Below are 62,634 nucleotides of genomic sequence, written 5' to 3'. Positions count from 1 at the left end.
GCTCAAAGCTAACCGCTGTCTTGGCCTTTAAGAATGCAATTGCATCTCCATGCTCTCCAAAAATTACCTAATGGTATTTACATGTGCCCAAGGCCTTTAAAGTCAAAAGGCCAAATTACTCCTCCACATACGATGTGTACTTTATATTTCGAGGAATAAAACTTGGCTTTCCTGTTTTATACATAGAATTCGGCGGTCATTAAATAGATACTGCGCAATACTTTGATGAAACAAGGATGAAAATTACTTTCCGTCCCTGTATTTTTTTTTCATTCTCTAAATCCAATCTCTGCGCTTTTATTTGATCAGATCTTTTCATTTTCACAATTTTTTTAATCAAATTTCTCCACGACCAAATCCAGTGGACATGGCTAAGATTTCTTTAATATAGACGTTGACGTGAGCATGACTTCGGCTAAATGGTATCGGCATTCGGCAACATATTCTAATCTTGTTTACGTGGTGGTGTCTACGTAGGGGGCCAGATTAACTAAATTTTAGCCACATCATGTATATAAAATGATGAAAAATTCATTTTGTACTTGTGAAAAAAGAAATCTTCGTGTCTTAATGAATGTATTAATTTATTCGGTGCAATGATAACGGGATCTACTTTCTAGGTAATATGTTTCGAAGCATTCCTACAGCATTGCATTATGACCTCGTCAAAAGAGTACGGTAATGAGAGGGATTTGCTAAGAAAATATATAAAAGTAAAAGTTAGACATTAAAAAAAAAAAAAAAAAGATATAAGATCTTCAATTAGAAAACATATAAAAACGTTTCCTAATGTTGTCACAGCCCGTCACTTAAGACAGACGGGAAAAAAAGGAGCAAAAGAAGTGATTTAGCTCTAGCTCGAACAGGAGCCTAAATTGGTTTATTCTACAAATTTAAAATTATAGACCAAAGCCAAAGCGGCCTCTGCCCAACCTGCTTTATTTCTTCTAATTAAGGAGAAATTGATGCATAACAACTCCCTACGAATGATTTTCGTATCGCCCGTTCAAAAGCATTGTCCTCGACATACTTATCAGCAAAGGAACCAAATTGATGCGTCTCGTGTAGTGTTTTAGGTTAAGTTTGCCAAAGATTGGTACAACCAGTAACAGAAGCATACTTGGCGCAATCAATACGATAAGGTTACAAACTAGTTTGATTTGATATTGAAAACTTGAAGTGTTATTGGTTGACCCGAAATTGTCATCCAGCTTTAGTAAACACCATCAATTGTCAAATTCCTTTAGAGAAAAAAAATTTCAACGAGATGACCCTGGTTAATTTCATAGAGTTTTGCTGAAAGAAGCCAAGCAGAAACACTATAGGTCTTCTCACGAGTTCTGGAAGAAAGGACTTTTGCTCCCATCCATTATCGTGGAAATACAATCTGATCGCTCAAAGTACCTTACAACACACGTGTTGAAGGGTTTCGGAAATATTCGCAATGAATACACTTAATCAATCTAAGAGATCATTTATGAGGATCATAATGTTGGCTTAGTTATGGGCTTATACAAAAGACAATTGGTTTGAGGCAAGAAAGAAACTAAATTAAATTCATTTCATCTTTATCAAGTTCACAATTCAAGAACTTCGAAAGTAAGACTCAAAATCATTTCTTCCACATTTAAAGCAGAGATCCAAGTCAGAGAGAGAGAGAGAGAGAGAGAGAGAGATATCAAATTCGATAAAGACACGAAAGGTCACAATGATCACGTAAATAAAACCTATTCCACAACATATTACCTAATCATCGTCCCATAGTACAAACCAGACATAATATTCGGAATAAAGATGCGATAACCCAGAATGTTCGTCCCAGCAAAACCCTAACCCCAAAACGTTCCTCAGCCTCTGAAGATGAAGACCAGACCACGACCCGTAAACGGTAGATTAATGCCCACACCACAGAAAACTCTGACTTCTCCACACGGGGATGCGAGAATGCGAGAGCTTTCACTCTTCGCCATCGGCAGTTCGAGGCGAATTGCAGTCGACAGCTTCTTCAGTGCCCACCACTTCCACTGACGCGTCGGCCGATACATCAGTCCTCTGCGCTTTTGCCTCCCCGATCTGTTCTTTGATCCAGAAGCACGGCATTCTCAGACAATTCTACAACCAAGTAATGTATAGAAACAATTTAATCTGACAAAGAATTGTGATTCAAGCTCCAACTCGTAAAGGGTTTGGGGCGAAAAGGACAATTAACCAATAAATTTCCATTCTGCTGAATGAGTAGTACCATCAGCGCCCCAGCGCACCCGAGTTTCTTGTGATCGTCGCTCCCGAGGACCACAAGCTCACACATGTTTAAACTACCGATGTATACAGGCTCATGGCGGTCCGACTTCATCAAACTGCACACAGAAACCACCGAAACCAAAACTATTAAGAACAAAAGCGCATATGAAGTGACAAGTTTGAACTCACAAACAAGACAATCGAAAGAGTTGCCTCAGCACGTCTTCAGCATAGCTATCCATGATTGCAGGCCGAGCTTCCGCCCTTCCACCTGCGTGTCGCACACCCCAAAAATGAGCATAACACCCAAGAAATGAGCAACGGAAAGGGAGCAGAAGATGGTCAGAAGATGGTCGATTAAAATGCTCACCTTCCCATGATCTGGAGGGATCATAAATGCAATAGAACCTCCCAATTCGGCCAGCAAATCTGAATTTCTTGTGGTAGCGCTCAATCAACAACTCCGTCTCAGGCTTTTCAAAAGCAGTAGGATGTTGATGCTGAAAGCCAGTTGAGCAAAAAATAATCTCATTCAATTGCATAACGTCGATGAAGCAGACCGTGACAAGAAAAAGATAACAACAAGAACATACCTCAGCAAGTCGGGCGATGGCCTCCCCCTGTTGGCTTTCTGCAGAAATATAAGCTATGGAGGCATGAAAGTACCTGCACGGACCATAAAAAACCAGTGTTACTGCAATAGCTCAGTCTAAAAAAGGGAACCCATGAATCGCGTTGAATCATGTACTACAATACATCAAAGACAAAATAAGTCACCTCTCCACACCGTTGATTCTCACTGCCTCGGCCATGTTGTAGCCAATTATGGTGTCGTTATCCTTTGTCACCGAGGGGTTGAACTCCCTGAAGAAACCCAGATGTCCCATAGAGGTGGCGAAGTTAAAGACAAGGTCGACTCCCCCAGTCACCTTCAAGCAGTCATCCATGACTGTCAGGTCGACGGTGAGATATTCATCCCAGAACACACACGGGCCCTTCAGCTCGTCGTCGATCCCATCACAGGCGATAACGTAGTGTCCCTTCCTCTTCAGACGCCTACAAAGGGTGGAACCCATGTGACCAGCCGCCCCAGTGACGCAAACCCTGAGCTTCTCAGACTGCGGGAAGAGCAACTTCTTGAGTGCTCCAACGACGGAACCAAAGTCGATGCTTCCCATTCTGCAGTTAGTAAGGAATAGTATTAGAGACTAAACTGCGGTCTAAAAAATAATTCTGAAACAAGCATAACGTGCAATGAACCAATATAAGTAAGAAAAATGCACAGAACCTAATTGCGATTGTAGACCTGAGGCCTTCGGAGTTGGTTCCGACCCTGGACAGAGAAGAGGAAGAAGAAGGAGGTGATGATAGGAGAGTGGAGTATGAGACAGGCATATATAAAAGCCATGAGTTACGGACGACACGCAACTTAACCAGGATGGATATTTCAACGGTCAACGACAAGGAAAATGACCAACCTTGTATGTGTATGTTAGACTGTTAGATTCTTTAATTTAAGTCGAGCAATAGCGTATGATCATGACCCAACTCGATGCAATACCTTTTTCTTCTTTATCGAATGGGCGAACGAAAGAAAGGGGACTATTCATGCAACTTGCGGCTACTTCAAAGAGATCGCACATCTCGTGTATAAAATGACCAACATGTGCTTTAGTTGCTGCGGAAAAAGAAGTCTTCGTATCTTAATGTATGTATTTATTTATTTGGAGCAATTAGAATGGGATCCACTTTTCTCAAGAATGTAAGTCGAACCATTACTCTATCGTTGCATGATCACCTCGTCAACCAAATATGATAAGAAAACCTATAAAAAAACAAAAGAATTTAATTAGACATTAAAAATATAAAAACTTCAATTAGAAAACATATGAAAGTATACTTGTGAAAAAGTAAAACATTTTCTTAAATTGATCCATTTTATCATGTTAAAATGATAGACCAAAAGCAGCCCCCTATCTAACCTGATTTATTTCTCTTAATTATTCAAATGACAGACCAAAACCTACTTGAGAAAATATATATCACCGTCGTTAGAGAATGTTTTATTCAACGAATGCATAAATAATACAGTACAACGGCATCTCGTATTAATTGTAGAAATTAAGGAAAAACCGCATGTCGCATTAATCGATAAAAGTTCTCAAACTTCCCCCTTCCACGAGCACGAGAAGATCTTCGTGTGAAGCCAAAAAATGTCCGCAGTCGTTGGGAAGGATCGAGGAAAACGTCTCAGTTGACAGGACTCACCCCAGTGACGCCACACCATAATTGTTGCCTTTTCTTTTTAGGTCTTTGTTCTATGGTGACTTGCTACAATTCCTCCCCAATTATTCAATTGGGGAAGGGGATTCCTCCACAGTCAATCCCCTCCTAGGGTCCCATCTAGGGTTCATCTAGGGTCCCATCTAGGTCCCATCTAGGGTTCATTTGGATCAAGCGGAGGGGGATGATTCCTCGACAGTCAATCCCCTCCTAGGGTCCCATCTAGGGTTTCATCTAAGTCCCATCCAGGGTTCATTTGGATCAAGAAAAAGGACACGCACCATCAAGAAAAAGGCCACGTTGGATCAAGAAAAAAAGGATCAAGAAAAAGGCACCATCAAGAAAAAGGCCACGGTGCGTGTCCTTTTTCTTGATCCAACGTGGCCTTTTTCTTGGTCCAATGAATCCCAAATGAATAATTTAATTTGGGGGAGAAAAGTCTAAGGAAGAATCACATGTCGTCCCCGCTAAAAGTTGAGGGAGAACTGCGTTCATACATTCAATTTCCAGAAATCCTTGCAGTTTTGACCGCCCATTATTGTTCACATCGGGGCGTGCTTTGTATCCAATGACAAAGTGAGCTTTCACCGTGTCCTTTTAGCATAACAAGAACAACCCATAGAGCTTCTTTATTTGCGTTTTTCCTTTCCTTCTGTTCCCTTTTCAATGGCCAGATCTTTTTATAGTATTATCAAATGAAAAGCACCCCATCGCGCCTCGGGACGTTCTTGGTACGTATGGTAGTTTGCAACTTGCTAGTCGTCCACCATTTTTTTTGGTAAAGACTCGGGATATTCCTTTGCTGCATTTTATTCTATTTCATTTTATTTTTTGTTTTGGCTGCATTTTCAGGTGGTGTTAATCTCGGTGCCAAAAATACGAACAAGAAATGCCTAGAATCGGATTCTGTGTTGTTAGATGAAGACACGAAAATATAATAGGATAACGTTGGGGATAACTTTACAAGGCCGCTTTCGAATGATTCTACGAAGAAACCCCAAAGCATTACGGTCAAAGGGCTTTGGGTGTTTAAACTTTCTAAATGTTTCCTCAAACTTGACCTAAATCATTACATAAGACACATCAATTTGACTCCTTAGATAAGTATGTTACAGACAATGCTTTTGAACGGGTTATACGGAAATCAGTTCTTGGTAGTTGGTATTCATCAATTTCTCCTACTTAATTAGAAGAAATAAATCAAGTTGGGCAGGGTCATTTAGATTATTTTTTAAGCAATGATAGTCCTCTTACTATCTATTAATGAAGTCTAAAGAATTGCCAATATATGTAAATTTATTTCCATTATTAGAACTCGAATTATATAAACTATCTTTAATTCAAAATGGATAGATTTCCTCTTTCACTTAGGTGTTTAAAAATAGTGGAATCGTATGAGTGATCCACCCGTGCTACATTGAAGTAGGCCAAAAAGCCTTCTAAACCTCTGAAAAAGTAAAATATCATGAAGATGATCGACTTTTTCTAAAAATAGCTTGTTTGGTGAAAAATAAATGATTTTAATAATTATAAATAATCACTTATATTACTTGAAATAATTTATCGGTAGAAAACATTTTCATTATTAAAAACAATTTATATCTAAATATTTTCATGAATGATGTAAATATTTTTGTTCGCCTATTTTGATAAACGATATAAATAATCATTTTTAGGAATATATTTTATAAACTATTCATCTTTCGTGAAGAACACAGAGCTTAAAAATAATCTTATATATCCATATGGATCTCAATTAGAAATAAGATTGTCATCATCTTTAATCTTAATGGGATTTCCACTTTTTCTTTTTTTTGTCGATCCTACTATACTCTTACTTTTAGAATTTTATTTACCTCTAAACCAACATCTGAAACTAAATTATCCCCACTCCAACCCGTCTTTAAGAATGAGGGAATTCAAACCCTCCACCCTTCCTTTTCCATATAAGAAGGGTAGTCACTAGAGCAATGGAACTTCCACTTCAATTGCATAAACTTGTGTATTTAGACATCATATATAAATAGTTGGCCTTAATTCGACAATTCTGCTCAATTTTATATAAAATTTAGTAATTTAATAGTAAAATTTAACGAAAATTAATAAAAAGGTAAATTTATCATTTGTATATCAATTTAGAATTTTTGGTAATAAAAAAAATGAGATAAATTTATCACAAGTATACCAATTTGAGATTTTTGATAGTGAAAAAATAATTATTTGATAAATTTATTACATATGTGTCCTTTTGGACGTTTTCGTGGTATTAACCTTCTATTCAAACAATTCTAAATCCCTTCTGAGAACCTTTCCTCTTGCTCAATGGATTTGCAGGCTAATTTTACTAATGGGCCTATTTGGTTTTACTCAAGCCCAAACAACATGCACGCGGTGTGTTCATCTTTTTTCTTTTTTCTTTTTTAATTTTTCCTAATTGAAAGCTATGCCTTTGTTTAGAGAACATATTGGTTGTGTTTGGTCATCGAGACATTTTTTGCTGGATTGGATTAATGTCGGATTGAACGAGGATAGGAAAAGATTTCAAATATCCCATCCAATGTTTGTTGACGTCCAGATATAAATACTATCCAAATGAGTATTTGATTTGCAGGATCAACATTAAAAATAAACCATTTAAGTTGTAAAATCCATTCATCTTTTTACAATCCCCCATCCACGTCGGACACCCCTCTTCCCGTCACTTTGAGGACGCCAACAAGGATGCCCTCTCCTTCTGTGACATCTCTTTCGCCGCCCTCGACCAATGCGATGAATTCTGCCCCCACTCTACCTCCGGCTTTGCCGCTTTGAGATGCCCCCGAGTTAGAGTTTTCCGCTGGACCGACCATCTCCGCCGATACCTTCCTCTTCTGCGGCGAATCCCATCTCCTTCAGCGAGTACAAATACTGCATCGAAGCCTCTTGATCAAATCCAGCATGTTGAATAAAGCCAACAAGGCCAAAACCAGGATTCATCGACCGAACATCCTCCGCTGTGAATACGCCATCCAAATAAGCAACTTGAATTTAGGACCATGGCAACTTTTCGCCATATCACAGCGTCGTCATGGACCAATTGACTGGGGAGATAGGAATTTACCTCGGTATACCATAAGTAAATGTCACCTATGGCTTTGCGGTCACACTTCAAAGACAAGGCGACAATCGAATGGCTCCGGCCCCCGAGGCCATGTGCGTCGTCTTCTCCCTCTTCGTCGCTGCTACTTTGTTTGATCTTGTTCACCTTGAGATCTTCCCTGCTGCCTCTGTTAAATGAGGAGCTCCGTTGCACCAGCTGCTACCTTCGTCAGATCATCTTCTTTTCCGAAGAGGCATCAGACTCTCATCGGGATCACGAAATTCCCTGCCAAGATGGAGTTGAGCGACATAAGGAAGAGGCAGGGCCGGCGAGATCCGGCGCTACTTTTCCCGGAGGCCAAAGGCAGAAAGCAAGTTCTCGCCGGTGGGAAGAGCGATGGCCATTTTAGCGAGAGAAATCAGAACGGGAGAGATGATCGTGGGGCTGGGCGAAAGAGAGGGAGAGCAATCAGCGAGCATAGAAGTCACCCATGATTTATTTTTATTTTTTTTAATGAGTTTTTTCCAAATTTCAAATATCCTATTCGGTCTATCCCACCTCTTAGGTGGCAATTTTTTATCCAAACTATATTTGAGCTATATTCGATCATATCCAAATTTCTCGTCACTCCAAACGCTGAATAAGATAGAAGTTATTTTATATAGAATTTTATCCAGCTCATCAAATGCAATATGTATTAATTGATTGCATAAGTAATGCGACACAACCAACAATCATACTTGATATGCATCCCAATCAATGTTGCATTTGAATTTTGAAAAATAAAGGGTTCCCCAAAATAGGACATATCACTAAAAGTGGAAAGTGAAAAAATATATGCTAGTCACTAAAGAATTTTGACCGTTGTAATTCCCTAAGGGGGTTGTATGACGAACATGAAAAGTAAATTAACAAATGAGAATGTCTTGATCCATTTGTTAACTATAGGATAACGTTTAGTCATCCGGAATTCTAATTAGGATATGATAGAATATGAAATTCGAGAATTTTGCTATATCTTATTCACTATTTGGTGATTGCAGTAAAAAAGTCAGATATATCAACATCATATCACGTATATTGTTTGGTATGAACGACATATTAGCATAAATGAACAAAATTTTTTTACAAATAGAGACAGTGAAAATCTCTCATGACACTCTTGCCTTTTATTTGCTTTTTTATTTTATTTTCCTCTCTTTTTTAATGATTCTTTTTTATTTCTTTATTCCCCTTAATCATTCTGTAGTAAAAATTTTATTAGATAATAAACTAAACTACTATACTTAGATACTAAAATACTTAAAATATGTAATAAATATATATTATAAATATATATTGAATTTATATTATAAAATAGAATTAAATCCGAATATATAAATAAAAATAAGATTAAATTAAACTAACTAAATTGTTATTTTGAATTTTTATATTAGAATTCGCATATTATTTATATTGAAATATAATTTTAATTTTGTTAATTTAAACACTTTGTTATTTGAAAAAATAAATTTTCTATTATAGATTTAGAAATCTTATCTACAATTATTCCACCACCCTCATATGATAATTTTATCTGATCTATATCCCTTTATATCTGACTTTATCTTGGCTTTAGTATGCATTAAACACATGATAGGATAAATATCACAAATTTTACCCTGGCTACAAACTCGAAACACAACATAAGAGAATTGCTATTTTCTTGTTCCGCTATTTTCAGACCTTAGAATCCTCCCATCAAGGGAAAAATACAGAAGTCCACTAGATACCTATGCATGTTCTTTTTCTTGGTTAGTTGTCACCTCTTGAGTGAGTCAATAAACGGAAAATAAGACTTGCTCCATCTGCTCGAGGAAGACAACCCATTCCCTCAATTTTCTTTCTATTAAATTGCCAAGTTGAGGAAACGGAATCCGTTGAAACAATATCTGTAGCCTTATGTTCCATAACGATCTCTCTAGCTTTGTGTGTGCGGGTATGTGGGTTGATCTTGTTATCTGCTTTGTTCATGTAGATAAAGCAAGTTCACCGAGTGATACGAACTCTGGGCATCTTTCATGAGGAGTTACCGAGCCCAAGAAAATGAATGCGTAAAAAGAATCCGAGTACGTAAGTAGTCGCAGAAGTAGAAATGCTGGAAATTACACTTAATGCAAACACCAAACTCTGACCTATACCGATGCAGTGAACCCAGAAAACATGGATCGAATGAAATAAGGAATTTCCTCCCCGCTCATCCCGGAGTAGATATCTCAGAGTAACAAAATTCCTGCTTCGAAATTCCAACCCACCCATTCGGAATTCTCTGAGAAAGAAATTTCGACTTTTCTGGATATGTATCCACATTCGTGGGCACCCTCTCTCTCTCTCTCTCTCTCTCTCTGTGCAATTTAGGCACACAGAAGGCCCCAAGGGATTAAAGAAATAATTCAGACAGATATTTGTAGACTTACTAATAGTCAATAGTCAGCTTACTGTCTACATGCGAAAAGCTTTGATAAAATGCCTTGAAATGCTGGTACGCGATGTCAATATCTTCCTTCCCACATACTTCTCTCACGCTGCAAATGTAAAAAAAAAAAAAAGACATAATCATGACAACAGTTTTACACTTTCAACATTAACCGGAAAATTTTGACCAAAAAAAACATTAATCAGAAAAATAAAGCATCTGTCATGAACAAACAGCAACCCACCCTCGAAAGAGAAAGGAAAAAAGTACTCTTTTCGCATAGAGATATAGCTGTCAAAAAAAATATTAAGTTACATTTTTCTTTGCTCTTCTTAAACTAAGCACTGCAATTTGTGACTTACTTTCCTGTTGAACAACAAGCTACAGCAGATGTAATGAATACAGACCATGGGACCATCATAATTAATCACGCAATGTCAATTCAATAATACCTGTGCATGGAAAGTTGAGCAATGCCACAATCAACAGTGCGGATACCAACTCCTGATGCCAGTATTGGACCTATGGTGGATCCACATCCCATATCATTTCTAACTGCAAATTCCTACACCCAGAATATTCATGTGAAATTTTTTCTATTTAGTCTCCTTTAGAAAGCATGGAAAAACTAGAATTTCAGACAGAAATAATCTAGAAAAGAAATTGACAGGTCAAATTGGTAACTCTGTCCTAAACCTGCATAAATAATGATATTTATATAGCATAGAGAGTTTGATTTCAAAACTATGTTGGTAACGACACCATAATTCAATATAATTATTGAATACACACTCATTTACATATGTGCGTGCCGGTGTGTTTGTGTGAGAGAGATTGATAAAGAGATGTCCAGCAAGAAATAGAGGTGAAACCATGGTCGCTTTATATCAAAAAGACCAAAACACCCAGGCTATGGAAAAGATCCTCAGAAACTTGTGGACAACGAATTTTAAAACAGAGGAAGATAAGGATGACATGTATAATACACTTATAAATCAATGCAGGACTTCAGCAAAGAAAACGAGATGTGAGATTGACAATTAATCCTAGGATATGCATTAGAAGAGTGAAATGGAGAGAAAGTGTTAAAGTGGGCCAATACGGCATCTACATAGAAGTCGATGTGATAGTTACGAAAACTAATGTTTTGATATTTCAAAAAGGTTGATCTCCTTGCTTCTCTTGCGGCCAAATCATCTTAAGAAGCATAAGGTTCTCCCTTTCTCCTCGTTCCACAGAAATGAAAAGTAGAATTAGGACACAGTTAATTGCTGAAAGCTGTCTATCATAGACTATCAATACTAACATATAAGGAATAGTGGTTCTTGGTTACACAAATGGCCAGAATAACCAAGTATCTTTTTTGATCAAAGACTGCCAGCTACATGTCAATATCTTGCTTCACCACAATTTGGAGATGACAACTAAATTTCCCAAGGGTCTAATATGATAGAGAGTTTCTTGGTCGAACTAAATAGAAGCTTAAGTTTCAAGAGACATCTCTCAGTGTTAAAACTGAATCTACCTGTGTTGGCAAGTTATGGATTTTGCCCACTTCTTTGAAAAGAAAAGCAGTAATGCCACTGGTGGCATAACGCTGATTGGCATTGTGCTTAATTACTAGCCCCTTCTGCATTTCAGGTCGATGGTGTTCCTCATGCTTGTCCGTAAAATTTGGGTGAACTCCATGAGCCATGTCTGCAGAAACTGCATTATCCTAGATGTCAGCACTTATGGAAGTACAAATCATACTAGTATGAAAATACAACATGATAAAATGACAAGCTTATTAGCTGTGTGTATTCAATTGAGAGATCAAAGGACCTCATGAAAGTGGCTTTAAGAAATATCAGAAGTTATGTACACGTGTTAAAAAGAAAAAAAGCTTGTTATTGTTTGCTGTTAACCCAAATCGAACCCTTTAGTATCCACAATATTATTAGAAAAGTGGGTAAAATTGAGCTTTGTGGTTGAGCCACTTCATCACAAATGTCCATTGCCTCTGGCTACCCTTTGCAATTATCAGAAGCCACCACCATATATATTTTTTCTTTTGCCACACACTATCTATCACATTTATCGCGCGCGCGCGCGCACAAGGACAAGTCCACCTCTGAGCTAATCTAAAGGACAAGGAAATCTCTTTAAATTCCATATCGGCATAAATTTGCATAGCATGGATATAATTTGATATATAGTCAACAAGCACAAAATAAATAAATAGGATGATGCAAACACCAATCTCATCATGATAAAAGCAATACCAAGAAATGATTTCCGTATGGCACGCTCGAAAGCATTCTCCCCAACATACTTATCAGCTAAGGAATCAATGATGCGTCTCATGGCCTGAAACATGGTTGGTGCACCAGCACCTTGAAAGGAATCCGAACCCACCTGATCAATAGAGTTAACAGCTTTACTACTACATTCAAAGTAGCATAGCAAGATCAATGCATAAAAGCCGATCCATCCACTACACTCTCCCTGCATAAGTGTATTTGGTGCTGCCGATGTGAATCAGAGGATGATGAAAAAATTTCTAGTACAGTAACGTAACAATATAAGTGGTTAAGCATCATCTTGTTAAATATCTAGCTCATGTTTGATACAGGTCAGAGTGAAGACAAAACTACAAAATATATCTAGACAATGAATTTGGGTGTTCTCTTCCTTTTCAATGGGGACAGATTTGAACATAAGTCCACTACAAACAGCACTTACATATCCCCTTTTATCTGTAAGCATAGCATAACTTTCTACTGATCCTCAAATGTTCATGTATCAATGGAAAGCCTCTGGCAGCAAAGAAGTCTAAACCTTCTTATTAATCAGAGGAAACCTGAACAGTACTCTTATAAAATATCATCAATGTGACTAAGAACATCGAATGGCTAAATCAGCAAAGCAAAAAAACTATCTGAATTCTCAAACTCCTTTTTCAGATGCAGGAGCAGGTGGACACCCTTGCTTTTGTCTGCCTATATTCTTTCAGGTAAGAGGAGTGGGGAGTATAAAATGGAGACAAGAATATGCTAACTGAAGGATACAAATATGCCTGAGAACTTTACCTCTTCGTTGTCAAATAAAGCAACCATCCGAACAGCATGCTCAGTTGATAAATCTGCGGGTAATCTACAAGAGTCAATTAGAGCTCTCAATGCACAATAGCTTGAAGCAAGATTATCCAATCTTCCTGAAAAGATGAACTCATTGTTTCCACCCCCAAGGCAGCTAGGTTGGGTATCGCAAAGATTCAACTCAATACTCATGATATCATCTGCACAGCATCCAAGTTCATCGGACAATATCTAGAAGAGGAAAATAAAATGTTAGATCATTGACATAAGGATTTTTTAAGTATTCTCTCTCGGAACCAGAGATTTGGAGACAACACCAACAAGCAAGCAGGTGAAACTGATGATCATGTGTCAGAAATACCAACTGAAAAAGAAATACACCACAATAAACAAAGAGAAAAGGAAGAAGAGAAAAAAAGAAAAAAAAGCACATAGAGAAGACAGCGTGTTCCAGTAGAAAGTCATCCAAATTGAATATCGCTAATCTTCTGGAACAAATGGGAATAGATTTTCTCACCTAAACTTTGTATAGAACATATGAGGATACAATCTCAGTGACTCTTTTGCTTTGCCTCACCATAATTTAGGAACTAAAGAAGAGCAGAACAATTGCTTGTATGTGTACACTCGTTAGAATCTAATAAAGACAGTTACCTGCAAAAGCAAGGGATGATGAACAGGCTTTGAGGAAACTTTTGACTCTGCAGATGTTTCATCGGGTTTTATGGAAAGCAGTGGAATGAGGTGCGTTTCCAGGTTAGGCTTAAAACCATCCTTGTTTACTGTGCTAAACCATCAGAAGAAAAAGAATAACATCACAGCACACTGTCAGCGAGGATATGGATTTGTCACCAAGTGACCAGACAAAATATGTACCAGAAACCCAAAAAAAAAAAAAAAAAAAAAAAAAAAAAGAACTGCAATATGTGTCAAGGACCCAAATGAAGACCAAAGCAGAGTCGCATAACAACAACAAGAAGGCCCTACAGATAATTGGGGCCTATACTCATTAATTATTCAAGGAAGCCAAACGTACCGGTCAAGGTGAATGGCTAAAGTGGGTACTCGTAAAAGAGGTCTTTTAATTTTGACTAGTTTGTGCAGAAAGGAACCATTGCTATCTCTCACTATGACCCTTCCTGCAACACTCAGATCTCTGTCAAACCAAGTATGCCATAAACCACCACCATAAGTCTGCACATTGACCATGAGATAATTAGACTTGGTTGATGCAGATTTTGGCTTCAATTTTAAGCATGGGCTGTCTGTGTGAGCAGCAATAACTTGAAAACCACTGCCAACATCATATCTGCAAACTAAAACCAAAAAGGCATAGTTATCAAAAACAATGAAATGAAAATTTTGCTGCCAATAATGGCGCAACAAAGTGGCCAATTACTTTTGCTAATTCAGAAAAAAAAATTATAGGTTGTAAATATGATTCCTAATGAAAAAAATATCAACAGGAGAAAGCACATGAAAATCATACTTCGAGATGGGTTGAAGCTTCAAAAAGCACTTGTTACAATAATTACTTCAGTTTCAGTATTTAGTCTGCTGCTTACCACTATTTCCTAAGACATTAACCAGGCAATATATCCTGATGACGTTTTATCAGCACTTCAGAGAACCAACATAGTATAGAAGTTTAATGCAAGTCTGCCTCTCAGCCAGCTGATTCCCTCGACCAATAATTCAATAATTAAATCAAGAATTTCTTTACTGACCTTTCTCCTACAGCAAAAGCAATTAAACAAGACATATTCCGGGTAAAGAAGTAGCGTCCTCCAGGCTTCAGGTTCCATTCATCATTTTCATTCAGCAAATGAAATCCAGCATTGATTAATTGTCTTTTTGCTTCGGCTGGAAACACAGAGGTAAAAAGCATCACTGGAATGTTATGCAACAGCACATTTAGTTGTACAAATTGGATATGTCAATAACAAACAAGACTATAGCCCCAAACTGGTTATGTACCATCAGGACCAATCTCACTAGAGGTTTCAATGAAATATTTCATAATTATCCCTGCGCATGGAGCCTCAGTGCAATCATACTACAGATTGTGGTGATTGCATGTTAAACTCTGCTATATAACAAGTTCCACTAACCCAGCGGAAGGGACTTGCGACAGTTAATCTAACAGTGCTCGCACAGAAAGGGCCTGTCTATTATTCACAACTACTTTTCTTTTTGAAATTCTTGCCTCAGAACAATTGCTTAACATTCACCAAACAGAGAGTTGTCAGAAAGTCTAAAACTCCTTCCCCTCTCAAAAGCTGATTATGTAAACAACTAGGATGAGATGAACCTCACTAGATGCAATCAGACATGATGCTTATGGCATAGAACAAATCCTTGGAAAGAAGATCAAATATGTCCAATATCAAAATCAGAGTAAAAAACAATAAAAGCTATTCTCTACCAGTCGGTCCTCACAACAGGATAAAATTAAAGCATATCAAAGTAGATAATTTTTACTTAACAATTCCATGGTTACTAATGATACAACTACGACTGCTAGAACAGCAGTGCAATATTACAAAACAAGGATGATAATGAAAAAGCTTCCATCAATGGGTTTGGCTACGAGATCCAAATAACCAATGTTTTTTCAGAGTATCTCAAAGAGGCTCTTCTTGACAATATTTTAGTATGTTAATGCTTGGAAAAGTATAAAGAAGGAAGTTCAAAATTTCTGCAATTCTGAATTTTTTACAATTAATGCAAGAATTCTTCAAAAAGTTGAGGAAAATTATTCAACTTCTGTTTAATACTAGCAGAGTGATGGACTATGATGTTCCTGCACTTGAATAGTTAGAACAGTAATCGAAGAATTGTGAATGAGAGAAGCCATTGCATCAGCATTTGCAATGTTCTCTAACTCTTCAGAATGGGTGTTAAGCCTTGATACCTTGAATTTGTTAGTAAGAAATTCATGCCCAAGAATATATCATGACACCAATGGCAAACCACATTGCCTAATATGATACACACCAGATTTCTAAGACCAAAAACTACTTGCCCAGAGCAAGGGTTTGACCTAATATCAAAGGAAGTTGATTTAATTGTGAGGATATATGGCCTTGTTGCAGTACTATACACATATTAAGCATACCATACAAAGGAGTTCCATTCATGGGCAGGGTACGGAATATGAATGGCTTCATACATTTTTCACCTTCTTTTAGTTAGACCCGCACACGTTTGATGGAGAGACTAGCAAATAAGCAGAACCTTGAACATCAGATATTAGATACTTATCCAAACTGCAAACTTCTGGCATAACATATCAGTACTTTTTTTGGGACAGTATCCATTCCAACAATTTGACTAATTCCAGTTACTGGATTGAGTATCTTCAACCAATCTGTGGATCATAGACCTAGCAAACTCAAAACCGTCTATACCGATTGCCAAGTATAGATTGATGTATCATGTAGGAATGGCAGCATCAGAATCATGACCATTTGAGAAAATTCAGGAAGCAAATTCAGTCTTCCAAAAAAATCCAAGGCAAACATATAAACACATTTTGAACAAACACACCTAAAGCTTATACGATGCCTTTTACAAGTACTTTACGCATATTTGACAACAAATAAGGCAGACATATAAGCAAACTTTGAACATACATTGACAAACCAACATCGTAAACAAGCTCAACTACCTTAATCCAAAGCGCGAACCACGAACGACGGAATTTTAAGTTACCTGTAGCATGAAACTGAGTCCAGGACTCGTTGAGATAATCCAAGAGGCCCCCGACGATCGACCCGCCGGACGCAGCCGACGAGGAAGCGCTCTGATCGCAAGCAAAGCCCGCCCGAAGAGACGGATGAGCATAAAATCAGGCACAACAGGAACCGCCAAACGCATCGATTCACAGCGAGAGAGAGAGAGAAATTGACCTGAGGCGATTGATCCGCGCCGGAGCAGAGACGAGGAAAAGTGGAGACCTTGCGAATGCGCGAGCTAAGCGGAGATGGCGAAGGTTTCAGGAACAGAAAAGAAGGCCTGGAGACAGTCGGAGGATGGAGGAGATGCAGGCGAGCGGCCATCGCCGCCATTTTCCGTTCTGCGGTTGCTTCGCTTCCTATCTCAACTGAGTCGAAGCTCGACTGTGCTCCAGAACTCTTTTCCTTTTATGGTTAATACCTTAAGTACCCAAATCGATAAACATGTAATAAATTTCTTCCAAATGATCACAAAAAAACTCAAATTAATACAAATTTACTCTAAGTTAATTTGTTTGACAGTGAAAAATCATAAATTAATATATTTATAACAAATATATCATCCATTAAATTAAATTAATATTGCAAAAAATATGCAATAGCAAGCACCCATACAATTCATTATTTTGATCTCATTCAGCCTTATTTTTTCTTTTTTCAGCAAAGCCTTATATGTCTAGACACGGCCCAAACTCCTACAAGAGGTAGCAGTGGGGAATTTTCCGCTAGTCAACTAGCAATTTAATAGTAAAATTTAAATAAAACTGACATAGAATAAATTTATTACAAATGTATTAATTTAAAGTAAATTTATAAAAAAAAAATGTACTAGTTTAGGATTCTTTATGGTCAAAAAAATAATTTGAGGTAAATTTATCACATGTGTATTAATTTGAAATTTTTCAAGATATTAACTATTCTTTTTTTTTTTACAATGTGCTTCGTAAATTTTAAATGCATTTAATATGATCCTTAAACATTAATCTAATATGTATGTAATGTCATTTTTAATTTTTAATTTGTTTCATATAATTTTTAAACTTTTTGTACATATTTAATTTAGTTACTAGATTGTAATAGAATGATAATATTGAACATGGAAGACTAAATTGAATCGAACAAATCAAATTTTGGGAACAAGATTACACGTTGAGTTAAAGTTCATGAATTACATTAAACAAATTTAAAATTCAAGTACCACATTACATATTGAGTCAGAGTTCAGATATCATTTGCAATATTATCCCCTTTTTTTCTAATGTTGAATGAAAGATAAAAAGAAATATTGAGCAAATAATACAAAGACAGTTCCCATGTTATTGCTAATGTTTGATTTCGGTAATGATATCTACTTTTTTGATCAATTTAGTCCATAACTTGATTTTCAATCTCAATTTTAAGATGCTCCCATCCAACTTTAGAAAGAAATTGCTAAATGCTACATCCCTCAAAATTACCAGATCGAGGCTGGTATACGTTGCGCAATTCTCTAGACAAGGCTAGTGGCCCGGATAATGAAACCAATACTTAGGATGCATTTGGATAGACATTTAGAAAGCCCATTCAGCCCCCAAAGCCCCTTCAGCCAAAAATAAGGGTGTTTGGCAACCCCTTGAAGGAGCTTTCAAATGAAAGTGGAGTCCTTGGAAATGCTGAAAACATTTTTTTCCTTCCTAAACTACCCTTATTAATTTTTCATATTTCCATTATTGTCCTTGTATTTATTTATTTTTAAAATGAAAAAGGAGCAGACCCTTCGTCGGTCTGGCAAAGGGCGACGGCCGCCGACGAGCCGAGATCTGCGCGGCGCGACCGTCGGCTAAAAGGTCGCCCAAGGTCGGGCGACCTCGGTGAGGGTCGCTCGACCCCGGGGCCGCGCGACCCGGGCGGCCGCCGCCCGGGTCTCGCGGCCGTAGGCGAGGGTCGCGCGACCGCCGCCCGGGTCGCCCGAGGTCGGGTGACCTCCGACAGCCCCTACTGGGTCGCCCGAGGTCGGGCGACCTCGGCGGCCCTCAACCGGGTCACGCGACCCTCGCCGGAGGTCGCCCGACCTCGGGCAACCTCGGTAGACGGCGCGTCGGCGCCCAGATTTGGCTCGCCGAGGTCGCTCGACCTCGAGCGACCTCGGCCCGACGGTCGCCGGCGCCAGATCGCTCGCCGTGGCCGCTTGACCCTTCGCCGGCCGGCGAAGGGTTTAGCTGATTTTTCAAGAAAAAAGAAAAAAAGAAAAAAAAAAAAAAAATATATATATATACCAAACACATTATATCCATCAAAAGCTCCTTGCAAATGTTTTCTTACCAAACACACATTCAACTCAAAATTCATTTGCAAATTTTTTTTTACCAAACACTATTGCATTTTTCCCAAGTAGCTTTGGGCTTTCAAAGCATTTACATTATAGGTAATTTTAAACCAAAATTAGTTAGTATGGATAATTTTGAATTTTGTGCGAAAGTCGACCGTTGGTTTTTTCCATATGGTTTTACCGATCGGCAAATTATAAAACACTTTTTTTGGGTCAAAAAACTAAAAAATATTTCCCTGCACGTACCAAACAAAAGAGAGAAACTTCAGGCATAGAAAAGAGGGGGGAAGACAATCAACCGGTCCGTTTCAGAAAATTGACAAGAGCGAGTGCAACGTTCCAGAGGTCGAATTGCCATGGCGGGAACGCTTCAAACCCTAATCCTCTCCCCCGCAACCTCCGCGACGGTCCGGCTCCGTCCCCGGAACGCGCGGTTCTCCTCGCATGGCGATCGTCTCTCCGTTCGCCCCGTCAACATCGGTCCGCACCGCTCGATTTCGCCACCCGTTAGAGCCTCCGGCGCATCGCCGGGTCAGGTCAGTTCGGCTCTTTGCTCGGACCGGTTCGCCGTAACTGGGAGCTCCGTGCGCGCGTTCTGAGAAGTCAATGAGAATGCACGACGGGATTGAGGGAGAAACGTTTCGAGAATGCATTACGTTCTGCATTCAGTTAGAAGTGGTGTTTTAGGTTCCGCATTGTGGAATTTATACAGGAAATGACTGTTGGATATTATGTCTGTAAAGGATGTGTAGAATGGGTTGGAGCCCCTTTTTAAAATTTATAGATAAAGATTTTTTGGATGTTTTCAGGTAGGTGGAAATGATTATGCTCCCAAAATTCCTGGGAAGGTAAAGGCGGGCAACCCATTCTCAAAGTTTGTTGCGGATAATTTTCTTCCGTTAGGTAATGATGTCCGTTTGATGGCATGTATCTTGGTTGGTGCAAAGATTGCAAATGCACAGGCTTGACCGCAGTTTACATTGGGATGTCATTAGCAATCTCTTTAGTTTCTTGTTAGAGGTGGAGCTTCCACTTGTCATATTCATAGACCATTCCCTCCGATATGGAGGCCAGTGATTATGTAAGCTTCGCCTGTAACGTCGCTATGGGCTTGGCAACTATCCATGATCTTGAGCCTGACCCATTCATCACAGTAATTTAAGGCATAGCTAAATTTAGAGAGCTTTGACAGCTTGAACCAAGATTGTTTTCCTGTTAGTGATCTCGTTTTCTGCTATAAATTCCTTTCTTGAGAGTCAATAATGATTTTAGTCTGACAACAGTACCTTGGATTTCTATCTACATGAAATGTTTGCAGTGATGATATATTAATGCAATTTCATCTCATGTAACAGCTCTTATAGGTGGAGTTGCCCTAGGACTTGCAAATCCTACTCCTGGTTGCCTTGCAGATAGATACTATTTATCGAAATTCAGTACCTTTGGGATCTTTATTATATCAGGTTTGGAAGTCAACCTTTATTCTCATTACATATTATTCTTTTTTTTTCTGTGATGCCATCTGTATGTAAAGCATCCTCCGTGCTCTAGGATTGACATTGCGGAGTGGAGAAATTGGTGCGGCTGCAGAGGCATGGCCCGTCGGAATGTTTGGGCTTGTATGACTCCAAGTTTCTTTTGCAGGCTTGTGCATATTGTATGTTGATTGTAAACATTGTGAGATTTTTGATATCGTATATCATTTATCGTAGTATAAAATGTACTTTTTCAGAACACATCAATTTGTTTTATTTGACATAGATATTATGCGGCTGTGATTGCAGCCATCTTATGTGACCTGCATCTTTCCAAGCTCTTTTAATTTGCATATGAGATACAGCTACAGCATGCATTAGGAAGGGAATTTTAGTCTGGCTGTTACCTCATTCTTGACTAGTCTCCACTGACTCTACTTGCTTGACAGCTGACCTAAATTGAATATAGTTTTTGTGCTATAGTGAGTTTTAACTGTTATGCATCTTCACTATGCAGGGATCAATTCTATTGTTCAGTCCATATTTTTCAAAGTTAATTTTGCAAATCCAGCTTCAGCCTCAAGAATTTGTTACGGGTTGGGCATTGATCACTCTCTCTCTCTCTCTGTGAATTGATTTGTGGACAATCTATACCATATTAATATGTATGTATCTCATTTCATGTTGTGCCAGGAAAACTTTTTTCCTAGCCCATTTACTGGAATATTATAGATCCATCATCAATATCTGCTCATACATTCAATATCAAGTTACGGATGTGCAAACTTTTGCACACTTTTAAATGCACATAGATGTTTGTTATCTCTCTTTTGGGCTACATTTCTGTCATGCCTTTCCTTTCCTGTATTTGAAACTGTCTCTGCTGCACCTCTTGGTATTAAGCAAATTAAGATGACATTGATTCGACTGATTAAAAAAGAAATCGAATTTGGCTTTTGTTGGGGACTTTATGCTGTACATGATTGTCAAAAAGCGAGAGTTATGTTTGCTTTGACTTACTATTATTATACTTCAGAGCTTATAATCAATTTAAAGAGAATTTCTCTTCAATGCTACAGTGATCTGTTTTGATCCTGCAGGATTGGCACTATTTAGCTGTATGCCTACTACATTATCAAGTGGAGTGGCTCTTACTCAGGCATGCCTACTATTCTTTACTTTCAAAGTTGCTGTTGATGATAATTTTGCCATTAATGGAAGGTTGTGACTGCAGCTTGCTGGAGGGAATTCTGCTCTTGCTCTTGCAATGACAGTGATATCAAATCTATTGGGGATTCTACTTGTAAGTTATAATATTGTTTTTGTCAGTATACTGTCAGATCATATCTATAGATTCTCAGAAGAAGAGAGTTGGGCAAGATGTTACCTGATCTTTCTATTACTTGGCATCTTTTTCTCTGCTTTTTATGATTTTTTTTCTTTTTTTTCTTCAAGAGCTGCATTGATGCAACTTCTTCATGTTATTGAAAATACCCAGAAGATTTTCTTTGGTTTTTACTTGAATGAAGATTTGTGGTGCTCCTCATGCTTTATACTTTGTTGCAATCAATAAGTGTGATTTTTTTTTAACAATAATTTTGCAGCACTAGTTCCTGAGAGATGGCTGCTCGTCTTGAATTTTGTATGTAATTTACTTTTGTAGAGCAAGCTTGGTCCTGCTTTTTAGATATGAAACTTACGTATTTTCACATGCATGGCCATGGATGCATGATAATTCTCTGAATACTTAGAAGTATCTATTTGCTTTTTTTTTTTTTTATTTAACATGATCGCGTATTTTCGACTTAAATTCAACACTGTTATACCTGTACAACAATCTGATGGCATTAGTATCTTTCTAGGTGCCATTTTCTATCTCCAAGTTCATTGCTGATGGAGTTGGAGTCACTGTTCCGACTAAGCAATTGTTCAAAAGTCTAGTTCTCACACTTCTTATTCCATTAATACTGGGGAAGGTATATGATCCTTGCAAATTTTTTTTTATATGCAGAGTTTGTTGATGCCTTTATTATTGGAACTAGTATATTACCCCATGAATATAGATCAGGTCCAAACAGGCTGTCAAAAGCTGAAGATCTTCCTGGTTACTGATTACCTGAAAATATACCAATTAGCAATAGAAAAAAGAGGGCTAACGCTTAATTTTTTAGCTGGGAGTACTTAATGCTTGATGTTCTGTTTCCAATCAAAAGATGTAATCTTTAAGTTTGCTGCCATAAAACAAAGTGTTGGATGTTGAAAAAATTAATATCTTCTCTAAGTAGTACTTGCATATATTTCTGGTAATTTGCTACCTAACAGTATATAAATCAATTGGATGATAAGTTTTTTATTCAAGAGCGCTGGCAGTTACCAGATAGGCAGATACCTGTTTGGCTCTTAAATGATCTCTTCATGATTTGCTTATCGATATTACTACTATTTGTACTTTGAAAGTATCCCTTTGGGCGAAGAGTTCAAAGGGAATAACAGTTTCTTCAATTTGACTGGAAGTATGGTCAATGGAATGTGTCATCTAATTATGTCACCTTTAAGTTTATCTATCTTATCTTTGTGGCGTTGATGAGTTACTTGTTGCACTCTTCCCTTTAATCCTACCTTTTGATTACCATTAAGCTTTTTCTCCTGCTACATGTTTCTTTCTGGAAGTCTTCATGCAGCAATATGAAGATTCTGTATTTGTTTCATTACTTTTTCATGAAATGACAGGAAATGGTTATTATCTTTCAATAATTTGATTGCTTTTTATTTAACAATCTAACATCATGCTTTCTTTGGCCCTACAGATATTGCGAGAATCCTTCAGAGGTATGTGTCAACAATCATTGTTTATAGTTATTCTAGAGAATATGGTGAACTTGGTAAATTTTGAGAAACTGTCAGTTTATAAGCTGAATTGAGTCTGTCAGTTTATAAGCTGAATTGAGTCACTTCACTTGTCATAGGGAAAAATTGCCTATGAATAATGCTGAGATCTGAATAAATATGTGTGGATAAAGTACCTCGCATTTACTACAATGCTGAATAAAAGTTATATCTCAGGCTTGGCAGATTTTGTTGATAACAACCGGAAGCTTTTCTCAAGGATCAGTGCGGTTTTTCTCAGTTTAGTAAGAACCCTTAATTTTCCTTGCTTTAATTTTCTGATAACAACAAGTAGAAAGTGTGGTTTCTCAGTTTACTTAAGGATCTAAAGGGCCATAACTCTTTTTTGGGTGAATATTAGAAACAAAAGAACGCATCATGGTCCATGTCTAGACTGTGGTTACTAAAAGCTTTACAAGCATGTGATATATCTGAAATTTTCGGATACTACATAAGGTATCTGGCTTTGTTCCTTTAATTTGGCTATACTAGCTTCTTTATTTCAGCTGTTTCATATCTCTAATTATGAGAAACAGAGACAGGGAAAAAACAATGTGATCGTGAGCTCATTTTTTCCAAAAATAAGTATATTGGAAGTCCTAAAACTTGTCACGAATGTGCAATTGAATCCTAAAACTTGTCAAAAAAGTGCAATTGAATCCTAAAACTTTCAAAAAGTATAATCAAGTCCTAAAACCTATTAAGTTGGTGCAATCAAGTCCTAAAACCTGTTAAGTTGGTGCAATCAAGTCCTAAAACTTATTAGCATTTTTTGTTTAAGTTGGACGGAGTTAATGAAAGAACTTGATTGCACTTTTTAAAATTTTTAGGACTCAATTTCATTTTTGGAAAGTTGTAGGACTCAAGTACATTTTCGTGATAAGTTTTAGAACTTTCGGTATAATTATTCCTATCTTCTATCAATAAGACTAAGATGAATTTCTACAGCTTGTACTAACTGAGGCCAGTTATGTATTCAGCTAATATCTACTTTTAAGTTATGTACCTAGAGCTAAATCTGCATGAGATCGACTGTAAGCCATGTTTTAAGGGATCTCTCAACAGGGTTGATTCATGTTGTGATCTAGGGAGATTCTGAGCGAGACAGCTTAAATTGATAGGTGGAAGGAGACCAAGGGATTCCAACTTACTCTTAGAGGTGGTGTTCCAGCATAACAAATACAACCAAAAGTTTTTTGGGAAAGAATAAAAGTTGATGATCCCTGTAAAACATTATTAGGTGTGTGGAAATTGAGATATCTAGTTACTATCTGATTGATTAAGTAGGCAGTGGTTAAGAGAACATCACTCTAATACCAAGCTGGGACATGATGGGCAAACATAAGAAACCTAGCGACCTCCAACAAATGTCTATTTTTTCTTTCGATGACACTATTTTGTGCAGTACTACCAACGCAACTGGTTTGATGAATATTGTTATCATCAAAGAGATACCGTTGGAACTGATCTTCAGTGTGCTCTGTGCCATTGAACTAAGTAAGAACCATTCTGTGAAAGATTTGAAAACAGTGAAAAACGTCACTCTTATATTTCAACAAATAAGCCCAAGTTGTATGACAATGAGAATTGATAAAAGTGACAAACCATTGATAACAGGGAATAGAGGTACGCCAGGAAGAACCCACACATCAGTATGAATTGCATGAAAAGGGAAACGACTTTTATTATTTGAATGTGGATATGTTGGATGAGTTTGTTTAGCCAAAATGCACGCTTCACAAAAAAACATATTTATACAAGCAGAAATGAGACTAGGAAAATCTTTTTCTAAAGTTCCTAAAGGGGGATGACTTAATCTATAGTGCTAATGATGAATATCTGTCAATGCCAAATTAACTGAATGAGGCATAGAAGATGAAGTAGAAGCAGAATTCCCACTACCCTCGAGTAGATAAAGACCGCAATCTGATCTGCCATATTTAATCTCCTTCTTCGTTACCAGATCCCGGAAAACACAATAAGAAGGAAAAAAGGGTTACTTTAAAGTTTAAGCCTCTAGTCAGAATACTAGTAGAAAGTAGATTAGTAGAGAATGATGGAATATATAAAACAAAAGACAAGGGTTATCCAGCAATGGAAGAGAGGGTTCCACCAGCTATGTGAACCTTGCCTTTGCCGGAAATAGGGGTGTATTGATGAAAGAGACTACAACCTGCCATGTGATTTGTAACCCCTGTATCAATGATCCATGGGCTGAAAACAATAGATGATTTGTAACCCCCTAAAGAGAATACTTGAAGTGGCTAGGTTTGTAGCAAAAGGGGAAGACGAATTGGCAACTGTGGAGGAGGCAACAGCAGAAGAAGCTTTCCATAGATGTCGAAATGCCTGAAGTTCTTGGGATAAACCTATATTAGTATTAGGTGCAACAGGAACAGTTTCAGGATGGTTTGCCTTTTTCTTTTTCCCTTTCTTTGTGCCCTTTTTGCCTCAAAATTTGCAGGTTTTAAACTTTCAGCAGGTAGCCTTAGTGTGATATGGCTATGACAATTGTGAGATTTTGTGGGACCACTGCGAACTATTCTAAAAGCTTAAGCTGTTAGGTGAAGGCGTGGTTTATTATTCAAATATTCTAACACTCCTCCTCACACGTAAGCTAGTCTTTAGCTTAGCCTAAAGGGTGGAAATATGTAATTGGGGAGGCAAATAGGGGCTTGGAAAGATTTAAATTCATGATCTCCTGTTTAGATTCCATGTGAGATTTTGTGGGACCATTACCAATGATTCTAAAAGGTTAAGCTATAAGATGAAAGCGTGATTTATTATATAAATTTTCTAATAACAATAATCATACTTCACAACCTCCTTAGAGGTATTATCAAATTGACAGAAGGAATCAACTTTGGCAATAGTGTCAGCACTAGTTTGTAGAGCAGAAAGATCAACAATAGAGGGATGGAGCATTGCCGTCTTGTGCCTTTCTTCAGAGTTAACTAGGGCATAGGACTGTTCCAGAGTAGGGAATGGAGATCAGCTGAGGACTCGAACATGTATCTGATCATTTCAATATTCAATCTTGCTAAGAAATCATAAACTCTGATTTTGTCCATATGCTTCTTGTAGGCAATAACGTTTGCAGCATTGGTTGGTTGATAGTTGGCATAATTATCTAGCTCTTACCAGAAATTCCGAAGCGCAGTATAATTTTGAATTATAGTCATCTCCTTCCAAGTGGTGTCATGAACCCTTTTTCAAAGTTCATACACCTGTGCATCATTCCTGATTTAATCATAGTTACCCCTTGCAGCCAACTAAATCCAAGCCGAAGTATCAAGAAGCAAATATCTTTTTGCAATATGTGGCTGCATCTAGTTAAAGCAAATATGACATTACCAAAGAGTCATTCAAGATTCACTTGTCCTGAGTAGTACCTCATGTAGATGGCTACACAGAAATGTCATTGATATGTCCTGTAACCCATGGCTAGAAAAGCCAAAAGTTGGATTGAAGTCCTCTGGTAGTAGGCTGAAGTTGTCCTCCAAAAAATCAGCCAAATCAGAAAAGGGAAGGCATGTTTTTTGAAAACCTGAAAAAAGTCGAAAATTTTGATTTTTCCTAAAGAATCTATAAAAAGAATATGGTGGTCCATGCATTACAGTTCTTTGCTCTTCACAAATGAGAGAATTGTAGACCTGTGGCAAGGCAGAAACAATCTCAAACTAAAAGATCCTAGAAATTGCAAAATAGGTTGAACCACCTATCTCAGATTGCTAAGAAGTTTTAGTTTATCTCATATAGGTGAAGTTTAGTGCAGACTCTAGATTCAAAGAATCACCTCATAAGTGCGGCCCTACACTAAAAGAGAGCTAAGGAGAAGTTGAGAAGGAACTGCAGTGGGAGAGGGCGAGGGCGAGGAGAGAGAGAGAAAAGAAAGGTTTCGTAGAGAAGAGATTGGGAAGAGGTTCTCAATTCCGCCCTCACTCTGGTAACCATGTTAAGAGACAAAAAATTGACGAAATGCTTAGTTAGATCAATGTGACGCCAAGCTATTATATATAATAAAGCCAAAAGGCCAAAACTACAATACCATCCTTATTGCCGCCATACATAACATAATAAAGGAAATAGACAAATATGCCTCCATCAGCCAAATTCTCAACACGTTAAAATGGCTAGTAAGATGTACAATTGGTGTTAGGAAGTGAAGCTATCCGTTTTCTTGTTAGAGAAGAGATAGAGCTCTATGAGGGTTTTGTTGCTAGTCTAAAAGACCAACTGGAATTGTCAAATAGGAAACTTACCTGTTTAGGTTTTTCAAGGCCACTGATTTTGTGCTCTGTAAATTATGTGATATAACTAGAGAATGATTTTCTGGTCAAATGGTTGATAAATTATGCAAATCTGTTTTTGCAAAGTGCCTTTAGCTACCATGGTATGTTGTGCTTACTCTTGCGGGGCAAAAGATTGGTCGTATGATCTAGTGATTTGGTGTATGGAGGTTGTCGGTGATGAGGATGCCAACTATTTTAGTTGATCTCGTGCATGTGATTCAGTGATGACATACTGCTTTTCCTACCCTTCCAGGCTCTTTCTTTTACCTTTTTAACTACTCAGAAGCACTCTAGTTGATCTGCAGTAATGAGCAAAGATATATAGCGATTTGCTGAAAGACAGCAGTTTCTAATGTTAAATGTTGGCAGCAAAGAGACATGGTGGCAGATTAGATGGATATGATATGTTAAAAGCCCTGTCTAGTGCTGTGCTTGATAAATTTGTGGATCTTAGGTGGGCACCGAAATGGCCATTTACCAGATTTCATGCTTTTGTTGGAGGACAATAATGTTTCCTCGATGACTTTGTTGAACATGATATTGTCTTAAAGTGAAGGTCCTTGTTCATGAGTCAGTCCCAGTTTGGATGTATCTCACCAGATGTTCTTTTGCAGGTACCATGGATACAGGTGAGCAGGTCAAGGTCACTTTTGCTGATGGTCCAACCAGCTATGTTTCTTGTTGCAATTGGGACGGGAACGTATGAACTTCATTCTTGTCCAATATGTCTTTTACAACTTTTGTATAATGCTAAATATCCAGCTATTTACCACTTTGCAATAATATCAGAATTTCCAGATTAATGAGTGGAGTTACTATGGAGTGGGTACCGTTAAAGTATCTATAGTAAGATTACCTTTTTAAGATGATAAACTTGCTGCTTTTTACATGTGAAACTACTTTTTTACATTGTCAAAGTGCAAACATGTATCTACCAGTGGCCTGATATCACTGTAGTACTTTTCTGATTAGCCAATCTTGAATTTGTTCCCTTTTTCTCTGCTCTTAAGTTTCTCCAAAGAGTGTAGCTGAGTACCCATTGATATGTCAATATTTGAAAACATTCTAGTTCTTTTTTAGATGACATAACATATATGCTATCTGAACATAGATTACTAACCAAAAAATGTTCATATGATTACCTTGCTTTCCATCTTCTCTAGATTTTGCAATTGATGTGTCTCTGTCTGAAGTTCATTGGTCTGGCCACCATAATAGGAAGCCAAACCATCACAGTTGTCTCCTGGTGGCTGCTTATATATGCCAAGTTCACTAGTGTAATTTTCAGTAAGGTTCATTATTGTGATTTAACGGCATTGAGATATGACACAACTGTTATATGTGAATGCAGAGTTCTTCATCTCATCCTATTAGCATCTAACGCTTTTGCTATACAATGTCTCTCAACTGTCACTGGTGGTAGTCAATCTGTTTTTGCAAAGAAAGAAAATGCAAATGCTGCTCTTCTCGTGGCAAGCCAGGTAATATATTGTGTGTATTTAGTTAACATCTTTTCTTGTGCAGTCTGAGTAGCCCAAGTCAAAAGCAAGAGAGTAATACACACTCAATCTGAGTTAAGGAAATAGAGGAACTATACAAGTGTGTTAGATGCAGAGATAGAATATCTTTGAGATTATATAAGTTTCTTACATACAAAGTCTAATGTTCGATATTTAGGAAATTCTGGGATTTTATTTTGTGCCAATTATTTTCTATTCTTGTTGAGAATGTGACATTGCTATGCCACCATTATTTATTCCTTTAAAAGATGATAGCTTCGGTTAGAATAAATTTACCATTTGGTATCATCATTCTGCACCAGTTCCAACTCTGCAGAGACACGAGAAAAGCTAAAAACAACAAAGGAAAAGGAAAAAAGAAAGAAAGAAGGAAAGTCCCATGGCATTTGATTGGACACTATAAAACCATATGGACATCCTCTAGCAGTGGCAGCCATTTTGCTGAATCTTTGAACAAAATCCCATGGCGTTTGGTTGGAGATTATTCCTGTCGGATGCATGCTTATAAGAAATCGGAACTACAAATGGCATGAATTTTGTGGCAAGTTGGAGGAAAATGTCCATCAGGACGAGTGTCTTGGTCTGTTTAACCTTGAGTTTTGATTGTTCACTTAAGGAATCGGCTATTAGTAACCTGTACCCCTGTAATTTTTTTTAAGGAACACAGTGCGTATACTTTTCGTGTTAGGATTTGAATTTGTAAGCTGGATAATGCAAGGGTTACTTCCTCAAGGATGACACTACTGAAGCTTTGACCACACTTTGCAGAAAACTTTACCAGTATTGGTGGCTGTCGTTGAGCAGCTTGGTGGTGCATTTGGTGAATCTGGTCTGCTGGTTCTTCCTTGTGTTGCAGCACATTTAATTCAGGTAAAGTTTTTCATTGCTTCTATCTGTCACATGTTTGGAAAATTGGTTTCCTCACTTCTCTATCATGTAGATTATAATGGACTCCTTCCTCGTAAATTTCTGGCTGCGAAAGGATGCTGCTTCTGACAGTCTGAAGGTAGCTTGATGCTCAAGCATGTGCTTTCACCAGATTCTTTCTGTATGTTGTATATTAATCTGCCTTTTGCAGATGTAAGTGTTGATTACTGCGTTGTAAATAAATTTTTTAGATTGATAGGGCAGTCGCACTCAGATAGGTAAGGATTTTGATGCGGTGGTAATCTGTGCTCATACTCTTCTTGTGTCATTATAAACAGCATACTGAGTCAAATTCGGTGGATGCTGGCATGCGTGGCGATTATCTTTTGTTGTGCTTTTGGATGAAAATTCACAATTACGCTTCCGTTAGGCAAACAAAACAAAATGGATTACCCCGAAAACCTGTAACGAAGTAGTTGCTGCTGGAGGAAGCTTCATATGTGGCGGTACTAGAAAGTGCCTCTTTAGAACTTTAATTGGTTATGTTACTCTGCTAACGGTCAGGGATCATCGTACCTAAACATTAAATCGGGAAGCTAATATCACCACTTTGGGTCTACAGATTACATCTTTTGGAAAAGCATTTTCCTCATTCAAGTTAATGATTTTCTCTTTGAAATAATTGGAGAATTTTAAAAAAAAATATGACCAGGTATTGGCATTTGGACCAAAAATCCTACACTTGAGCACGGAAATAGCAATGTTGGTTCTCGAGTCCCGATAGTCAAGACAAGGTATCTTGATCGCTAGGCTTGGGTCCATCAAGGTCGGGCTTGGGACCTTGATGCTCAGGCTTGGCCCTTGGCATCTGCGAGTCCATCAAGGCCTTGCTTGAACCCTTGGTGTCTGTACCTAATTCTTTGGCAACCTAAATCGGGTCTTTAGAGGTCATGCTCCGGTCCTCAACACTCGAGCAAAAGTCCCCACCCTTAGGCTCGAGTCCACAAAGACCATGCATGTCCTCAATACTCGGGCTTGGATTCTTGATTAATGAAATGTTTGCTCTTATAAAAATATATTTTTAATAAAAATTGAAATTTGAATTAATTTTTTGTTTTTTTTAAATCAAATCATTATTATTTCTGTCTTTTCTTCTCTTTTATTTTTCTTTTTATTTTTCTTTTCTTTTTATTTTTTCTTTTTTTCTCTATCCTTCTTCCTCCTATGGTTGCGTGTCTTGATGATGGTTGGCAACTTGGTGACCTACCATGACATGGGCCGGCGAGCTTAGGGCTCGCCAAATCCAAGGGAGCTCGCGGCTCAGCCAATCTTTAGCGAGCTTGAGCTCGGTCAATCCTAAAGAGAATGGGCTTGCCAAATCCGAGCAAGCTCAGGCTCGTGGCTAGCCCGATCTCGGTGAGCTTGAGCCACGAGCTCACCCATGGCTATTGCTGGTCATTGTTGAGGCCTAGCAAATGGTGGAGGGAGAAACAAAGAGAAAAAGAAAGAAAAATTTTAAAAATTAAAAATTAAAATATTCTAATTTTTTTTTTAGCATTGTATAAAGTCATGATCTTAAAATTATTTTCCAAATGAGATCCAAACACCAAAAACGTTTTCTGTCACATGTCAACAAATAAGGAAAAATAACCATTTTCCTAGTATATGATTTTCTAAATAGTATGTTCCTTTATCATGTACCTCCAAACAAACGCATCCTTCATATGCAAGAGAATGGACTTGCGGTTGGTGATGCATAGTTTGAGCAGCTTAATAGTGATAACTCTTGAACTAAAATCAAAATAGGGTGAAAAAAGGTCCTAGGAATCAGTTATGGATTGCTAGCTCATTTATAAAGCATAAGTGTTTTGCAATGTGAAGTGTATTTATAGAAGCTCCGTTGAAGAAAAACAGGAGAAAAATTCAAGTAAAAGCATAAAGTAGACTTTATTTTAAATAAAAATCTAAAGTGGCTATGTCAATCTAAAAAAAAGACCTGACTTAACCAACTGGCCAAGGGCATTTTCATTATTTACTTTTTTTTTTTCCTTTTTCCTTTTTTTCTTTCCATAACAAAGACAAACTGAAAAAGAGGAACAAAAAAGCTAAAACTTAAAGAAGAAGAAGAAGAACAACAACAACCACCTCAAGCCATCTGCATGTGGTCATCTAGGAAGTATCGGACATTTTTCGAGAGCTTTCATGTTATGTTAGATACTCCGACACTTGGTTAACAAGTATCTGAAAATCCGACATTTGGTCAATTTTTCGACACTCTTCGACATGTGAGTCGGGAATTCGGACATGCAAGTTCGGAATTTCAACAAGTGATTCCGATAAGCACAAAGTTAATTTTAAATTTTTTTAATAAATGATAGGTCAAAATATAAATTTATAAAAATAATAAAAAATAATAAATGGAGAAAGAAGAAATGCCCAATTTTCTCTTCTCTTCTAACTTTCATCTTCCATGACACACAATTTACTTCCATTTTTTTTTTTTACAACATGCTTTAACACGCAAGACCAAAATGTGGATTATTCGTTTATTTTTTCCTCCAAGTTTATGGATTAATGGAATTGAGTTGAGTCAAATTAATAATATTAATATTGAATTAATTTGTAAATTCATTTTCAAATTTTAATTTAATAATTGATAAATAAATAGTGAATTAATATTGTAAATGCATTTTAGAAAGACCAAAATGTGGATTATTCGTTTATTTTTTTAGTTTATGGATTAATGGAATTAGTTATTTTCAAATTAATTATTATTATTATTATTATTATTATTTTATTATTATTATTATTATTATTATTATTTGTGAATTTTAATTTAATAATCATAAAAATGATAATTTATCATGTATATATAAAGATATGCATTCAATATACATATAACATGTTGAAATTCTCTATTTTTTAAAGAATGACGTGTTGACTTATCAAGTCGTTTCATGTGTCATGTGTCGATGTTTTTTTAAAGGTGATCATTGCCTTTTTTTTACAACATGCTTTAACACGAAAGACCAAAATGTGGATTATTCGTTTATTTTTTCCTCCAAGTTTATGGATTAATGGAATTGAGTTGAATTTGTCAAATTAATAATATTAATATATAGTGAATTAATATTGTAAATTCATTTTAGGCTATTATTATTATTATTATTATTATTTGTGAATTTTAATTTAATAATCATAAAAATGATAATTTATCATGTAATATATAAAGATATGCATTCAATATACATATAACATGTTGAAATTCTCTATTTTTAAAGAATGACGTGTTGGCTTATCATATCGTTCCATGTGTCGGGTGTCGATGTTGGTGCTACTTAGGTGATCATTGCCCTACCGGCCATTGTCGATCCCCTCCCTCCCCCCGACAATGAGGCGGCAACTATAGGTGTATAGGCGAAAAGTGTGGGTTTTTTCTTTTCTTTTCTTTTTTAAGTCTTGTTTTTCTTTTTCTTTTTTTTTTTAAGTTTTTCCTTTTTATGGAAAAAAAAACATAAAAATAAAAAAATAAAGGACGAAAATCTTCTTGATCAGCCAATGAGGTTGGATCATTCTTTGAAATTGATCTCATACCCTTATTTGAAAAAATGAAAACTCTTTAGGCACTTATTTAAGATGGAATCCACTTCAAATTCTCAGTTGAGAAAATGAACGCATTTCTAAGTCCGTATTTGAAATTTTCCCAAAGAATAGCTGACCAAGAATGGTGAGGCTCTAGATACCAAAACTAAATGTGGTCACAAAATGAAACCCACGATCTGTCAAATGTGAAGCAGCGGTCTTAAATCAAACTACACACCTATGAACGTCCTGATTAATTTTTGGCGAAGACTGCATTTGAGAATTCAGCAGTGGTATTTCATTGATGATGTAACTTGACTATTTGCCTCGTTGAAGATAAGGCTACAAAACAGATGAGCTTGTGATAGCAAGTCCACACTAAAAGAACACAAATTCAAAAAGAAACGGAGAGAGTGGCTTCTCAATTAATTTGAGGGCCTTCCTTTATGCCAAAAGAAAAGGTACTTTGAAGTTTACAGATGAAATAGACATGAAGCTGAAACCGTTTATTTGGGCAACCCCGTTTTAGGGTCAATAAGAGCCTGACTCTCATCTGAGAGCACAACCGGACCCCTCCCAGGTCTTGTGCAGATGAAGTAACTAACTTCACCTCTGTTCTTCTGGGCGGGAATCTTATCCTTGATCTCCGGAGGTGGTGGCAAAGCTTCTACATCATCTATCCCTTGGATTCCAGCATCTTTCAGGATTGACTTGTCACCAAGAACATAACTGCAGATAAAGAGCATCCACGTGATCAGTAATCAATTCCCAAACTTCTTTGAATATTTCACAGAGAACAATGACACGATGACACTGTAGTGTACCTGTTCATGTCGGTTTCTGGGTTGGGAGGGAAGTAGTATAGCAGTCGCTGAATCAACAGTGAAGCTGCCTTTCTATTGCGTGCGATAAGAACTGCATTTGGCCCCGCATCAAAAGTGTATGCAACCTGTCATATCTTCCAGTATTAGCCACTTTCTCACCGATTAAAGGCATTTCAACTACTATGCTGAGGAACAAATTAAAAATGCTGTATATACTTTCACTTTTCCAGACCTTTCAGTACATTGAATCTTTTCCAAAATCAACCCAATTAAAAGTGCAGCTAGAACTCTTGCTTTGTAGGTAGTACTGCATATCAGTACTGGAGGCAAAGGGATGAAATTATGAAAAGAAAAGGAATCATCTGATAAAGATGAACTATTTATCAGATCTAAAGAGGTGCCATGTCCTCTTAGAAGTATGCTATTTCAGAAACTGAAATGGCATTACAAGTCAAAATATATAACGTCATTCTGTAAAATATGAGGCACCATTCAACTTGGATTCAGAAGTACAAAATCTTGATCAAGTAATGTATTGGCTTCTGTCAAAATATATAACGCCATTCTGTAAAATATGAGGCACCATTCAACTAGATTCAGAAGTAAAAAAATTGATTAAGTAATCTTTTAAAATCTTTTATGAGATGAGCAAACTGGTTGAGCCTCATCAGTTTTTGGTACACACCAGAAAATATTCCTGTCTTCGAGTGTATGCCATGATCAGTAGGAGGAACTTCCAAGAAGCTATTTTTAGAAAGCAGTTCCAGGAAACATTTATCATGTTTTCTTTGTATTGACAAGAATGTATCCAACAAACTTTAGAATTTTGCGTGAGTTACCATGACAATGATGATGCCCATTTCCTTGTTCTTTTCTGATAAATAAATACAGACGGTTAAATTACATCAAATACTTCTACTATCTCAACATGCAAAGAGGAAGTGTCCAAGTTAATCTGCTAAGTAATCACGAATGGAATGATGATCAACAATAATGTGCCTCAACTTAAGCTAGGTGCTGCAAACCCCCAGACAGAATTTAGATACCATGATGGTAGAAAGATAAGACAATTTAAATACCTGAGGCGCTTCTTCTGAGCGATTCCATTTCTCAACACAGTTAATTATCCTGGAACATAGTACCAAATATTATTAAGTGGAAAACAACACAGAAAGTTATCACAGGGACGCTGAAGTACGGACAAACCGGTAAAAACCAGTAGTATGAACTTAAGTTATCTAGAAAATGGGTATGACTTGCCTGTGGGATGTGTCATTCATGTAGAAAATTGGAGGAGATGTATCGAGGCACACTGCATGGAACTGATTACTGTCAGCACAGGCTAGTGCTGCAAAAGATGCAAAGTCGCGATTCTGAATGGCTTCTTCCATCTTTAGAATCCGCTTGGGCACCACCTCCTATTTCATTTAAAACAGTGGAGAATGAGTTGGTGAGTGTTTACTTCAATAGCCTGCAGAAACTTCAATTGAAAGCTTCAAGCCAAAGGAATGACTAGGATGCCTGGAAAAAACACAAAATTCATTCTCAAAGAAACTACACAGGTGGAATGGCATGAGAATTCATAAATTTTTTATATGCAGCTTATGAAATTCCCCAACCATCCAACTAATGTTAAAAGCTTGAGGAATTTTCCAGATATGAACAATTATGACCACTTCATTGAAGGAGAAGAAGAGATACCTTCGCTCTATGTTGCAAAAGCAAACTTGTTTCAACACTTTCACGCATTCCTGAGGTGCTACTTGTTTCCTTTTGCCGCGAACTTACCTGACATTTCCATGCATAGACTACATAAGATTGAGGATGCACATGAATCATGAAGCAACAAAATTCATGTGTCTTCTGTAAGTGTTGGGCAAATGAAGGTTGTAGGATCATTTTAAGCTCATACTAAGCTAATGATAGGGCATATGACAAAGATATAGGGCATATGCGGAGAGCAACTGAAACCTGAATAAACAGCAATATCAAAATTGTCGAAACAAATACATAACAAGCATAAGTGACAGGTCCTCAAAAGATGCAGAACTGCATAAAAGAAAAATACAAGTAAATTAACAAGGGAAATAATCTTATCGGGGAAGATTATAATAACAAATACAGGGCGCCAAGCAGTTAAGAAAACATTGTGAATGATCACAGAAGAAAAAATTAAATAAAGATCAACTTACACTCGAAGAAGGAAAGAAACGACAAAGGTAACTCGAACTACATCAAGGCAGTAGTGACAGAGAATTCTATCTTAAACATACAAGGCTCAATCAGTCAACATGCCAAGGAAGAACAAATCCAGACCAACAATCAAATTATAGGTGATGAAACGGAAGGGGTTGCAAGTCTCAATTGAAAAAACAAGATATGATTAATAGCCTCTTGGCTGCCTTTTTTTGCCCTTTAAGGCTAAAAGCTTATTCTCTGCATCTCAAAAAATCAACTGGTGGGTCGCAAAAACATCACTAGTATAATAAAGAGGAACATACCACAGCAATGATAATAACAAGTTCATCCCAGTGTTTTTCATCTGCTAGCTGAACAGCAAGGCTGTCGCTTCCATTTTCCTCCTTAAAAATCGCAAGATATTAATAATCAGAACTGCAAAGAATAATGGCATAGCAAGCTTTAATGGATGGTAAGGCATGACTTTTGAACTACTCACTTTTCCCATTATCCACTTTACGAATCCACCATATAAGCTGCGACAAGCACTACCTGAACCTTGCCTATAATGTAGAAAAAACAGTTTGTTTAGAAATGCACCAAGCTACTGCCCAACCCACCAATTGAAACATTTGAACATGCAGACAGAAGGACACATACTACCTAGCAATAGCAGAAAGTTGACTGTGATCTTCTTGAACATTCATTAACTTTCCAAGAGCAAACACTGCAAAAAGAGATGAAATCACAAATTTTAGAACTGTCCATTATTTTCCTAATAAAAGAAAAGATGTCATAACATAATCTCAAGGCAAGGAAACAATGTCGCCAATAAAATAAATTAAGTAGGAACCATAGATTCAGCATGTGGGAATAAAAAAGTCCAGTATACATCAACTAGATATAAGTCTAAATAGCAATGATACTTCTAGAGATCCTTTCTAGTTTTGATCTGTATCATGGGCATTCTTGTACATCCTCAATGTAAAATATAAACCCATCAAAATATCTTGTTCTTTTCCTTTCCCTAGTTTTATGCACCTGACGATCTCTAAATATTACAATTACTCTGTCTTTTCTTTAGTTCTGTTATCTGCCCGCATGCTTCTTAACCTACATGATTGTCTTTTGTATGGACATTTGAGAAACTTATACCTAATTTTAATGCTATAAATTAACTGAGCATATGTATATATGCCCAACGCAAACATGCAGCAGTGCACGAATAAGCATCCACATATGGTATTTGTTAGAACAAGATTTGTGCTTTTCATTCTAGTCTGTCAGATAATAGCCATGTTGCCTCGTCTTTTGTTAGACAGTGTTCTATCCATATTCTTGCTCTTTGAAACTCCAACTCAGCAGGAGAGGTCGATACAAATCGTTTGGGCCGGTGAAGGGTTAAATTCGACTGAAGTGTAAGGTCCTGCTGCAGACCACTTTTTAGTACATCACAAAATTTGACCAGTTGGAGTATCCCATGGATGACAAAGATTGACCTACTATATTATTCATGTTCTGAGTTAATTGGGAGAAGGGGAAAAAAGCAGCAAATTGACGAAGTACTTGAAATAGGCATCATTGAACTATCCACAGTATAGGTGGAATAAACACTTCAACCTACAAGTTATATTAAAGGTAACTGAAAAAAAGATCTGTTACCTAAACAGGCCAAGCCTGCAGCTGAGGAAGCTAAACCAGCAGCAGTGGGGAAATTGTTAAAGGAAGAAATGTGGAGGTGCAGTTTCTCCCAATCTTTCTTTGAAATTTTAATTCCTTTTTCCTTATTCTCAACGTCAGTAGCACGGGCTCGAATTTCTCTCAAACAACTCTGAAATCTATCTCCAGAAAGAGATATCTCCTGAAATAACCAGAAATGTCGTTATGCGCCGTAAATGGAAAAGTTGAAGAAACATGAGAGAAATTATAAGGATAAAAGATCTGATTTTATTCGTCAACAGGATTGCCACAATTGTGTGGAAGATAAATCAATGATAACGCACTCGACTAAGTGACAAATACAGTTTTCCTAGCTATTCATTTCACATGAACAACCCAAATTCATATCAAATCTCATACTATTCATTCCGCAACAGCTCAGTCGGATCTCAGTTAAATCAAGCACGTCTCTTTTCCTCGTCAATTCTTCCTTCTGCTAGCTATAAGCCCGAACGACGCTCGTACCTACCGACCACGCCATTTCATTGACCATGCAATCTCTGACCAACGTGAATCTCACTCCCCTTCACACGGTGTCTCGGCCCACCAAACACCAAACGAAACCCCACGAAAGACACGAGCGGGCGACGAATCGTCGTACCTTGCCATTGAGCCACATGCGGTCCTGCTCGAAGGCGGGGCTGACGGCGACGGTGGTGGTGGTGCAGAGGTGCCCGGGATCCAGGGTCACGCTGATGCTGTCGTTCACGGGCAAGATGAGGGACTCGTCCCGCTTCCCCCAGTACTTGATCACCGCGATGTTCGTCGGCGTCTGCGCGGTCAACGTCAGTATCCATTCGCCCGCCATCTCCGGTGGAACGAGCGAGAGAAGAACCGGCTAGCGAGCGAGCGAGCGATCGCCGGAGCGCGCGCCGGAATCGAACGGCCGGGGGGAATTCCCGGGGAGATCGGGGGATTATTTTCTCGGGAAAGTGAGGGAAAATCAGATCTCGGAAGAGAGAATTAATGAAGGGAGGAGGAAAAGGACAGGGGAGAGAGTGCACGAGAGGAAATGGAGAGTGGTTTTGGTGTTTATATATATGCAAAGAGGGGGAAGCAGGAGAGGTGACCGTGGGGAGTGGGGCCCAGAAACGACTGTTTGAATTCGCTGTTGGAAATTGGCAATTTTTATTTTTTTTTAGATTTTTTTTTTTGTCACATATATATTATAAAATATTTTAAGAAATTTATTTTTGGGGATGGGCAGAAATTTTTGAACCACGTTAGTCTTCGTACCTAGGACTAGGATAATAAGGGGACGTCGCCAATTCCTCGATTGTCATTAGATGAGTTTTACACTTAGAGACGAAATGTTCGATTTGAGTCATTACTATTTGCTTAATTTTGAAGAAGCTCGTATTGCATTTCTTATAATATTAATGGGAGTATACCCATGTTTATTGAGCGATATAGCATGGTCGAATCCACATCATGGATGAATCGAGACTTTCAAAGGCCCAGGAATGGTGGGGGGTTTGAACTTGTGACTAGGGAGCCACAGACTGCTTAGGAGTATATCCTATCTGTCACTAGGTCGATCGTTGCAACAAGGATGATAGGGTTTAATTGAAGAGTGTCCTAAGACATTTACTAAGCAAACAATCGAGGAAAATTTGCATATTTCAAAGTAAACCTTTTTTCCCGTGTTGTGTTATGTGTAGCCACTCTCGGACAAGTTTTTCAATAAGCATGCTTCATGAGTGTCTCGAAAACACTACTTAACAACAGTTATCATTCATAAATCATATGAATGAATGTAATGAATGTCTTGTGCACTTTTTAAGTATATTTAATCCGATTTTATTAATTTCAACATACCAATTTTATTAACATCAGAATAGTCGGTGAATTAAATATCGCAAAATTTCTTTAATAGTAACAGATAATTTTGAAGCACTTGTAAATTCCAATTTATATTTTGGGAGCTGCTTGTTCAAACATAATAATAGTGGAGTCGAATTTCTTGTTGGAAATTTTCCAGTAATTGCGTGGCTTTGATAAACTCCTCATGACAAAGGGACTCCTAATTGATAGGAATAGATTGGACTATAAGGTCGGGTCCAATTCTTAAACTATGGTTTCTATTTTATAAAACGACCACTATGAAGTAGCTAAATCTTTTATTTTTCCTTTTAATTTTTCCATCATTAAATATGTCCTTTAGAAGTATAACGAATTTTTTTCCTTTCAATGTGGAGTGATCATTTTAATTCAGCCAAAAGTTTATCTTTTATCTTCTTTTCGTGTTCAACAATAGAGGCCTGGCATATCAAAAGGACAATGAAGAGAATATTCTTGGAGATGCCCTCGGTCAATATAGTCCAACAATAATCAGATTAAAGTAGTGGCAAGAGATTCCTTGTTTGGATTTGATGAGGTTATGCTCTTTATTGGAACATCTCATATAAGCAAATCATTCATGTTGTCGAAGATTCAAGTTGACTTCAGTAAGGCTAGGACAGCACACCTTTCACTCTCCTACATCAATTAGTAACTAATTGGGAGTGTTAAAGGAACATTAAAACTAGTATTGGAGCTCAAATGAGAAATTTTGAAATTCTTGAATAGCGATATCACATTCGAGCAAAATGATTGCTCCAAGTAGGAATTACCGTAACTTTTCACCGATCAAGATTAGAATAAGGTTCGGAGGACCCTTTCGGGTACATTATTAGGTTACATATATAGGTCATCAATTCTTGGCTAAGATAAAAAAAGAAAAAAGAAAAAAAAAAGGGGGCTATATTTCTATTAAAGGTTTTAAATAATTTCATTACCCTTTAAGACATCGCACCCTCTGATGGGCAAGATCTTGATTGTGTTTTGAGCTATAGCTAGGGAATGAGATCCTCTCCCTATCATTTTGGGTTACATATTGGGTAGTGCTATTTCCTCTTCTTCTTCTTTTTGTTGCAAAAACATGCCTTTTATTTTTGTTAATTGACCAATTTAGTCTTAAATGTCATTAAGCATGTATTTATATTTAATTACACCTTTTTCTAGCAAATTAATGATCTATGAATTGCTATTTCATTCCAGCAATAGCTTATAGCAATAACAAAATCAGGTTGCACTTCCTTTGTTCTTTTCAATTTTAGAACCACACAAATTAAATAAGTTATTCAGCCATCAAGTTGTGAGTGAACCATGCCCTTAATTTTTTTTTTTACTGGATAAATATGTTTGAATTTCAATAAATCTGCTACTAGATTTAGACATCCATCAAAATTAATTGAAGCTCAGAAAAAATAATAAATAAACGATTTTCTAACAAATCTAATTAACAACATTATATCTTCAACATATTAGTGAACTTATGGTCGCGAAAAAGGAAAAAAATGTTCATCTTTGTAACAAGATTTTACTTGGAATAAATACATCTTCTTATTTTTACTTATTGAAATGGACATAGGAGATAAGTTCACCGATTTACTTTTGGAAAGTTAGCAAGAATATGATGAGAGAGAGAGAGAGAGAGAGAGAGAGAGAGAGAATTAATTATAAATATTAATTATAAATATCAAATCAAATTTAACAGTAAAAGGGTGTATTTTAAATTGAAAAAAAAGAAGAAGAAAATAGCACCACCCGTAACAAAAAAAAGGGATGGTACCTAATTTTTCAGGAACAAAACTTTCCGGTCAATAATGAAATGGTAGGCAATAAAAAAGACTGCAAAGCCTTTGCGATTGGTTGACCAATGAATGGTTTCCCACGGCCATGGGGATGCGGCCGAGTAAATGGCAGGCGGTGTGTCATTTTCGTGATCAAACTTCGAGTTTCATGGCGACAAGCAAGAAATCGTGACAAAATAATTAAAGAGAAAACAAAAAGAAGAAGAAAGAAGACAAAAATGACTTTGACGGGCACGCCATGCATAACATATTTCAACTCGTCGCTATTTGTACGAGCCAAGAAATGGTACAACGTGAAAATCGATGTCCTTCATCGGATGTCTAGTGCCATGACTTATCATTTTTGCGCTATGTATTCGAAATGAGCGATTTAATCCTCATGCCAGAAAAACATAAAAAAAAAAAAAACGCAACGATTCAGTCAAAGAGTCTGAAACTTGTTTCTCTTTTTTTCTTTTTTTTTTTTTATGTTCAAACATTCTTGCACTTGCAATTCTAAAGCCCTAAAAGGAAGTACTCTAAGCAACAACATAGAAAGATGACATTCAAAGGTTGATGTTGACTTATAAAGCCCTCGATAAAGTCCCATTAGTCGGCGTGAAATTCAAGAGTGAATTTATGAATTTCTCTCAACAGGGTCTCTCTCACTCGGTGTGGGATTCAGGATGTCAAAAACATCTCTTGAAGCATGCGAGGGGCACACCTTCCTAAAGGGAGTTTTGCTTTATCACCAGCCATTTCGTGTGAGTCAAGCCTTTAAAAAAATGTTTTGAGTAACCACACAAGGCATTAACCATTTAAAGGCAAAAGTTGATTTATGAATTATCGCCAAGACATCACCCGTCTAATGTAGGACTCAAGACGCCACAAACTCTCCCCACTCAAAGTACTGATGTCCTTGTCTACTTTGGTCAGCATTGCGCCAGCGATACTCCCACGAGTGAAACGGGAGCACCGAGACGAGTCAAAAAAATACTATTGACAATCTTGAATTTAAGTTCAAAGAAAGCCAACTTCGTACTAAATTAATAAACCAATCGATGCGGGAAGTAAGTAAGCCACCGGTTTTTTTAAGCATTAATTGTGGATGCCTATGAATCAGGAAATCAAAGTCGCCAACCATACTTGCGACCTCTTAAATGCCTGACTAGCCCTTTTCCCATAACCCTAACATGCAAAAAATAATTGCGGTCGAACCGAATTCTGCTGCAAAAGGTCCCAGCTAGGGTTCCACGCGGGCCTACCAATGATTCATCATGCGATCATCCTACAGCAGTAGTTTCAAAATTCCATATTCCGCACTGGGATTTTTCCACAAAAATCAAGAACTTTACATCCTCCTAACTTTAAAAAATTTCTTCACCCTTTCCTGCATGGCATCCAACCACAAGATGTGAAGTAAATTTTCTCGAAATCTTGTCAGGTTTCGAAGTGGAATGGCGCAAAATATCCGAGGTCGATTCGACCTTTGGGAAGTGACAGATGTTTGATGATTCACGGACTCAACAGCATCATTCCTCAGCAATACAATAAGTCCACCATCCCATGTAACCAAGATAATCTGAAAAGAGAGGACAGAAGCGGGCATCTCTTTGTTCCTGTGAGAGATTCCTTTGGCCAACTTTCCACCTACCACGGTCGAGTCTCACTTGGCAGTCTGGAAGTATCATCATACTCCAGCATCGTCAAATTCTGCACACTGCTACAAGTCAACGTGAACACCAATATTTATATATAATTCCTCAGTCAAATCAGAGCAGCCCGGCACTCCAATGTGGGCTTCCCATTCATTTTACGTTGACCACCGCTACTAAATTCAATGTACACTCGTGTGAAACCGCCATAAAAAAATGGGGCGTTGATTGAGAGAGAGAGAGAGAGAGAGAGAGAGAGAGAGAGAGGTGTTTGGGGAGAGTTGATTTTTTTTTTTTTTTCCAGGGGAATAATCAGGTAAGGTAGGATGTCAAATAGATTGAATACGTGATGAATTCCGATGGAAGAAACAACAGATGGATACGTTAGTGGATGCAGCAAACCCGCACCCGAAAGAATGGGGCAAAAGGATGCACGCATCTCTATTCAATTTGACCAAATTTATTACAGATTGAAAAAAAAAATTGACCAAATTCATTGGTTTTTTTTTTGTTATTTATCACTGGGTTCTAATTTGGGCATAGTTCCATAACGACCCAAATTTTAGATCTAATTCCTATTCTGCCTCAAGCTTTTTATTTCTGTCTAAAAAAAATGTCTCAACTTTCATTTTAGTCTCATATTACGGCCAAAGGTTCATTATTTAGACCTACGTCTTCATCATTAACCTTACTTTCTTATGGAACAATAACTTCCTGATTTTAATAATCTCGAAGAAACTAATGACAATTTTTGGATTTATTGATGGCCTCGAGGAGCCATATGACGCATTGGCAAATTTAGGATTATATTGAAAATTATGGATTTTTTTCAAACAAAAGAAATATTTGGGATAGAATCGAATTTAGACCTAAAGTTGGAAGTTGTTTGGAGAATTAACCCGTAGGTATCAATTTTTCTGGGTCTGTTCGTAAATATCGTCTAGGAAGGGTTCTTTTCCCTTTTTTTTTTTTTTTATGGCCAACCATTTTCAAGGAATGTTGGGTTGGGCCATTTTAAGGGAAAATTTGGGTTCGGCTCTATAGTTTTTTTTTTTTTTTTTTTTTGGGTCTAAAAGGAGTGGTTTCATTTATATTGGAAAATCAAACATGCCCATAACCGGGGCCTCAGTACGTGATAGTTCTAAAAGAGATTGAGGAGATGATACAGGCCAGCTCGAAGGAAGGGCTTTGCATCCGCGGGCTTTAGCGGGGTTCGGCTCTATAGTTAAGCTTCTCACAGCACACACCCGTCAAGCGTCAGGACATCGTTCCCCACACCACTTTGAAATTCCAGCTTGGAAGATTTTTGACTAATGTCCAGCGATCCAAACGCAACCCACCTAGTCCAACCGGATCATGGGCAGCTCGTGTCCGCATAGGTCGACAACGATCACAAATGCCATCTTGTCAGGGCTTTGTATAATTGGATCCTCGTAACAAATCGCGCCTTTGTCTTCTATGAACATCCTCCTCATTTCCTTCTTTTTTTCAGGCAATGGTACTGAGCGCAAGGCTCAGAAAGAAGTACCGTTTATTTCACAGCTCGAGGATGCAGAGTGCATGTAACGGTTTAAGACACTGGCGAAAGGGCAGATCTAGATGGCCTCTTCTTTCATATCCTTTCATATAACCAGATAAGAAAAATATTCCGGCCCGCTTGGTTAATGCATTCCCGGCAAGGTACATTTGCCTCTCCTTTCATATAACCAGATAAGTAATGCTATTTGCGCACGCTCGAGAGATGTGGAGATACAAACGGTCAAAATGCATCATGAGCCCTTTATGAAACATGCGAAGAATCGAATGATGCTGTGAACTGCTAACTACTGCAGCTCATTGGCATAAGGTTCGCACTGATGGAGCATAGAAAAGGAACCCTGGTGATCTTTCGGCACATGGAATTGTATGTGAAAAGTGGTCATAATTCGACACATGGCTCGCCAAGGAAACATGTGTGCCGACTGGCTAGCGAATGTAGCTTTTCCCCCGGGGCCGACTTCGTTATACATTTGAGACTTCCTGTGGTTCTTTAGAAGTACTGCTTTCAGGAGACGAAGTGGGTGCTATGAGGCCTAGAGCTGTAATCTGTCATGTTCTTTTACCTTCCATTTTCCATTACACCCAAAAGAGAAAATATGATACTGACCTTTGCACACAGCAGCAACATTTGTTGCGAACCTGCTCAGCAGATGCCAAAGTTCATGGAAACCGGTCTGCGCATAACCTGTTAATGAGAAGAATCCAGTTCGCTCTTCTTGCCAAAGGATCAATCAAATGCATATCGCTCCACTTTTTATCTATATCATACGAATATGTGAAGATGGGTACGGATGAAACACAATCAAGAATGCTCATTCACCACAATAGGATAGGATACAAAGCTGAAATACAAAGCTGAAACAGACATTGATATAAGATTAACTACAATTGCGAGACAAAACTCAAATTGATTGCTTAATTAATAATAAAACATTGAACTCTTATGTTTCTGTTCTGCCTTTTATGCAATGAAAAATATGCCTTTCATCCCTTCATCACGTGAGATATACTTACTCCTCATCCGAATCTGGTTCTACATCGATAATATCGGGAAAAACGTCCATAGATGATTCGTCATCAGGATTAACAATTATCTCCTTGCCCTTTGCAGAATCTGAAGTCCCCAGCATAACCATTTCACCTGAAGCAGAATTGCCATCACCTTGAGTCACAACATCATTCCCCTCTAATCCGACTTCCCTACTTCCATGATCTGCAGCGACACTGCTCAGTGACTCTGTTTTGGAATCTCTCTCAGCATCTTTAGAAGTAGTTGCTATCTGTTGCAGGGTTTCTTTAAATTTCCTAGTTGTCTTTTCATGCTTGGGTGATTCCACATTATTAGGATTCCTGTCTTCCATTTCCATGTCATTCGCATCTACTTCGAGAGGCGATATCCTACTTTTCTCAGTAGTGCTTTTATCTAAGAAGTTGTCATGTCCCTTTTCCATGCTAATTGCTTGGGACAAGTCACTGCGATCTTCACTGTACTTAACTTTCTTAACCTGGTCATCTAATGGAGTCTCAGGTTTTTCCTGATTTTGAAGCCACTTGCTATGCAGCTCATCATCATACGAATCAGGCAGAGTAAGCTCAGTCCTTTGTGAAAAAGCAACTGCAGGCTGGCCACCAGAGTGCACATTTTCTGCGAATTTGCGGGAAAATCCCCCAAAGGAGTCGGCGGTTGCAGGGGAGTAATCTTCCAGAGGAAGTGCCCGAGGATGAATAAGTACTTCCAAAGCTAAAAGAGCATGTGCACAAAATTCAGCTACCTTTGTCCCTGTTTCCTGTCTTCCTGCAGAAAACAATATCCTGAGTCCATGTAAATTCTAATATAACATTTATAAGAGAAGCAATTCAATGGGTGGTGAGCAGTGATTGCACTAGTAAGGACGTGGCAATCTGCATCTCATGATGATGAAATAAGATATTGCAAGGATATGTCTAGCCAGTAAGGACAGAAAAACTAGCAGAAGGAACCACGATTGCTTCTGTCAATGAGCGAGCGCACGACAGATGGATGTTAATTAGTTTGAGTTGATGGATAATGTTGAGGAATCTTAGAAGATACATGTTAGCAGGTCGTTTTGTAAACGACTATTTTCATCAAATAAGTTATCTCAAATCATCACAATCTAATCTATCCTTCTCAAACCCCTTAGTAAGTATTTCATCATTCATGCAGCACATCACAAAGTCCACTGCACATGTCCTTAGAAGTTAACCAATGACAACTCTGAATTGACCTTTTTCTATCATGGACCACAAAAGGACGAAAAGAAAGGATTCAGGTGAGAATTAAAAGGAAAATGCAAAAAGACAGACTTCATCAAAGAGGAACAATTGACTAGAAATAGAAAAAACAATTTTCATGTGTTGCATTTGCTGCATATGCATTGAATCCAGCAGTAATTTCACCATCAAACATCTGAGTAATGAACTATAGTTCCATAATGAGGTAAACAGACAATAAAGGGAAAGTCAGCCATGCAACCTCACTGGAAGGAAAAGTGACCATGGTACCTCACAGAAAGCTTCCGTCGGAAGAATACTCATTTGCAACTTGATTTACTTCCCGAGATGGAGGTATAACTTAAAATCGACAGATAATATCACTGGATATTTTGACCAAATAAGCTCCAGCCATGATATGCCTTATTACTTATCATATCACCGTTATGATCTATAGAGAAGAAAGGAATTCCTTCTTTTTGCACACTATCACCAATATTTTTTAACATGCTTTTCTGAACAAACTTATTGCCCTCATGGCTCTACAGAAAGACTCCTCTTGACAAAATTTAAGGAATACTTTTCAATTAACCAATTGTATCAAAAGCGAAAATCTCACTAATCTAACATTGAGCACAATATTAGACAAGAGATGTAGTTTCCTCTGCATATGAATATAGTTCTGCCACTGCTATTTATGTCACTATAGCCAATCATATATAATCACACAGAAAAGAAACAGCGTGTCTGCCAATGAGAATTACCGCTTTGAAAGAGCTCAAGACTTCTGGCTATATTTGAGGGCCGTACATGAGACTGGGAAAGAAGTGATGCCAATAGTGCCCTCAAGGCAGCAAGTTGCAATTTCTCCACCATATGTATTTGTTCCTTGGGCATACAGATGCTATTTTCCTCAATGTTCCATCCATCATGAATTGAATTTGTTGCTACTGAAATCAAGAGGGTATCCACATTTTCCTCCAAGAGTCGGACCTCAGAGCACCACCCTGCAACCAACATGTCAAAAGCAAGTTATGGAAATAAGACAGAGTCATAAATTAACAAGATCAATAACAAAAATGCATGCCTCCCCGATGGAAGGTGAGATACTTTCTCTTGATATTTTTGTTGAAAAAGCTCAGAGTTTGACACAAAAATAATGCGGAAATTTCACATGACCCCCTTTGAACTTCATATGGTACAAGAACAAAATTTTCCAGAATTTATTCCATTTATCTGTATCCCCAAAACATATTTTCTAAGTTGACGAAATAAGTTTCTTCTTAAGAGGTTAAATATTCAGAATTTATAGTTGAAAAGAAACTCATCCAACATCATTACAGTGATATATCCAAACAGTTTACCCAGCAATTTATCTCTATGGCAAATGATGAGGACAGAGTTCTCCGTGTGGACAACAGTGCACATTTATGCATCACTTACCACAGTAAGAAGAACCTCTAATGCCTCCAGTGCAGCTATCTTAACATTGGCAGGTACCACCAGATGATTCTTGGGTGCTTCTCCAAAGCCTGTTTCATGGTTATCCTCTAAAGATTTAGCTGCAGAAGCATGCTTCCTTTTTTTCTTATTTGGGTACAACACTTCATTGGCCTTCGATGGTGGGATGGGAAAAGCAAGGCCATCTTGATGATCAGGATTTAAATCAATGAAAACATTGTTGACTACTTCCTGCATCAGGAATTTTGCTATACCTGTTAAGAAATTATTTCAAGGCAATTAACGGTAGAGCAGAGGTAGAGATATGAACATAAGAAAAGAAAATCAGAGTCTATAATAGAACTATATCAATAGAAACCAATGAGATGAAATAATAGAACCAAAAGGTGGAATAAAGAAAAGGCAGAACAAATGACTAACTGTTATTAGTGTCAAGGACCTCACAAGTAATTGGCAACACCTCAAAACAAGGATTGAATGTTGAAGTGCTGCAGAACTTTTAAATCAATCCTTTTGGATGAAAGCCATAATTAACTTGCATCACTAATATTAACCAATATGTAGGTATTCCACAGAAGCAATCTTTAGCAGATTGAGCTGCAAAAGTCACAAAGTCAACTGATGCTGAATTGGCATTTGATTGACTCCTTAAAATTTGGGTTGGTTTTTACTTTTAGCTTTTGTCCAGATAGCCAAAAGGGCCTTTTGTTTAGGTTTAAAGCCAGACCAAACACCCCATACAATCCCTCTGGGTTTGTGTGCACATATGCACAGAGATGGAACTCTCTGTTGTCAATGATCAAACAGGTTCCTTCCTTACATACTGACAAGCATGATGGCACCATTTACACCAAAACTCAGAATTCAGTTCGCATTTTCCTTCAAGAAAAATAAGTTCCAGGTGGTACAGAGAGAGGCCAAGTTAACTGATTCAGAAGTTCTATATTTGATATTTGAACTTTCTTTCCAGGCCAATGCTTTCAGGGGAAGCAGGGTAACAAGATACTTACTTTATAACCCAACCCGAAAAATAAACTGACTTTAACTAAACAGCCATAAAGGGAAAAGCATGTAAGTCCTAAAACAAGTATCTTACCTATGCCCATGGACATCAGCAAAGTTTTTATGATTGAGTAGACCTTTACCCTTAACTCTGGCAATGAGCAGTTCTTGAAATATCTCACAATAAGTCGGACAATATATGCAGCATGAGGCAACATTTGACTGCACAAGAATGAAGACTTGACGTCATTAAAAACCAGAAAACAAAGAGACCAATGAGGGACATGAGGAAAATGGACAAATACAGTGCAAGACAACTATATAAAATCATTGTAAAACCTCTGTCCAATTTTGCAGAAACAAGAGCATGAAGGACAAGCAGCACTTAAAGCAACCATACAGTTAAGTTGAGAAAAGTGCCACCTAATATCAAGTGCCTTGTTATTCTCGTCCTCCAAAAACTCAAACTGTTTCTTGGTACAATCCCAGTTCTCACCCAACTCAAGCCAAATCAATTGACAACCCAGTGATGTTCTCCGTGATGGCTCAGTTACATCCTTGCCATGCCGATTACCTACTTTTTAGTCTATTCTTATGTGGAGGGGAAAAAAAAAAAAAAACTGTGCACCAAAGTAGTTGATGCACATACAATAAATCATATTACATGTTCTGGAGACAAAATCACTGCTTAAGCATTTTAAAAAATCTACCTTAGATAAAATGATTATGTGATCCACAAAAATACTGTAGAAGCACAATAGCCAGAAACAGATTACCTGCGCATGACTTTCGTCAATGCAATTAACAGATCCAAAGCATCGGAGTGAAACATTGGAAGCTCTGAACAAAGAGACTCTTGTTGCATGGCTGTGACAAAGGGCAACAAGCTTTGAGAGACAGAGCCATCCACCATTAGCACTCTCTCTATAAGGGCTAACACTGCTTTAACAGGAATATTCACCTGTTCTCACAAAAAATATAGGTCAAAATCAACAAAAGCAAGAAAGAATATTTGTGATATATTTTCAACCATCAGTAGTTCTAAGATTGCACTTAAAAGATTAAACCTAGGTTTTTCTCTCTCGTAATGAAGTTGACAAAGATGCATAGAAGATAGTCACTACCTGAACAGGATAGGGATTTATAAGCATCTCACAACCACAAAGCATAAAAGCAGACACACTGGATGTTAGCAATCTATTTGGTCTTTTCATGGCCTCAGCAGCTGCTTTGTCAGAAGAGTTGCAACATCCTAATGGTGTTGGTGGATCTTTTCCCGGTGGAACCAGTAAGTTGACAACTTTGGTACTTTTGGTTTCTGCAACATGCAAAAAAAACAAAAAGTCAACACCAGATTTCCCGCACTAACACCACATTATATATGTATATATGCATCTTTCACTAACCTTCCTCTAAGAATTGAAAGGCATCATTCAGATGGCTATTAATTAAAAGAAGGATCTTCTGCATCAGTAAAGACCAGGTCTCCTCATCTCCTTTCGATTGGGGAAGAATTGCTAAGCAGTGAGCAAGCTTCTGAAAGGTCAGCAGCAGAAATACATTAAGAAAGGATATACTTCAGAACAACCCATCATGTGCTTGGATGCTTGCCAATCGATCCAACACAAGAAACAAAGAGCCAGAAAAGAGAAGCACACTTACTTTTAACAAGCAAGTACTGCACTTCCCTGACATTATCTTTAAAGCAATAGTTGTCTCAACCTGCAAAATACAGAGGAGTATGTCATAGAATGCATAAGCGAACAATAAATTAACCCACTTGGGAGGTCTAGCCCACTATGGCAAACTACTGCGTCTTTTGATAAATCTGACAACTAGCTTCACCTTGCATTACCTTACTACTTTTTTTACGGTTGATGTTTGGACCACAGGTTATTATCTAAATGTCACAAGTATCTTTAGTTTAAGTGATTCTTAACTTCTCAAGTGCTTTTATATACATCTTTAATCTCCCATTTCAGTATGATAAAAGGAACCAATAAACAATGTGTAACAGCAGCAGAGCAGCAAATCTCTGTCATTCAAATAATTTTTCAAGAATTTTTTTTCACAAATGTTTAGATATTTAAAGTTTAATTTAATTCGGAGCTGTTAAATTTCAAGCCAGAAGGCAAACATGACTGCTTACATGCTTGGCATATGAGCACGCCTGAAAGAAATGACTATGGCTAATATATACTCAGAAACTCACACTGTCATAATGGTGGCGATGGATGGCAGATGGAAAGTAACATAATATGCTGCACAACATGTTAACTCCGCCATCCTGCAAACATCAGAATATCATTAGCATTTAGAAATCCAAAAAGAAGGCTAAAACTTCCAGCAGATAAACACAATAAATTGTGGCCAAAAAGAAAGTGTCTGCCCTTATGCAGAAAACTGTAAACATGTTGAAGAACGTGTTCAAAGCTCTCAGAGAGAGAGAGAGAGAGAGAGAGAGAGAGAGAGAGGGAGTTTTGTCATCATAGACTGCTGATATGCTATGTACAAAATGGCATGCACATGGCAGGAATACCAAAATTTGATTTGCACTAAACAGCACGAGTTCAATTACAACAGCAGTCTATGTACTTCCCAAGTTCTGAAGAAGTTACATTGTACTTTTTACAAAGATCCCCAGCACAGGTAACTTTGCAATTATGTTAAGGGATGGTCAAGGGAAAGCTGATACATAACCACTAGCCACTTGCATTGCATAGCATCAAGGGCGAAAATGTAGTTTACTTTCCCCAAGATTATGTATGTTGCAGCCAAGATGTGAGAGATGGGTAAATTGCTACGAGTACTATTACACAAGCAAACTGCAATAATTTAGAACCATAAGGATCATCACATACAGACCCACCAAAAGTTCTGTTAGCTGATTACAAGAACAAAAGTTGGGACAATTTTGCCTTAATTCTATAGACAAAATTAACATTCGGAAAGAATGACATGTTTCAGGCATACTTACACGCAAAGTGTTGCATTATATAAAAGCATCACATCAGAAGTTGCAATCCCAACAATGTAAGATCTCCTTCAATTGAAAAATCAATCAGTTCAAAAGTTCCATTTCATAAGCGTAAAAGGTTCTCAAAGTAGATTTTATATCATTGGCATAGTGCGAGTTACCGCATTGGGTATTTCAGGTTTAAGGATGAATCAAGAAGCTGGACATAAAGCACCAAATTGTGCCCTGGGTAGAAGAGATAACTTTTTGAAATTGCTGTGATTGTGAGCACTTATATGAATCATAAGCTTAAATCACAATGCTTTAAACAGCAATTGCAACATTTACAAACTCTCAGTTCAATCTAACAATCGCATCCACAAGCACAGAGGCCTTTCTCCACCTTTCAATTTGCAGAGTTTTAAAACAAAAGCAAAGTATAATAGAATATTTAGGTTGACATTGAAGAAAAAGCAAAAGGAGAGAATTACTAACCCAAAGAGCCTCCGATCCATCTCCATTTAAAAGCTTCAAAAATGGTTGAATTAGCTTCCCAGAAAAACTAACACCATCTTTCTTCACATTGGGAAACTGACCTAACCTAGTCCAGGAAAATAAAGCACGCAATGACTAAACCATGAATCAGGTAAACAGGAACCTAAGGCTCTTGCATTGTTCAAGGTCAACTAACAGATGGTGGCATAGGTGTTGCTTGAAGTAAGATATAATAAAAATGCTTGAAGGAGTAATTATCAGCTGTCACTTTGTCATTGCCTTTTCGTTTTGCTTTTTCTGCAATTTTGATGGAAAATGATCAGTTAATCTCATAAAATCTTCCATCGATTGAGGTTTTCGATATCCAATAACCTCAGATGGAAACTCAAATCTCATCACTTTTAAAACGAAGCTAATCATCAATTGTTCTATTTAGGAAAAACACAAGGATCATGAAGCCACTGGTCAACAGAACTGAGAAGATGTGACTAAGCACCATATTTATCAAATGACAACATCATCATCATCATCAGCAACTATGTTGTCTCCATCTAAGTTTGATTATGCATACACCTGCACACATGCCTCCTAGGCAACAGCATGAGAACTCTTTTTTAGTTCAAAATGCAGATATACCATTAGTCGCCCAGTAGCAATCAAGACAGCTATTCATTGAAATTACAAATTATTTTCTGAAATTTTGGATCTTTTTATTGCAGTTAATTTAGCATAAGTCTTGCACATACTTGATGCTCTTTATGAGAAGCTAATTGTATATAAAAAGATCTTCTTTACAAATCCTTCATTGACATTCTTGATAGTCAAGAAATAATATATAAGACATGTGAAGTAGCAAACGAAGTAGATCCAGATTCGTTTATAATTATAACAAACTCTTCAATGATGTCGAGTAACACAAAATCTGCAATTATTTGATTCTTAGCCACACTACAGTGCCACGCTTTCTTAGGCATCGACAAGACATAGTGGATGAGCTGGATTTTCAATTCCATAAGTAGAAGGCCAAAGGAAAAACAGAAGACAGCTCACCTTGTAAATAAGTCCGAAAGTGAGGCAATAGATGCCACTCTCACAAAGTTGGAAACCCCTGGTGCCTATCAAAAAGATGAAAGGAAGAGGGTTTTTAAACTCCAATAACAATAGTACGCACTTCTTATCATTTTCTAAGCCTAGCATCTGATCATCAATTATTACTGACTAGGATGCGATCAAACTAATATGAAAAGCTTGGATTTTCTCATATATGGGTGCTATGTGGCAAATTACATTGGTAATAGTCAACCTTTGCTTGCAGTTGGATTGAGTCTTCTGTCTTTAACAAACATGGTGTGACACTAAAATTTTCGTAGCCAAATTAACTAGAATGGAAATCTGCCTTGCAATTGCTACTAGTATGCTGTGGAAGGTAAAAGTCCAGAAGTAATGAACTTGCATTTAACAAAAAGCACAACAATAATTGCAAGAACCTTTCAAAAGATTACACTTGTTGGTTTGCTACTTGTGCAGAGTGATACACATTCTGAAGTGCACAATTCATTACAACACTCAGCATCACTTGGAGACATCCTTCTAACACCTTTATGTGCTTTCCTTCTGCCTTGCGTTTTCTTTCAATTTGGTTTTATCATGGAAAAGAAGTTACTCAGCACTTTCCAAAAGCAAAAGATTAAAGCTTCCAGATAGATACTTAATCTCTACACATTTAATAGTTTAACAAGCAACCACCAAAAAGCAACAAGGTATCAATGCCTGGTTTGTTAGTTTTACATCAAGAAAACACCAAACACAGTCAGTCAACCAGTATGTCACTCAGCTGAAAAATGAAGAAAGAGAAGAAAATAAAGGTATAACCACAATAAAATTCACATACCTGAACATGCACATGAAGTTTCTGAAACCAGGAAGAATAAGATGCCAAGAAACGGTGAGAGCTGCAGTCCTGGCAAGTTATGCCCAGTAAACAGACTCCTGCCCAACATTTGTCTGGCTAGAAGAGAATCACATGCTCAGATACATAAATACTGAGACCAAAATTCCAAAGTTCCGAAAAAGCAATTGCAAAGCCATCGTAAAAGGGTTTAGTCAGCTTTCATAAACAAAGCCTGTGTTCCGCCAAGGGTAGACCTAATTCACAAAATCCAACAGATCCCATCTACCACTTTACATGTAAGCACTCAAAAATTTCTTCACCAGGTCGCAACAGATTACCAAGACAGCAGAAAAGAGCACCGATTCCTCCAAAAAGGAATAATAACCTAATAAAAGAAGTACATTCAACCTAATTAAGCAGTAAGCATTCATATTCATCCTCAATTCCCTTGCAAACTGGCCACAATACTTATTTTCTCTTTTTATCTGTACAACGGAAGGACAGCCATAGAACTTCATTCTGAATGAGCCAGCATACAACATGCAATTCACAATTCATTAATATCCTTAGAAGCAAGCACCACTAAAACCGAAAGAAAAAAGGATGTTCCATTCTACCAGTCTAAACTACAACAGCCAACAGCATTCCAACAGGGGAAACAGAAAAAGGGGGGCAAAAAAAAAAAAAGGGACAGGAATTGTTGTCAAACAAAAGTACGAGCTTCAATAATGGCAGAGCCAAGACAAGGCGGGAGACCGGTACCACGTCGCTGGAGACCAGGAGCATCAGCCGGTCGACCCAGGCGTCCACCGCCTTCTTCCAGCTCTCGACCACCTTCTTGTCCGCGGACTCCTCGGACGACTCGGACAGCAGCTTGTGGACCCTGAGCGTGGCGACCACGCTCGCGAGCTCCGAGGGGTCCGAGAAGGGGCGCGAATCGTCCGGGACGCGCTCCCTCAGGAGCTTCGAGAGCAGGCGCGGCTTCAGGGCGACGTCGTGCAGGCCGCCGAAGTTGCCGTGGGCCGCCATCGACCTCGGAGGCCCGAGCCCGAACCGGCGATGACGGTGGCCGGGCAGGGGGGGTGATGCGGGGGAAGGATCGGAGGAGCGGCGGGAGGCGCCGGCGGCGACGGGCGAACGCGGCGGGGTTTTGGGTTTTAGACGAGAGCGTTCCGCGGAGAGAGGTTTTGTAGTTTCGGTTTAGGAAAGAGTGGGGAGTCACTGAACCTGACCGGGTAAAGCCCAAGCCCAAGTGGGAGGATTTTGGGCCAAGTGTGAACGTTTGGATTTGGGCCGAATGGATGGTAAAAGAAAAATAATTGAAAGAAAAGAAAAGAAAAAAGCGAGAAAAAGATTTTAAAAAGACCCAGAGAATTCAAAAAATTACTCAAAACGATGGCATTTTGATTACAGGCTGTCCATTTCAAATCGCCGGTTGTGACACGTATGATGGTCAATAATGATTGGACTAACACGTTAGTAATTTCCAAGCAATTTAGGTTGGATAAACTATATTGAAAATCATGAAAATGTTTAATATTGAATAAACCAAATTAAAATTTTTTTGATTGAATTGGCATTCATATAGTGATTGAATAATTTTTTCCTCAAAAGAGTGGTGACTTAAGCCGCACAAGTACATATTTGAAAATTGATGGAATAGTTTATCATTTTCGAAAAGTTCAACACCTTCCTGAGGAATTGTTCACCTTGCTCAGCATATAATTACCGGTAGGTCACCAGAAGAGCTATCACTCTTGAAACAATCAAATTAACGTGGTAACTAAAGTCACATATGACTTATGAGTCGGTAATTTCCTATATAAGAGGTGGTGGCTTTAACAAGTTGGTAAGCTACAAAAATAAAAATCTGTAAATTATTAAGAATAGTTGGTTATATCGAAACAATCTAATAAACATTGGTAATTGACTCGAATAAGAATTGGCAATTTTATATGAGAATTGGCAACATAAATGTGGACTTGATTGAGTCGGGCGAAATTGTGTTCCCAGAGCAATGGACGATGGATGAGGAAGGTGAGTGTGAACTCAAAGATGTCGATTATCAACCGTAGTCATCATTGTTTCGTAGATTGAATGGACTAAAGAAGAGCACGAGTTCAATCGATCTTCCTCTATGGTTACCTTCCATGTACTTTTAATTTGGAGGTGCCTTTTTAGTTAGATTATAATTTGCAAAAAAAATTATTCCGATTTCATTAGGTTGTTTGGCCAGTAGAAGAAGTAATAAATCTTTCTAGGTTCTCAACAATTTGCCCTTCTAATTTCTAGGCAATTGCATTATCCATAGAATTATGAAACAAGAAGGCTACAAAGATTCAAGCAGGAAAAGGGCATCAATACAATCGGCAGATGGGGCTATTAAGTCCAGTAAATATTGTTAATATTGTGCGATTGTCTAAAGTTGGTAACTTTAGATCGACTCCCAAACATATATTGGTAAATTATCAGAACACATACTTTTGAAGTGATCAATAAACGTTGGTAAGTGAACTGAGATAAAAGTGACAATTCCGTATATGAATTAGTAGCTTCATAAGTTGGTTAGCTGTGCAGATAATTATTGGTAAATCATTTTAAACAGTTTGTTATTTGAAAATAATCAAATACATATTGATAATTGACTCAAATGAGAGCAGATAATTTTATAGAATAGCTTAAGCTCTATCAATAATAGTGTTCTTTTTTTGGCTGAAACCAATAATAGTGTTGGAATGGTCAAGAAACTTTCAAAAATTTGTTGGCGATTGCGTATAACATTGGTCAATACTTTAATCAGTTGGGAAGCTATTGGAACAATTGGTACTTTTTGAAATGATAATAAAAATTTGTTCTTTAAACTCAAAAACATGAAAAATTATTCAAAAAATCCTAAATATCTTACACTTTTTGCTAATTCATTTTTAAACATTTTAAATTTACCAATTGAGTTCTAAATATTTTTATATTTTGATAATTAAGTCCATCTAGCTAATTTTGTCGAAAATCATTGACGTTGACTCTAGCAATTTTCTATAGGACAACTGGCACTAAAGTGAACAAATTTTAATAGTATTTGATATTTTTTGAATTTATTTATTTTTTATTTCCTTTTTCTTTATTTCCCTAGCTTCTTCGGTCCCTAAGGTCACAGGGCATTGCCCAAAGGCAAACCTTTGGCAAAGCTTGCCCTTGCTAGCCACTAGTGAGGGCAAGCCTCACTTGAGATTGGCAAGTTTGACCTCACGATGGTTGGACGAGCATCGTCACTTACCAATGTTAGTTGATCACTTACAAACTATTTAAGTTCACTTACCAATGAGTTGATAATATCTTTTAAAAGTTGGTAACATGTGTAAGAGTTAGTACTTTTCAAAAAAAAAAAATAACATAGTCTTTTGACCAAAAAAAAAAAAAAATCCAAAAAATATTCCCCCCCAAATGGACATAAGAATCGGTAATTCTACATGAGAGCTAGTAAATTTGACACTTAATGCTCTTAAGTTATAAAAATAAGCGTTCTTAGATTGTTGGGACGACAATATACTAGTTGGTTTCGATTCAAATGTGAGTACAAATATTTAAAATTAGTTGCTAATTGAATCAAAGATGAGTTGGCAAAAACACTTAAATTACAGTTGGTAATTTTGTATAAAAGTGAGTAATTTTACCACATTGATAAGTTCCAAAAAAAAAAAAAAAAATCACAGTAGATTATGAATGACAACAACTAATAATTTTAAGGGAAATGACATAAATGGTTTCAAAACTTTGGTTTAATGTATAATGTAATCCTTAAACTTTTAATTTATTGAATTTGCTCTATGAACTCTACCTTAATATGTAATATTATCTCTGAATTTTTAATTTATTCAACATGAGTTCTTGAACTTTTGAAACATGTTTAAATTAGTCACTCGACTATATAAGTAATCTTTGATATTGAATTAATGGAATGACAATATTGAACATTTTCATATAATTCAGGAATTTTATTAAACATATACCTAAAATCCACTTATCAAATTGAATAAATTAAAAGTTCAAAGACTATATTGCATATTAAGTTAAAGTTCATTGACCTCATTGAATGAATTAAAAATTCAATGATCACATTATACATTGAGTTAAAATTTATGGACTATTTATGTTATTATATTTAACGTTAATGCCCTGGTAAAAGGGTTGAGTAGATCATTAAAATGGTGGGTAATTTTGGAATAAATAAATGGTTGTACTTTTCAAAACTTATTGGTGACATCAAAAACTTGCCGGTGACAGCCCATTTGTGACCGACGGGATTTTTTTTTTTTTGACACTCTTACTAGAAAAAAGGAGTTACTGGCTCAAAAAGCTTGCCAGTGACAGCTCATTTGTGACCGACGGGATTTGACAGTTAGCAACGCTTTCCCAAATTTGCAACACAAAGGAACTCTATGGGCAGAGCAAGAGGAAGCAGCCACGTGCCAAAAAAAAACTCTTACCGCTTCACCACCACCAGAAAAATAGCTCCATCTCCTCTTCCATTTTCTTTTCTTTTATTTTTTCCTTTTTTTTTTTTGCGAAAATTACTTTGCAAAATATACACTTCCAAACACGTTTGCTTTCGAGAGAAGCAACTACATCTATAGACAGACCAAGTCTTCGAACCTAGAGGCCTAAACATGAGTTAGTAACAACTGAAACAAAATGTTTTTCCTAGATTTGCACGATACGTCAGTCAGTAGTTTTCTGATAGAAAGGAACACAAGACACCGACCTTTGTCCGACCGAATTACCTGCGAAGGCTGGCCTGTAAATCAAGCATTTCTTTGAAATGTGTTGGAACCAAAAAATAATAGCTACCCTGAAAATTTGGAACGAGGCACAAATGAAGATAGGAGGGAGAAGTAATTCAAATGCAAATGCTTTTTGTTTTGGTGTATCTATAAATTTGAAGTCATAACCTTTTAAAGTAATTAGATGTGTACAAACATTAAATGAGAATAAATAAGAAAGTCCATAAAGTGATACAAGCACATAAATAGAGCCAAATGAGTAGGCACAATGATTACATGAAGACAAGCGTGGAGAACTTTTCAATGAGTTTTTCCAGCCTTCTTTGTCTTCATGCTGGATGAGGTTTTCTTCATTAAATGCTTGTACCCTTCTTGTCTTTGATCTTCTTCAAGCGCCTACCAAGAATCATGCTTCACCGATTCGTTTTCTTTCTTCTTTTGACATTCATTATAGATCAAGGCATTTTGAAAAATACTAACGACCAAATCTAGAGCTCAGCAACCAACATGCTCAAATCTTCAACAATCAATTTTATATTATTTTAACAAAATGCTGGTCAAGACACAACTTTATATCATCAGTATCCCACTGAACTTTACCCCACCAATGTGCATCGCCTCTGATCTCCTTTATCGAGTTGCCGTTCGTGGTCCTGAATGGCAACTTCTTGAGCGAAGGACAACGCACGACTTCGAGTTCCACCAGACTCTGCCAGGACTCCTCTCTCCTACAGAGGCATTGCAATCGGGGTAGCCCGTTCAAACGTGCTGCCCGCAATTTAGGAACAGCAGCATGTTCTTTTGCGCTTCCTGCGATGTGCCGGAAGAGTTCATTCAGATGGGCACAAGTGTCTACCTTGATTTGGCTCAATTTGGGCAGGCTTGTGATCCGACCCCCCAAGTAGAAAAGATTCTCCAATTCGTTGCATCCAGTTACCACCAAAGTTTTTAATCTAGGAAAGCTCAATCCCAAGCGATCAGCTAATATTGACATGCTCTTTATCTTCTCAATGTTATCAAGATACAGCTCTTCCAAATTCGGAAGTAGGTCAAACTGAGCATTGCTTCCTTCGTTCAGCATGGCATCTTTGAGAGTCAATATCTTCATATTAGTAAAACATTCCACTCGGTTTATGACGACATTTTCCAGAATCTCATGAAGGTTGCAACAATCATCGAAGGCGAGAGAAGTTGCGTGAGACATGAACCATTCTAAACTGTCTCCTGAGAGGTCTCTTCCAATTAGAGCCTTCTCGCTGGATCTTGTTAGTCTTTGTATATCACGCGGTGAATACGACAGACTCATTGAGCACTGAAATGTTTTCAGCCTTCCTATCCAATAAACGTCGCTTTCTTCAAAGGCCTTCACTGTATCATGCAAGGATAGATGTAGGACGGATAACCTTTGCAAAGACTGTAAATCTTCCAGGGTTGCCCTATTCTCCGTGTGGCCCTCTTGGAAGTAAATCTCAAAGGAGAGCAGTGGAGGTCTTTGCTTGACGAGCCACCAGTAACTACTTCCTGTCATGTCTAAGAATTCCAGGGAAGTCAGATTAGAAACCATTTCTGGTCGTACGAATTCCAAGTTGAGTGTGTATGATAGATCTAACTTCCTTAAATTTGTTAGTTGATCCATCCCTTCTGGCAGGTGCTTGATACTTGTATCATGGAGATCAAGTATGTCGAGTTTGGTAAGACATCCCAACGGAGGCAATTCCTCAAGATGGTTACAACCCCTCAGAAGAAGAGCGCGAAGATCTCGTAGATGGAGGAGAGAAATGGGCAATGTCCTTATTTGGGTTCCCCCTAAATTCATTACTTTCACTGCTCTGAATCCCCGCAGAAAGTTCTCTGGAATATTGTGTAGGAGGGAATTGCACTGGAGAAATAAAGATATCACGTTCGGACATTCCATCTCCTGATCAGACAATGTCTCTATACTACTACTCACAAAAGAGACCCTTTCCAGATTACTTCGCAACTCAACCTCTGAAATTTCAGTCATTCCGATGTTAGCTTGAACAAGAAACTTGGATTCTGGACCTGCACATGTTGAGATCCATATCGCAACATCACGAACCACGTCGTGCATCTTTATGCTATTATCTGAATCACCAGTCTCCAGTAAACAGGAGTCTTTCAAACTCTCGATCAAGGCAATTCCCCTGTTTAAAGCGGCGTGATAGGGAAGTTGCTTGCCGATCAGACCTTCAGCCCACCAGCATTCAACAAGTTCGCTTATGAGAATGGAGTAGTCCTCCGGATACAGGCAACAATACAGAAAACAAGATTTGAGCATTTTGTTCTGCAGTGAGTCATAGCTCAACTTCAACGAGCTATACAAGTTGGGCTCTATACCGTGAATAGAAGGTCTTGACATTCTCAACTCATTTATAACATCCTCCCACAGGCCAACCTTCTTCTTCCGTCTCATCGCTGAACCCACGGTGATGAGAGCCAGTGGCAGCCTTCCACATTCATTGCA

General features: G+C 37.6%; 6 protein-coding genes across 6 annotated transcripts in view; 1 reads left to right on the top strand and 5 right to left on the bottom strand.

Moving 5' to 3' along the window:
• Nucleotides 1-1,956: 1,956 nt before the first annotated feature.
• LOC104423523 (GDP-mannose 3,5-epimerase 1-like) lies at nt 1,957-3,419 on the bottom strand. The gene is made up of 6 exons (XM_010036003.2): nt 3,019-3,419; nt 2,835-2,907; nt 2,612-2,741; nt 2,455-2,512; nt 2,243-2,357; nt 1,957-2,112 (listed from the first exon to the last, which is right to left on the bottom strand). The coding sequence occupies exons 1-6, from the start codon at nt 3,417-3,419 to the stop codon at nt 1,957-1,959; spliced, it is 933 nt and encodes a 310-aa protein (XP_010034305.2).
• Nucleotides 3,420-9,710: 6,291 nt separating this feature from the next.
• LOC104421721 (probable aspartyl aminopeptidase) lies at nt 9,711-17,259 on the bottom strand. The gene is made up of 10 exons (XM_010033777.3): nt 17,050-17,259; nt 16,853-16,943; nt 14,866-15,001; nt 14,175-14,447; nt 13,793-13,925; nt 13,130-13,369; nt 12,323-12,455; nt 11,584-11,765; nt 10,511-10,623; nt 9,711-10,167 (listed from the first exon to the last, which is right to left on the bottom strand). Exons 1-10 carry the CDS (start codon nt 17,206-17,208, stop codon nt 10,059-10,061), a joined length of 1,569 nt encoding a protein of 522 aa, XP_010032079.2. The 5' UTR covers nt 17,209-17,259; the 3' UTR covers nt 9,711-10,058.
• Nucleotides 17,260-19,453: 2,194 nt separating this feature from the next.
• LOC104421720 (probable sodium/metabolite cotransporter BASS4, chloroplastic) lies at nt 19,454-30,584 on the top strand. Its single transcript, XM_039303144.1, has 14 exons — nt 19,454-19,719; nt 19,993-20,086; nt 20,539-20,646; nt 20,735-20,802; nt 21,176-21,254; nt 21,759-21,817; nt 21,893-21,961; nt 22,521-22,634; nt 23,466-23,487; nt 23,722-23,789; nt 28,451-28,536; nt 29,188-29,317; nt 30,125-30,226; nt 30,297-30,584. The coding sequence occupies exons 1-14, from the start codon at nt 19,540-19,542 to the stop codon at nt 30,369-30,371; spliced, it is 1,254 nt and encodes a 417-aa protein (XP_039159078.1). The 5' UTR covers nt 19,454-19,539; the 3' UTR covers nt 30,372-30,584.
• Nucleotides 30,585-34,080: 3,496 nt separating this feature from the next.
• LOC104421719 (diphosphomevalonate decarboxylase MVD2, peroxisomal) lies at nt 34,081-39,531 on the bottom strand. The gene is made up of 10 exons (XM_010033775.3): nt 39,128-39,531; nt 38,470-38,668; nt 37,471-37,534; nt 37,307-37,370; nt 37,131-37,211; nt 36,331-36,417; nt 35,890-36,047; nt 35,709-35,757; nt 34,630-34,754; nt 34,081-34,534 (listed from the first exon to the last, which is right to left on the bottom strand). The coding sequence occupies exons 1-10, from the start codon at nt 39,332-39,334 to the stop codon at nt 34,312-34,314; spliced, it is 1,257 nt and encodes a 418-aa protein (XP_010032077.2). The 5' UTR covers nt 39,335-39,531; the 3' UTR covers nt 34,081-34,311.
• Nucleotides 39,532-46,181: 6,650 nt separating this feature from the next.
• Nucleotides 46,182-56,533, bottom strand: LOC104421718 (proline-, glutamic acid- and leucine-rich protein 1). Its single transcript, XM_010033774.3, is given in 14 exon segments — nt 46,182-47,129; nt 48,331-48,546; nt 48,549-48,573; nt 49,010-49,281; nt 50,124-50,251; nt 50,806-50,990; nt 51,154-51,347; nt 51,436-51,565; nt 51,692-51,751; nt 52,242-52,316; nt 53,481-53,586; nt 54,531-54,595; nt 55,372-55,488; nt 56,134-56,533. Coding segments are annotated over 14 exon segments (2,625 nt in total). The 5' UTR covers nt 56,401-56,533; the 3' UTR covers nt 46,182-46,344.
• A 3,746-nt stretch (nt 56,534-60,279) lies between these two features.
• The window catches only part of LOC120285870 (disease resistance protein At4g27190-like), a 3,522-nt gene continuing 1,167 nt past the window's right edge, over nt 60,280-62,634 (bottom strand). The window contains exon 1 of the mRNA XM_018864394.2: nt 60,280-62,634. This exon is cut by the window's right edge and continues 1,167 nt beyond it. Within this exon, the coding sequence (XP_018719939.2) occupies nt 60,682-62,634 (1,953 nt within the window). The 3' untranslated portion in view covers nt 60,280-60,681.

The sequence above is a fragment of the Eucalyptus grandis genome, chromosome 10, assembly GCF_016545825.1.
Source record: "Eucalyptus grandis isolate ANBG69807.140 chromosome 10, ASM1654582v1, whole genome shotgun sequence".
Lineage (NCBI taxonomy): Eukaryota > Viridiplantae > Streptophyta > Magnoliopsida > Myrtales > Myrtaceae > Eucalyptus > Eucalyptus grandis.
Note: the sequence above shows the minus strand (reverse complement) of the source record. Positions and strands in the feature narration are given on the sequence as shown.

What these genes read in the sequence shown, in the direction of transcription:
- LOC104423523 (XM_010036003.2), bottom strand. Translation starts at nt 3,419, where the DNA reads ATGGGAAGCATCGACTTTGGTTCCGTCGTTGGAGCACTCAAGAAGTTG. An exon ending in CCATCGCCCGACTTGCTGAG is followed by an intron (nt 2,742 to 2,834) that starts GTATGTTCTTGT and finishes ACTGGCTTTCAG; the next exon opens with CATCAACATCCTACTGCTTT. An exon ending in GGTGCGCTGGGGCGCTGATG is followed by an intron (nt 2,113 to 2,242) that starts GTACTACTCATT and finishes ACTTGGTTGTAG; the next exon opens with AATTGTCTGAGAATGCCGTG.
- LOC104421721 (XM_010033777.3), bottom strand. Translation starts at nt 17,208, where the DNA reads ATGGCGGCGATGGCCGCTCGCCTGCATCTCCTCCATCCTCCGACTGTC. An exon ending in ATCATCCCTTGCTTTTGCAG is followed by an intron (nt 13,370 to 13,792) that starts GTAACTGTCTTT and finishes TTCCTCTTCTAG; the next exon opens with ATATTGTCCGATGAACTTGG. An exon ending in CATACGGAAATCATTTCTTG is followed by an intron (nt 11,766 to 12,322) that starts GTATTGCTTTTA and finishes AGGATAATGCAG; the next exon opens with TTTCTGCAGACATGGCTCAT.
- LOC104421720 (XM_039303144.1), top strand. Translation starts at nt 19,540, where the DNA reads ATGGCGGGAACGCTTCAAACCCTAATCCTCTCCCCCGCAACCTCCGCG. An exon ending in GGATAATTTTCTTCCGTTAG is followed by an intron (nt 20,087 to 20,538) that starts GTAATGATGTCC and finishes CTCATGTAACAG; the next exon opens with CTCTTATAGGTGGAGTTGCC. An exon ending in CCGTCGGAATGTTTGGGCTT is followed by an intron (nt 20,803 to 21,175) that starts GTATGACTCCAA and finishes TTCACTATGCAG; the next exon opens with GGATCAATTCTATTGTTCAG.
- LOC104421719 (XM_010033775.3), bottom strand. Translation starts at nt 39,334, where the DNA reads ATGGCGGGCGAATGGATACTGACGTTGACCGCGCAGACGCCGACGAAC. An exon ending in TTGTTATTATCATTGCTGTG is followed by an intron (nt 36,418 to 37,130) that starts GTATGTTCCTCT and finishes TGGAAATGTCAG; the next exon opens with GTAAGTTCGCGGCAAAAGGA. An exon ending in ATGAATGACACATCCCACAG is followed by an intron (nt 35,758 to 35,889) that starts GCAAGTCATACC and finishes ACTATGTTCCAG; the next exon opens with GATAATTAACTGTGTTGAGA.